The sequence below is a fragment of the Spinacia oleracea genome, chromosome 1, assembly GCF_020520425.1.
Source record: "Spinacia oleracea cultivar Varoflay chromosome 1, BTI_SOV_V1, whole genome shotgun sequence".
Lineage (NCBI taxonomy): Eukaryota > Viridiplantae > Streptophyta > Magnoliopsida > Caryophyllales > Amaranthaceae > Spinacia > Spinacia oleracea.
In genome coordinates this window covers 88,228,178-88,300,266 of record NC_079487.1, presented here as the reverse complement: position 1 = coordinate 88,300,266, position 72,089 = coordinate 88,228,178, and the positions used below count along the sequence as shown (strand labels likewise).

General features: G+C 38.0%; 1 protein-coding gene and 1 long non-coding RNA gene across 2 annotated transcripts; both read right to left on the bottom strand.

The window, feature by feature from the left end:
* Positions 1-6,800: 6,800 nt before the first annotated feature.
* Positions 6,801-8,523, bottom strand: LOC110775518 (WRKY transcription factor WRKY51). The gene is made up of 2 exons (XM_021980119.2): positions 7,496-8,523; positions 6,801-7,384 (listed from the first exon to the last, which is right to left on the bottom strand). Exons 1-2 carry the CDS (start codon positions 8,371-8,373, stop codon positions 7,159-7,161), a joined length of 1,104 nt encoding a protein of 367 aa, XP_021835811.1. The 5' UTR covers positions 8,374-8,523; the 3' UTR covers positions 6,801-7,158.
* A 38,183-nt stretch (positions 8,524-46,706) lies between these two features.
* Positions 46,707-48,658, bottom strand: LOC130466006 (uncharacterized). The gene is made up of 3 exons (XR_008926015.1): positions 48,398-48,658; positions 47,107-47,569; positions 46,707-47,020 (listed from the first exon to the last, which is right to left on the bottom strand). It is a non-coding gene; the product is annotated as an uncharacterized lncRNA (long non-coding RNA).
* Between the last annotated feature and the right edge of the window lie 23,431 nt (positions 48,659-72,089).

Here is a 72,089-nt window from a genome sequence, read left to right as displayed (position 1 = left end):
ATCCCTAGCATGAAAACATACTTTTTCCGCCTTTAAAATCAATAAAAATCAACACTTTAAGCCTTTATATAAATCTGAAAATATAATTGATTATCATAATTAAAATCATCACCTAATTATGCTAATCAATTGACTCATTAGGTCTAGGTTAAAACCCTAACTTGAAAATCCCAATAAAACCAATTTATCGTCATAAAAATCAATCCTTTATTAAATAAACAAATCGGAAAATTCATACTTTAATAATTTATACAAGCCTAATGAATCACAACACGTAAGTCCTCAAAGCACGGTGTTCACAACCGATTCCCAGCATTTTAATCATCCAAAACAATAATAATATTATAATTTAAAATACGGAATTTAAATAGAATAGGCAAGGAAGAAGAGAATTATACCAATCCGGCCTATAGCACGGAACAATCACGAATTAGAGTGATTGGGCGAAAAAAAATTGAATAACGAACACGAACAACACACACACACACGTCCGTGTGTGCGCGCGCGGGATTGAGGGGCGACGAGCAGCGCTGGCGCGCGGGACAAGGCAGCAGGGCACGCTATGCGTGCGCGGGACAAGGCAACAAGGCTGGGCACTGTGCCAAAGGAGGGGCGAGAGAGCAGAGCTGGCGTGCCGCAAGGCACACAACAACAATAGCAGCAGCACACGCGCACAACAGCACGCAAGGGAGGCGAGTTGTGCGGTGCGCGAGAGGGAGTTGGCGAGAGCAATGGGCAAGCGACGGGGGAGCACGAAGGCACGCAACACTCAAGGCCGAGTGTGGTGCTGGGCGTGCGGGACTGCCGAGCAAAAGAGAGAGGAGATGGAGTTGGAGTGAGGGGCAAGAAAAGCAAAAGAGGGTTTATGAATTTTAGGGGTTCATTTAATGATGAGGAGTCCTATTTATAGGCTCCCTATTATCAATGGGCTAGGCTTAGGAAAATAGAATTGGGCTTAGGGAATTAAATGATTGGGCTAGCTTAGGACTTGAATTAAATTCTTTTGATTGGGCTCGTTTAATAAAACGAATTGGACTTTTCATTTAAAACCCGAACCTTTAAAATTACTTGCGACCCATTAAATTTCCCGACTCCAAAATTAAATTCGTTTCGTAATTAATTAAAATAATAAATGTTCTAATTAATTAAAATACATTTAAATAATATTTAAATGCGAAATAAATTTGAAAAATCGTAAAATACTTTATAAATATAATAAAATATATTTATAAATACTATAAAAATACGAGGTATTACACTACACAACACATATTAGTACTCAAAATGGCTCATAAGAGCTGATTTAACAAAGGAAACTAAGAGACGGGGGTAAAAACACTATAAATAATGCATATATCAGCAAGCAACCAAGATCTTACCATATAGTCACATCTTATCCATTTCTGTATTTCATCTGCATCTTTGCTTTCCTTCCATGAAGGAAAACTTGTTCTTAACACCAAGTGCTATCTTGATGCTTCTGCTCCAGTTCATGAAGTTATTACCATCAAAGATTATACTTCCTAGAGGAACCGAAGCATTTTCATTCACAGCAATGAACAAAGGATCTTTATAAGGATTCAATGTTGGGCTTGCTGTGTTTTCGTTTGTTGGTGTCAATTTGTTTCAAAGTAAAGATTGGATTTTTGATTTTGGTTTGATAAGATCAAGCCTAAGAACAACTTCTCTCTCTGGATCTCCTTAATTCTGCTCTGATACCATGAAGAAAAACAAGGCTTGATCTTGTTTTTTTGATGGATCGAAATGATCTCATCTGTTTCTATATTTCAATGTATATGTGTGTTACAAAAAACGGATCCAAGCAATTAGTCTCCTATATATACATATGCAAGCTATACAAAACCCACAAAACCCCAACCTAGCTAGTTGTACAAAACAACAAAAAAGACGGCAATCTTCCTATGATCAAACAAGGAGACAAATTAGGACAAAAATAGTAATATATAGGACAAAACTGTTAATTACAATCAGCTATATTCACATCGAGAGGTTGAACAATATGAGAACCAACAAATGAGCCTCCACCTACTGCATTGTAGTTGCATACACACACAGAAAAGTGGTTGCGCCACCATACACAGCACACCCATATTCTCAACACCCTTCTTATTTATTTCCATTCCACTTCATTTCCAACCTTCATACCCCCTGGTATATTACGGAGTAACAAAATATATCAATTTTTAGCGTATTTACTACTCCGTACAAATTAGCGAAAAAGAAGGCATTCAATTTTTTAACCTATCTTATAATGGCATGCCTTGTTCGCATTACACTTCGAAGGATGTAACAATATGATTGTGGGTTAAAAGAATTGCATAGGGGGAGCTTGGAAATAGAGTACGCCAATACAAGAATGGAGATGAATTTATTTGGTTAGTCTTACTCAACTAGAGTTGAAAAAAATCAAACTAAAGTTCATATAGATGCAAGAGAATAATCGGTAATAATCAGACAGTTTTCGTAACAAAGAACCATAACATCACGAATTAAATAATCAACTTAGGGTAAGTTTGTCCCTTATATGAGGAAGAGTCTAAAGTCAGACTTTTGGGATAATATGATAAAATACTACATCGAATATGGGGGTGAGTTTGAAAATCTCACACTCACTTAAGGCTTACTAGAGTTGATCAAAACTCGAGTTAGGTCGGGCCAGGCCCAAACCCATAATTTGGTATGGGCTCTTGGGGAAAATCAAGCTTCTCGAGTCGTGCTCGGGTTTGTCTAAAAAATGTGTATTTGATGATGCTCAAATCCGCACTTTTTCAGACCCGTGGGACAATAAGTCAGGCTATAGTTGATCGGGTCTAAAACTTACTCAAGATTCCATTTTTTTTCTCTCATCGACTCAAATCATACCATATCAAGAGAATAATCCATAATAATCAGACAGTTTTCGTATCAAAAACAATAACATTACGAATTCAATAATCAACTTATGATTTTGTCCTAAATATTTCATCCCTATAATAATATGTCATATCTAAAGGGGCTTACTATTTACCGCCCCACATTACTCAAAACCGCCCTAATATTTTACTTGTATAACCCTCTTTATTTACCCCTTTATTTTTAACATTTACCATTACCATTTTTTTTTTTACCGTTTCCCCCACCGTCGGAACATCACTGTCGGAGCACCACCGCCGGACCACCGCAGCCGGAGCGCCGCCACCGGAGCACCACCGCCGCCGCCGGAGCACCACCGCCGCCGCCGGAGCACCACCGCCGCCGCCGGAGCACCACCGCTGCCGCCGGAGCACCGCCGCCGGAACCCACTTCCAACACCACGCCGACCACTACAATGCGAAACAACTTTTACATGGCCGAGACTACCGGAGGAACTTCAAATTCACAAGAGGTATTTTTTTTTTCCGGAAAAAAATTTAATGGACTTATGCAATTCTAGCTCCGACCATGGTACAGACTTATGAGTTTTAAGTCTGTACCATGGTACAGACTTATGCAATTCCAGCTCCAACTATGGTACAGACTTATGCAATTCTAGCTCCAACCATGGACGGAGCTAAAACTTCATAAGTCTATACCATGGTTGGAACTAGAAATTCATAAGTCCGTTAAATTTTAAGTTTTTTATTTGTTGTTTAATTTGGTTAAATTTTTCCGAAAAAAACATTACTGACTTATGCATTTTAAGTTTGTACCATGGTACAGACTTATGAATTTTAAGCTCGTACCATGGCAGGGGCTTACAATGCATAAGTCTACACCATGGTGTGGGCTTACGATACACAAGTCTGTTAATTCACAAGATTTTTAAAAAAAAAAATTGTGTACTTAAAACAATTCATAAACTTATGCAATTCTAGCTCCGACCATGGTACAGACTTATGCATTTTAAGTTTGTACCATGGGACAGACTTATGTGTTTTAAGCTCATACCATGGCAGAAGCTTAAACTGCATAAGTCTACACCATGGTGTGAGCTTAAAATGCATAAGTCTTTACCATGGTATGAGCTTAAACTGCATAAGTTTGTGTCATAAAAATAAAATTAGTATTTTTCTTATATATTGAATATAAAAATTACTTTGTTTAAAGAATTTATTTTTTTAAATGGGCAGGTTCTGTTGCTAGATTTTGGAAGCGAGCTGGTGATGGAACGAAGAGGGGTGGGGGAACGAAGTGGGTGCCGGTGAAAGGGGGACAACGCCGACGAGGGGAACGAAGTGGGTGCCGGTGAAAGCGCCGGTGAAAGGGGTGCCGGTGAAAGGGGACGGTGAAGGGTGTGGTGGTGGTCCGTTTTTTACACTTCCGGTGAAGGGAGTTTCTCTCTCCTAAGAGAGAGGGAGGGTTGAAAAATGAAAAGTTACTTTAAATTAAATAAGGGTATTAATGTAAAAGAATAGGGCGGTTTTGAGTATATTGGGGCGGCTTTTAGCGCTTCACTATCTAAACTGTGGCGTATGATACTTGATATCAAAACCGTAATAAAATTTACGGTTTTTTCATGAAATACCCCCGAGGTTTACAAAAACGCACCAAATACCCTCGCGTGTTTCGATTAACATAATATACCCCTATTTATCCGTATTGTTCATGAGATGCACCTAACAGTTAACGGCGTTAGTCTACCGTTAGTGGAGTTTTACTATTTTGCCCTTAATTGTGTTATGACCCCATTTACTTACCTTCCCTTTGACAAAAACTCAAAAAAAAAAATCTCATATTCTTCTATTTCTCTCTCCTCTCCCCTGTTCTTCAAGCTTCAACCTACTCGAAACCCAGTAATTCTGGGTAGATCCTCCTGCTCTCTGGTCGCCGGCGACGTCCGATCTCCGCTCTCTGGTCGCCGGCGGAGGCCGATCTCTGGTCGCCGACAGTGATCCGGAGGATCACTTAAATCAGATGTTGATGGTGGTCGACTTGGCTTCGCGGAGGGTGGTCGTTCTCCGGTGGCCGCATTGGGAAGGTTGTCGATTCTCCGGTGGTGCGGAAGTTTCGCGGCGGTGCAAAAAACGAAGTTGTTCTTCCTCCTGCTCTCTGATAGCCGACGGCGTCCGATTTCCGTTCTCTGGTCGCCGGCGGAGGCCGATCTCGGCCCAGGGTTCAACATCCTCGGTTGCACCGTCGATTCATTGACCCACTCAAGTGCAACGAGCAATAGAGAAAGAAGGGATTCGAAGGACGAATCCCTTAGTTTCTGCAAAGGTAAGGGAGTTGAAGAAGATGAAGAGGAGAGAGAGTCTTCAAAAGTTTCTGCAATTTGAAGCACAAAAGGGTCAAAAAGTGCTGCATTTAGGGTTAGAATTGAAGCTGATTTTGACGAAATTGAGTATTTTGATTTGCAATTGAATGAAATTCGAGAAGTTGAGGGTGTTGGGAATTCGGAATTGGGAGAGTGAGTAAAATTGAGTGGAGACTGTTTGAAGAAAATTGGGAGTCAATGTAGAAGCAGACATTGATTATGGATTTATGGTGGTGGATTTCCAGAATCGAATTCTAATTCTAAGGTTTCTGACTTACTATTAAGATAGTATGAAGCACTTAGTTAAGGAATTCTCTGTAAATGTTGTTGTAAGTGTTGTTGATCTGAATATCTTTGATAAAGTGGTTTAATTCTTGCAGCCTTTGTGTTTTAAGTAGCTCAATCCCGTATGTTCTTCTCTGGGTCCGCCCTTCTTGTTTCTCCAATCTCAGTCCAATTTGTGGGCGATTAGTGTGAATGGAAGTAATTGATATTTCGAATTTGATTGTTTGCACGTTGATTCTTATGTTGGCGGTTGTAGAACAATGAAGTGCACCGGAGAAGATGGATCAGGAAAAGAGAAGGAAGGGATGGAGAGAAAAGAAAAGAAAAAAAAAAGCAGTTTGGATATTTAGTGAAACTTAGTTTACAAATAGGTGTATATTGTGCAATAAGTTTAAAAATAGGGGCATTCTGTGAATTATAAACATGACTTAACGGAGGACTAACGGAAGGTCGGATTAGGGGTATTTGGTGCAAACTTAGGCAAAAATAGGGGTATATAATGTGATTCGAAAGACACGAGGGTATTTGGTGCGTTTTTGCAAACCTCGGGGGCATTTCATGAAAAAACCGTAAAATTTATGTAAGCGCAATAAATGAAATCGAAATAGTGGTGGCATAGTCATCAACCACCGAATGTGACATTGACTTTGCAAAAATCCAACACCTATCCATCCATCCATATCATAGTTGGTTGAGTGAAGAGCATTTATTTTATGAGAGTCAATATATTGACGTCCATTCATTTCGCAAGGATATCATCAATTGGCGTATTCCACGGGCTACGAATCTTCGTATTTAAGAAATATCAACCTCATTTTAATTTATTTATTTTTGGTTCTACTACGAGGAGTTCCCACCGCCTTCGGCGAGGTAATCTCCCGTGGGAGTTTGCATGGGTACCTCGATGGGCAGCATCCCTCCCAGTTGAGATTTTTTCCATTCCCAAAGCTCGAACCCGAGACCTTGGTTAAGGAGCAAGAGGCCCTTAACCACTCATGCCAACCTCAATTGGTTAACCTCATTTTAATTATTTAATACTACTACTCCGTATTATTATTGATAAAATGTAAAACATACCGATCAAATCGTCTTATACTTAAATATCAAATTAAACTTGAATTTAAATTTAAACTTAATAGTACTTCGACATTACTCCTGTAGCATGTTGTTTGACAATTTCCTATGGCGAAAGATTCCTTTATAAGAATTTATTTATAATTATGGAGTATAAAAATATAAAGAATGACAATTCAACGCATATGCCATATGGACAAGAAGTCTATAGATGTGAAAAATGTCAAACTTTGCATTAATTAATAACCCCCACCATTACTCAGAATCAATTGACCAAATTCCACCCACTAACCTAACCCCACCACCACTCCTTTCTTTTTTTCGTCTCTTTCTCAATTTACAACAATACCCCCACCACTTTTGACTTCTCACCAGCTCAGTTTTCTTTTGGTAAAAAGAAAAACCCTATTAGACTACCGCATTAGTCGACATAGCAGTAATTTACACATTGACTACTACTGCTACAAGCCTACAAGATTACAACAAAATTAATTCAAAAAATAAAATAGGAACAAGTCCTCGAAAATTCCTAAATTAACCTTCTCCTATTTGAGTAGGCTTTATTCTCAGTCAGACAAAGTCAAAATAGGGTGCGACTGCAAAGGGACCAACCATGCTGGTGTAGCGGTGGTGGGGACCATGTGATGAGAGATGTTATCGTGTGATGCAGGTATAGGAGAGTGACGGTGCTCTCCTTCATAAGTTACAATCAACATCGTTGGATCATCTGTTGCCCTCTCTACATGCTTCCTCGCCGGACATCCTCTTACTGTACTGCACTTGTAATATCCCCTGTTCATTTTTCCATTCATCATTAGCAAATATTTAACAAAATTAATTTAATCAAATAATCGTGGTTAGATGTTTTTATTAACAAGGAATTCATTGATTGCAAAATTATACCTTGGGTAAGGAGATCCTTTAATAGGTTTCTGCCCGTATTTCCTCCAAGAGTAATCATCAGAAGGAATATCGGCGGTCTTTGAACTGATCGCCGGAACTCTCATCGTCTTCTTCACCCTCAACTTCTTCCGCTTAGATGAGCAGTGACACCGTGTTGACCCGGAGATTTTACCGGAAAAGTCTTCGGAAAACTCTTGGTGGTGGTGGTGACAACTCTTATTATGATGAGAAGACGAAGACGTTGAAAGGGGAGGTTTCCCAGAAGCAGCAAACCCAGACGACGATGTAGGAGGTGGAACAAAAACAGATCCACCGAATAGCTTTCTGTTAGACACGCTTCCTTCTCCGGTAATAGTAGACAAAAACGACGATGAGTTCGCCGATGAAGATATACTAAAGGACGCCGAATTCGAAATCGACGCACATGGTTTTGTATTCGGGTTCGGTTTTGTGAAATCCAAAGTCATCGGGTGGTTGTGCGACTGTCGAACAACCCTCAACGGAATCGGTTTTTCCGGTTGACAAATCGGTGTTGTTGGTGTTTGTGCAGGTGGTGGTGTGAACAAGGGTTTGGTGGAGTGAGGGGGAGGTGGTTGAAAGGGCGGAGGAGAGTCGGAAGAATTGGAAGAATCAGAGGAGACAGAAAGATTAGGAGCACGGCGAAAACGAGCATGGCCAGTACGGTTGAGAACAGAGATGAGCCTCTTAAACTTACCAACTGTAACCTCAGTAACTTCTCTGCACTCAGAAGAAGAAGATGGTGATGATGACGATGATAAAAGGCGTAGCAAATGTTCCATGGACTTCACCCCAGCCGATGCCGCCTCTTCAATTGCTACTTCGTCTTCCATCTTCCTTGATCTATAACCTCCTCCCATTTTCAGAATTTTAATTTAATTTGATTGAAATGGGAAATAACTAAGAAAATTTATTGTTTTTAGAAAGAGAGAGATAGGAGAGGGAAATAAGGAATGAAGGAAGAAGAGAAAGAAGGGGAAGTTGCAGATATAGAGGAGGAAGAAAGGGTGTGTGACCGGATGAAACGGTTAAACAGACCAAAACCCAATTGATAAAGCCGTGTGTGGGGCCCACTTTTGCAATTACTCTACTTTATTTCTCTTGTAAGTCAAATTGTTGAGATTGCTATTTTGATTTTATTTTAATTTTATATTCAAAGCGAAGCAGCTGTGGGTCTGCTTCACAATTTCAACTTCATGATTCTTCCATTTTTAATTTTCTTTTCCAATTTTCGATTTGTTTACTTCTAATAGTGAATTTGAAAAACCAATATACTTGTATAAAGTGTCTTCTCGAACATTTTGACTCCAAGTTTCCTTTATTTTTAACTAAGAATGTGTTTTCTTGCATTTATTCTCTCCGTATTTATTTAAGGGATACATTTGATCGGGTACGGGTATTAATAAAAAGAATTAAATAAAATAAAATAATAAAATAAGTGGAGTTGAGTAGATATTTTAATAAATAAACAAGTTGGGACCATGTCATTTTGGGGAGTGAGAGGTGAGTGGATTTCTGAAATTATTTGTTAATAGTATGGTGGTAATATGGTAAATTAGGTGTATTATTTAATTGCACGGGTATTAATAAAAAGAATTGAATGAAATAAAATAATAAAATAAGTGAAGTTGGGTAGATATTTTAATAAATAATTAAGTTGGGACCATGTCATTTTGGGAAGTGATAGGTGGGTGGAATTCTGAAATTATTTGTTAATAGGATGGTGGTAATAAGGTAAATTAGATGGTGGGGTTGATAAGTTACTAAATATAGCAAATGTATCTCTTAAATAAATAAGACCGGAAAAATCAAGTGTATCTCTTAAATAAATACGGAGGGAGTATAAGACATGAAATTATTTGAATTGCGTTTATCTAAATTTCTAAATTTATACTCCCTCCGTCCCAAAATATAGTGCATGTTTTCCATATTGGGTTTTCTAAAATGTTGTGCATGTTTTCCATATTGGGTTTTCTAAAATGTTGTGCATGTTTTCCATTTTGGGTGTCTCAAAATGTAGTCCAATATTTAATGTTTGTGCCTACTCCCTCCGTCCCATATTTATAGTCTTGTCTAACAAAAAACACGGGTATTAAGAAAAATGGAATATAATAATGAAAAAGTGAAATAAAGTACAAATGATGATTGAGTTGCATGAAAAAATGGAATAAATTACATGATAAAGAGAATATAGTATATAGGAAAATATAATATAGTACATGGGTGGGTTTTAAAAGCATTTTTAATAAATATAATACATGAGAAAGTGGAGACCTCATAGCCAAAATTAGATATATGACTATAATTTGGGACGCCCGATTTAGAAAACAGAACTATAATTTTGGGACGGAGGGAGTAGAAAATAGTGTGGTCCTATCATTAATGTTTCTATCATGAAAATGTGGTTCCATAATTTATTAACTTTTGTCTTTTTGTTTAAAAAATAAAATAAATTGTGTACTTTTCTACTAAAGTACAATAACATTAATAGTTCATCATGTTATTTTTCAAGTTTCTTAATTCCCGTGAAAAAGGTCAAACGAGCACTATATTATGGGACAGAGGAAGTAGGACATGATCAACTTTAAATTAGGCTCTATTCTGTTCACTTTGTTTCCGAAAAATAATAAGTTGAGAAAATTTAAGGATTGACCCATTACAATCTATACTACTTCCTCCGTATTTAATTAAAATATACACTTTTTATAATCGGTCGTATTTAATGAAAATATACATTATATTTTTGTGGCATGTCATGGTTCTCACTTCCAATTATATTAGTATTTCTCTCCTTGTGGTCCCTGCATTACCCACATCATCTTTTTGTTATAATAAATAATTTACTCATTACCGTGCTTTCATTTTATTTTAATAAATTCAACTCAGTCTCCTAAAATTATGTGTCAATCAAATTGTACTTTTAAATTAAATACGGAGGTAGTAATACATTAAAATCCGTTTCTAATAACGTATGCGCGCCACATGAAACCCCTTTTTTCATGTCATGTCACCTCCTTATCAAATGATATGTATAACAAAAAATTCTTATAATAAAATTTGAACAGGGGACATGTTACATGCAAAGTGGATCTCTTTCAACCATGAGATGTTTCTCTTTTTTGCATATAAATATATGTAACTTAGAAACATCAAATTGTATAAGCTACACTAACATTTTATGTATTGCACACCACAGTATGATATTCAAAGTAGTGACCAGGGGCATTGCTCGGGCCAACTAGTTTATAACTAAAAAATGTTTTGTTTTGTTCGACTTATTTTGACTTATGTAAGACAAAATAAGTTCAGACAATTTCAGCTAAGGTCAAAAAAGTTCAAATATGTTTAGATAAATTTAGATAATATAAGTTCGAAAAAAATAAGTTTTTCTCAGACATTTTTGCATACAAATAAGATTATTTCATACTGTTATAACGGAAGCAAGAAAAATTATATCTAACGTAAATAAAGAACACAGAGATTTTACGTGTTTCACTAACAATGTGTTAGCTACGTCCAAAGACAGAGGGGAGAAATTTTTTATTGATCTTGAGGAATACATATTACATAATACAACTAGGTTATGACCTCGAGACCCCCGTGGTGGGGCGTCGTAGTAAGGGGTTTGACCTATTCAAGACATATTTTAACACATATAAAATATCTTCATTTTTCAGATAAAATAAATTCAAATAAGTTCAGATAATGTAAGTTCAAACAAAATAGGTCGAATAGAACGAAGCTTGAGTTATGATAAGTTTTAATAAGTTAGGGTAAGTTCGGGTAAGTTCTCAAAAATAAGTGAAAATTAGGTGAATAAAACGCACTTTTAACTTATAGGACATGATTAAAAAATTATTAGACCTTATTAAGCATGTTTGGACCTAATAAATCTCATGCTCTATTATTTTCACCTTATTTCAGGTCTAATAACATAAGATAAGATAAAATAAGGATCAGCAAGTTCATATAAGATAAGATAATACAAGAGAAGAGAAGATAAAATAATAGTCAATAAGTTCAGATAAGACAAGACAAGACAAGATAAGATATGATGAGATTATATTAGATAAGAAAAAGTAAGTTTATATAAAATAAGATACGATAAGATAAAGATAAGATACGATAAGCAGTCCAGGAATAAGGTAAGATAATATAATATAAGTGAAATTCAGATGAAGAGAACAATACCTTATTGGACCTGATTGGAACTTGTTAGAACTTATTAGATGTTATTATAATTTACCAGATTGGAACTTGTTAGAACTTATTAGAGGTTATTATAATTTACCAGACCTTATTGGACATTATTATAAATTTATAAAACTTTAATTTTAATTTTTTCTAAATTTTAACAATTATTTATAACTACTTTTTATTAATTAATAAATGTATTTATTATTTAGGTCAAAATTTTCCAAAAAATGACTTATAACCTAAATTTTGCGAGAAATGACTTTATGTAATTTTTTTTTGAAATCACACCTTAATGTAAAACCTTTTTGCAAAAGACAACCAAATGCAAATTTCTGCATTGACTGAGATTTTTCGGTCATTGACTTGCACGTGAGAAGATTTCTTAGACTGTACTCCAAACCACTTCAATTCCAGTGCTCTCTCTTCTCCCTTTGTTGCATGTCTCTCAAACAAACATATTCACCCCTTCAATCCATCTTCTAGGTATGCAATTTTGTCTCTCTTAAAAACCAATTCATTTTTTCGTCCAATATTTTGGGGGTTTTTTAGTTGTTATGATAAGAAGACCAGAGCTAAGAGCTTATGTGACCCAAAAGCTCCGATCTTTGTCTAAAAAACCTAGTTTTCCATTTTGTTCATCTTGGTCACATTCAAATTTTTCCTCTTTTGATGATGATCATGATAAAGTTAATAATCAATTAACTACTAAACGCTTTAATCAAAATGGGCATTTCAGTTATGAGACTGATTGGTAGAAATTACTCGTCGTGTGTCCGGACAACCTCCCCAGTCGGCGTCCGTATAGGTGATTAACCTAGTGGGTGCAGAAGGATAAAGATGTAATCCAAGATGAAGAGTACCCTTAAGGTACCGTAGGATGCGTTTTAGGGCATAAAAATGTAGTTCTCTCGGTGCATGCATGAATAATCAACATTGTTATACTGCATAAGCAATATCCGGGCGAGTGAAGGTTAGAAACTATATTGCACCTGCAAGACTCCTATAGAGAGATGGGTCAAGTACGTGTTCGCTATCCGTGGCACTAAGCTTGGACTTTGCGTCCACTGGCATTGGCATGGGCTTACAATTGTGAATTTTGGCTCGATGGATAATTTTTTCGGCATAATTTTGTTGACACAAGAACATGCTTTTTGAGGTACGAGTGACTGAGATCCCCAAGAAATAGCTTAATTTTCCCAAGTCAGTCATTGTGAACTCGGAACTGAGGATCTCAATAATCTGTGTTTTTAATCCTTCAGAGGAAGCAGTTAGTACAATATCATCCACATAGAGTAATAAATAAGCGATGTTGTTCCCCTGACGAATAAACAAGGATATGTCACTTTTAGCACAAACAAAGGCAATGTCAAGAATAAAGGTCGCAAATCTTTGGTACCATGCCCTAGGGGCATGTTTGAGACCATATAGATCCTTGTGAAGGCGACACACATGAGTAGGAGTTGTGCGGTTGATAAATCCAGGTGGTTGATGCATGTATACTGTTTCCTTTAAGTCCCCATGAGGAAATGCATTCTTCACATCAAGTTGATGAATTGGCCAATTTTTCCCATAGTGTGAATGGTAACCGGTTTAACCATACTCAACACAGTGCGAATGGTAGCCGGTTTTAACCACTGGACTAAAGTTCGTCGCAATCAATACACACTTGTTGAGACGTTCCATTCACCACAAGTCTAGCCTTGTGTCTTTCAAAAACCTTGTTATCCTTGTACTTGTGACGATATAACTACATGAAACAAATAATATTCACCCCCTCAGGTGGTCTCGGGACGATATCCCAAGTATGTTGAGACATGATAGAATTATATTCCTCATTCATGGCTGCATTACAGTTAGGATCAAGCATGACTAACTTAGGATTTTTGGGAAAGGGAGAGATTGACTGAGTTTTATGAGCTATGGATGAGAGGTTGAAAATTGGTTTGGGCTTGAAGATCCCATGGCTTGTGTGGGTTTCCATACGATGGTTTGGTTGTATGGATGTAGTCACGGGATTGATTTGTGACATTGGAGTATCGGGTGGGAGTGAGCCAAACTGAATTGGGCTTGTTTGGCTCATTGGGCCAGGGTGATGGGTCGTTGGTGTGATTGGGCTTCTAGTGGATGAGAGAAGGATAGAGGACTGGTGGGCCGTGTGTTTAGTGGGTGGGTTGTGAGTAAGGAGCTCCAACCGCTGACTGGCAAGAGGAGAAGGAGTGGGGTTGTGCGGCTGGGCCTGATGCTGTGCATTGGGTCTGGGTATAACAGTTTGGGCCATTAGTTGGGATATATAGGGAGAAGATCTAGGTTGGTTTAGAAAATCAAATTGGTTGTTTTGAATTTTGGAAGAATTTTTGAAGGGGAATTGATGTTCCACAAATGTGACGTGCCTAGAAAGTATTATTTTATTTTTCGAATAATCATAACACTTATACCCCCGGTGGCTAGTCGGTAATCCCAAAAACACACAAGGAGTAGATCGTGCATGGCTCGAGTTTGTGTTGTGAAGGTGAGACTAGGGTAACACAAGCAACCAAAGACCCTTAGGTGACTATATAAAGGAATTTTTGCTGAACAAAATTTCTATGGGCGTTTTGTTGTTGAGGGTGCGAGTGGGTAAGATGTTTAGTAGGTAAATAGCCATATCTAACCCATGAACCCAAAAGGAAGGAGGTAGATTTGCATGGATGAGAATTGTACGAACTATATTGTTTGTGATTCAAATTAATCTCTCTGCTTTTCCGTTTTGAGAGGAAGTATGGGGGTAAGAGAAACGGAAAATCATGCCGTGATCAGATGCAACCTTAAGGAATGGTGTATTGTAAAAATCACGCCCGCTGTCACATTGGAAACCTTTAATATCCTTTTCAAATTGAGTGAGGGGCATGTTCTGCTCATATTCAAAGGATTGAGCAGAATAAGCCTGTTGTGTGTTTTGGGCCTCGCGGACCAGGCCCTAGAATTCTCGGAGATGGCCTGATTTGGATCGTGGGTCTAGCTGAAGGATACGGGCAAGGTGCAGTGGCCCAATAAGGTTGCTGGACCATTGCTAAGTTGGTCTGGGCCAAGTTGCTTGTTGTTGCCATTGTGGTTGCCAATGGGCCTGTGAAGATTAGGCTTGTTGTTGAGGTTGGCTATTGTTGTTGTTGTAGATTTGATGATTATGATTGTTGTTATGGTTGTTATTTACTCGCCCCCTCCACAACCTTTACCTTTGCCATTGCGACCATTGCCGCGGCCACGCCCAATCCTGCCACCACGATTGCCCCCCCTGCCGCGAGAGGGTTGATGTGGATGAGCTTGTGGTTGTTGCCCACTGCCAGAAGACTCCATTGGTGAGGAAATTAGCGCGGTGTCGAGTTGATCGTCCTGATTTTCTCGACGTCGTTCCTCCATCTGTAAGGATGAGCGAGCCTTGGAAAAAATTGGTAGGGGCTTGGATTGTTGTATCATGGTAGCCATTGTGTCATACTCACCCTTGGTGAGTCCCTTTACCAGTTGTAGGACCATTCGTTTGTCCGAGATCGGGTTATCAACATCTGCTTATTCATATGCCCAATTTAATTTGTTGACAATATTCCGTGATATTGGCAAAATCGACGAGACGAGTATTCGTAAACTGATCCTCCAAGTAGATTGCTCTAGTTATCTTATTTTCATGTAACAATCCCTCCAATCGTTTTCCATATGTTGTGTGTCGTAGCGTCGGGTTTCATGATCGTATGGGAAAGGTCTTGAGAAATTGTACCGTAATCCATTGTTTGACAATGGCGTCTAACCTTTTCCATGTATGTTCATCGACATCAGGAGGGCAAGGAGCAGAGGGGTCGATGTGGTCAATCACTTTGAAGGCACAAACATAAATTTGGAAGTATTCCACCCAAGATGCATGGTGGCATGTTTCTTGATCAAGAACCCTTGGTATGGCATTCTTGATGTTGTTTACAGCAAAGGCATGATGGAAGGTGGTTGGAGGAGGGGTATTTGATGAGTCTTCGTCAGAGGTGGACAAAGACTTGGGGGATTGCACCATATCTGCGAGACAGGGGAGTTATGGCGCAAGAAAAGAAAAAGAAACGTAGGAGCAGGATCAGAGAAAACTGAAGAAGTTTTTCTTTGGCTTTGATATCATGTAGAATAGTGCAATTCTCCCTGCTTTGGGTATTTTCATTGATCAATATTTATAGGTGTACAATCTTACAATTCTAATTCTATGAGAATACTAATTACACAAATTCTATCTTTATAAAATATAGGAAAGAATATTCAAACATATTCTATCATTACTTATACCCTATGACATTGAAGATCTTCAGAAATCACTCAATTTTCTTACACCAGTTAGATTGTGTAAGTTGGTTGAGCTTCCAATTTATGTGCCCACTTCGAGCGAGCTCTTCGAATGGGCTGGTACCCAGAGAGGGTATGCCCATTCCTTTGATGTGTATTGATTTTATTTGTAAACTTAGTGCTGCTTCGGAATTTAAAGAGATAGATAGGTTGTTGTTGCAAATGAAAGATGAGGGGATTGTTTTTAAGGAGTCCTTGTTTGTGTGGATTATGAGATATTATAGAAAGGTTGGATTTCCTAGCCAATCCACTAGGTTGTTGTTGGATATGAGGAATGTTTATGATTTTGAGCCTACCTTTTCGGAGATTTTCCTTTCTATGGATTTCAATCGGCCGTAGAGATCTTCTTCTTCAACGGCGGAGGTGTCCTCTGACGTCGTGAATGAGACAATTGTTAGTAGTTCTAAAGGTTGTGGTTTTTAGGTTATGAACAATTTAATTGACATGCGAAAAAACCATAATTGCCAAAATCATGTATATCACATAATCAATTGAATAATTTAGTATATAGAGAATTAATGATGTGTGTCTTCCCTTAGCTGCTCTCAAAACGAACAAGAACAGGTTAGGACTCCAAACGTCGTTCCTCCATAGATAGTCCACAACATGTTCGGATCCGCCTTAGATTCGATTAACTTGAATCTCGATGAAAGGTATAATGAATTCAGGATCTCACTTTATGTGATAGCCAAAGTATGAAAACTCGTGTTATATATATATATATAGGAAGTAAGAAAACTCTAGGATATCAAAACCCTAGATTAGGATTAGTAAGTTTTAGGAAAACTCCCGAAACCCTAACCCTAGAACCAGTCGGCTAAGCAAAAGGCTTGTGGCCCAGGTTATTTGTTGCGCATGTAAGCTTGGCGCCCAAGCCATGTGCTGGCCGCTCCAGGCTTGCGCGCGCGCTGGTGCTGGCGTGTTGGGCCTTGTGCCTTGTACGTTTCTTGTTTGCTCGTGGGCTGGCGCGTTGGGGGACGGGCTGGCGCTTGCGCGCTGGCCTGTCACTCGTTGCACGCTTCCGATTCGTTTTCCGATTCTGATAACATTTCCGACTCGAACAATATTTCCGTTTCCCATAATATTTCCGATTCCGACAATATTTCCAGTTCCGTAATATTTCCGTTTCCGACAATATTTCTTTTTCCGGCAATATTTCTATTTCCAATAATATTTTCCGATTCGAACCATATTTCTGTTTCCGGTAATATCTTCGATTCCATTAATATTTATATTTCCTATATGAACCATATTTCCGTTTCCGGGAATATCTTCATTTCCGGTAACATTTATAATTCCGATAATATTTCCTATACGAATCATATTTCCTCTTCCGGCAATATTTTCATTTCACACAAATATTATCGTTTTTCCTTTTGATGATTTGTTTAACTCCCACTGAAACCAACATCCATCATTTCCGGATATCCATTATTAGAGTGTTTGCTGAATAATATTCACCTAAATACTTGATCCGTTTACGTACGTACTATTTGTGTGACCCTACGGATTCAATCAAGAGTAAGTCGTGGCACTTTAATATTAGTTCCACTTGAACTGAAGTGGCCTCTAGCTAGGCATTCAGATGACTCGATCTCACTGAATAATTAACTTGTTTAATTAATATTGAATCGCATTTATTAGATTTCACATTAAATGCAAACTTGGACCAAGAGCATATTTCTTTCAGTGGTGGTGGTGGGACTGGTTTAGGGTCGAGCATCATGGCTGATGCAACCATAGTTGCAGATTTTTTGATGGATTTGGGAGGAGAGAGAATTGGGAACTATGAGGGTTTGGAGTACTGTCCAAGAAATTGGGTGTGATTAGCAAAATAAAGCCACATGTGTTGCTCACGCGTAAGTCAATGGCCAGAAAAGCTCAATCAATGCCGAAAACTTGCCTTTGATTGTCTTTTGCAAAAAAAAAATTACATTAAGGTGTGATTTCATAAAAAAATATATACAAGGTCATTTCTTGCAAAATTTGGGTTATAAAAGATCATTTTTGGCAATTTTTTCTATCATTCTCGTCTTCTATTAATAATTACATTTTTATATAATTTTTATAAAGGAATTCCGTATATTAAGTTTATTCCGTCACAATTAACAGAAATTATATTGATAATATATTAAATATAATATGGTAATTAATACTTCATTAAGTCACTGATAATTATTAACCATGAATTATTAGTAAATTATTTTAATGTAACAACATAAATATGTTTATTTTAATATACATAGTAATAATGTAGTAACTAGTTTTTAGGCCCGGGCGATGCCCCGCGTTACTGCATTAGTAACATTTATATTATTCTTACTTCGTATTTGAAAATATTATTAATCAGTTCCTTTTTATTACATTTATTAGTATATTTTTTTTTACAATGATAGCATGCAATGTGTTATAGCTCGATGGTAAACACTTCAGTGTTTAAACGTGAGGTCGCGGGTTCGAGTCTTATACATGCTACATTTTTAAATATATTAAGATTACGTGAAATGAAATAATCACAAGCAGAGCGCCACATGTACATAAACTTCTTTGAAAACGCCTTTTAATATATAGTATAGATAGTATAATAGTTAACAAGAAATAAAATATCTATTACTACGTGCAATATACTCCTGGACTAAACACGTGTTATTTTCTGGTGCATATTTTTTCTATTAAAAAAATGCTAAAAAATTCCTACTTGGTACTTTATTTTTTATTTATTTTCTATCCTTTTTATTTATGATTTGTGTATGGAAAAAACAATTGTATATAGATTATGGAAATAATATATGCCACATAATAATAGTTTGCTAAAATTGTATTTTTGTAATATATTAGTCAAATCGTTACACTAATAACAAAAAATATATTCACTTAATATTTTAGTCAAATCAGCATATTAGTATGTTGAGTATTTTTGGTCAAATGAACATATATCAAACATTGTAATACGTAGTATAGTGGGAATTTTATACCCGGATAAGATAATTAAATGAGTATGTTCAAGATTTATTAATTATACAGTAACTTTAGTGCGAGAAATATTTCAGTCAAATATATTACGGAGTATAAAATATTAATCACATAATTTTAGAATATCCATAGATTCACGAGACCTGATTTAGTTAATAATATAATTATAATTATAGTGGTACTAATAATCATAATATTACATTTTTTATTCATTGAAACTTATTAGACTTTATTGGATCTTATTATAACTTATAAGATCTTATTTTAATTTACCTAGGACTTTATTTAACCTATAAGGAATATTAACTAACCCCTAAACCTCATTTAAACTAATAATGAACAATTGAACTCTCCTCCTCCTATTTGAGTTGTCCAGACCCATTTGCAATTCTATCAAATTTAACAGGTACTCCCTCCGTTCCATTTAGATCTTTACATATACCGCTTTGGATGTTCCTTTCTAAGCTTTATGTTTGTAATATTCCTCTATATATTGTAACATAAATTTCTCTAAATTTCTGTAAAATATCGTGTCAAGTGATTATTGTATTGTTGAATCGCGTGCATGATAACAAACGTAAATATTAAAAAGGGACATAAGGAGTAAAAAATTAAATAGTGGGAAACTATAAGTATTACTTGAGGTGTTCATGGGTGGTTAACCACCCCAAAACTTGTTTAGTTCGATAACCGAAAGTTTTAGTTCGGCATTTTCATGAATCGTAAATGTACCATTTAAACCAGATAATTTGAACGGTTAACCGCGATTTTGTTACATTTACATGGTTAACCATAAAACGTTATTCGAATATTTAAAAAAATTATCGCTTTTACTATATTTGTAAATAATATATTTTACAAAGAAAAACGTTTTGAATTGAAGATCACGTCAAACAAATGTAAGCAAAATAAGGACTAAAATTTCACAAGTTCATACTTATAGAGCTAGCAAAAAAAAAATTAGGCCTGGTTCTTTTAGACTAAAAGTATCTGAATTGAACTGAACCGAACTTATTCGACCAGAATTAAACTGCACTGAACTTATTGGACCTGAACTGAATCGAACTCAACTTGTTAGACTTGAAATGAACTGAAATTATTGGAAATGAACTGAATTAAACTTAACTTAATTTAAGGTAACTGAAATAAAGTAAATCGTAATAACCATAATACTTTTAAAAAAATTAATTATAATACTATTAAAAATAATGACAATAATAATAAACATAATATTATTAGGAAGACTATTTCAATAGTAGAAAAATGTGAAAAATAATTGTTGTTGCTTAAATAAATATTGAAAATGTTAAGTGATAGATTCGGATAATCAGATACGATTGGATATTTTGTCATCATATACTAAACAATGAGTTAGATACTAAATATCATATATTGGGGTATATGCACCTATAGGAACTTCACCACCACTTTAATTATCGACATTCATCATTGAGAATTACCGTTGACTTGATGATTGAGGAGTTAAAGAAAAAGGGGAAGGCGTTATAATATGCCCAAAATCATACAAGTGTATATAAAGTCAATAACTGTTTGCACTTTCACACTTCATATATTTTTTTTATACAAAAGCACACGCTTTGATTAGCAATTGTACAACATCATGCAAATGGTCAAGAAAGATAAGATCCATAAATTCATCTTGGGGACCGGAAATATGGAATGTCTAAAGATCAAAATTCTATAGAAACACACATTTGAAGATCTATTCGACCGGGCATAACATGAATATGATGATGAAGTTGAAGTGGAAGAAAATGATGAGTTAATAAAACAATGAAATAAGTTAATTAGAAAAAAGACGATGTAATAAAAGACATGCAATTAATTTATATAGTAAACAAGCCCAACTCGTTCCACTTTCATATTGTCAATAATGTTAATGATGTAATAGTAAACAACAACAACAACAACAACAACAACAATAGTAATCCATCCATTGTTAAATGGTAGTCCCTTTTGGCTGCGACAATCCAATATAAGTACACTTGTCATTTGAATGTCAATATGTAGAATCTAGCTAATTCATGTGGGTATGAGAGATAAATGGTTGAGGAATTTAATGGGTATAAAGGTTTACATGAGAGTAAACAACTGAGTCATTTGGATATTTCAAGGGTATAATGAGGATAAATGTTGGACATATGAGAAAATATTTCGAAAGGAATAAGAAAAAAAAAACTCAATACAAAAAGAGAACTAACATTCAAGAATGGAGTAATATAATAATACTAATATAATAGTAATATTAATATTAATAAGATAAATTATAGTTTAATAGACACTAAACATGATGGCAATACTAAACAATAATAAAAATATAGTTACCTAAATAATAATAATAATAATAATAATAACGACGATAATATCAAGAATAAAAATAAATATATTAATATTAATTGGCAAAGTTATAATAAAAAATAAAATAACAAATTAGATTAATGTGAAGATGTCAATAACACATACAAAGTTGAGCGGTAATAGGTTCTTTTGAACTCAACTGAAATTATTACACCTGAACTAAACTGAACTTATTGAACCTGGACTGAAATTGTGAAAATCATCTAAAATAACGGGGCCTTATAATAAAATACTTAGCTGCCATAATATTGAGATATTTTTTTATCACCTCCAACTAAATTAAATTATAAAATAATATTTTTTAATTTATTGGTTTTCTCGGCTAACCGTTTGACTAAATATGGTAACAACAACTGACCTATTTAACTGCTATTTTTACCAGTACATTTAATGTATTATTTATGTATATATTTTCTGTTAATTTTACCACCCGTTAGTCCAATTTTCCGGTTTTTGATACGATTTGCAATTTCAATTTTTTATGAACAACCCCAAGTATTTCTCTATAGTCTGTACTCCCTCTGTCCCTATATGTTTGTTCTATTTGACTTCTGAGGTGTCTAAGGTGTGTTTTAAAATGCAAATATCTTTAATTATGTACTTCCTCTGTTCCATAATGTTCCTCACTTTTTCATTATGCGCGGTCTCTTATGCACTACTTTGACCATTCATAGTTTTATTTTTGCATTAGTAAAATTTATAAAAAAATGATATTTAGAAAATTTATATTGAAAAAAATCCAATGATATCCCAGAAATTAATATTTTTACTCTTAATTATACTATTAATTACGGTCAAAGTTTTTAAACTTTAACCATGTGAACAGTAAATATGAGAAACATTATGAAACGGAGGGAGTACTAGCAAAACTTATAAAAAGTTGATATTTTAAAAATATACATTGAATCGAATCTAACAAGATCATACATGACTATATTATCTCTTATAGGTTAGTGAGAATTGATGGCCAGACTTTTTAATGTTTTGACTCAAAAAATGCAATGCAACAAATCAATAGGGACAGGGGAATATTAATTTAGAAAGAGGGACAACATTTTTGAAACAAAAGGTTTTGACACATAAGGTGTTATTGACTTATTGTATATTGAGATAACTTTTATCAAACTTTTTGTAACTTTAACATGTTTTGATTAACTTTTTATATTATGAGAAAAAAAATACTGGATAAATAATTTAAAAGGCTAAATGGTTATTTTATTTATTAGTGATTTTGAAAAATAATTTTTATTAAAATAAAAAAAATTTATTACTATAAAATAGATAACTTTTACCTATATTAACTTTTGATTATTTTGAGTTTTTGTGTTTTGACAGGAAATTATTTTGAGTTAACTTTTAATCCCTCCGTATTTTTTTAGGAATACCAGGTTGACCGGCACAAGTGTTAAGGAAGTATACTTGAATTGAATATAATACTGATACAAGTGAGGTGGTTGACAATAAAGAAATATATGAAAAAACAATTGGGGTATAGAAGTTCCCAAAAATGGAATTATAACTCCTAAAACAATATGATCGACAGTAATAATTTTAACTCCTAAATTAATACGGAGGGAGTAAGTATTTTGAGTTAACCACTTGAATTTGTGTTTTTGAAATAGAACAATCTTCGTAAGGGTGTGTTCTCTTCAACTCATAAGGCCTAAACTTATATGAACTTATCTTATATGAAATTATAAGAATTTATCTGAATTTAAAGGACCTTATTTAACTTATAGAAACTTTTTATTGGAACTTATAAGATCTTATTGAACCTTATTAGAACTTATTGGATATTATAAGATTTTATTAAATCTTATATGAATTTATCTAAACTTATCTAAATTTATAAAATAAGTTCGTATAAGTCGAAGAGTACAAGGCCCAAAACAGAGGAAGCATTGGTACTTAAGACTTTAACATAAGTTGGTGGAGTTGGTGGGGAACTCACCTTGGTGGAGTTCGAGCCCCATCAACTGCGAAATGCTTGGGAGTGGCTCAAGTGATGACCTACGGAGCTAGGCTGGTTAACCTGTGCTAGGTGCTGGTTCAGTTAGGCTCCTTTCTTCTTACCTATTAAAAAAAAAAAAAATTGGTACTTAACACTTCTACTCCGTAAGCAATAAAGAAAAGTAAAATATTATCAAAACATAAATAAAGTAAGCTGACCAAAAAAAGTGGCGTTCACGTTGAGTCATTAATTTTCTATTCTCCAAAACTGTTGACCAACTTCTAAAAACTTTGGGTCATGATTTAGGACACCGGAACAACCGGTAAGTCTTCACTGAATCGTCGGATCGGGCCAATATAATCCGACGGTTGATATGTAGCGGACATGGTTGACTATACTCTATTTTTTTTACAGAATCTCAATGTGGTGGGGCCCACTATTCCCTGCCACTCTTGGCATGACCTGGTTCCCAATATTAGCTGTTAATTAATCACCATATTATTCTGTTTGGGAACTTTATAAATGGATTAACATTTATCAAAGTCATCTAATGAATCTCCACCCCCTTTTAAGATAGTTAGAAAGAGTCAATTTAGATATTCCTTAAAATTGGCACAATATAATGCACAAAGGAAAAAATAACATTCAATTCGTATATGAAATTTGACATTACTCCATAAAATCTCTTATAATAAAAGTTATAACTGTTTCATAAAAATTGCAACAATTTAACTAACACGTTTGCCAAGACACTATTTTAACCCTAATTAATTAATTATCTCTTATTATATTTTCCTAAAAAATCATAAATTTTAATATTATGAAAGTTTATAATGAAACCAATTAAATGATATTTATTTGATTGACATTTTACTTTTAATAAATTAGTAAAAATATTTAGTCAAAGTTGATTTATGAATAATAGCAAAACTAAAAGTGTTGGAGTTTTTTTGAAACGGAGGAAGTAATAGAGATATTCCACGAGGGAGTCTCTTATCCATTTATTGTAGGTTGAAGTAGAAATAGAAATTGATTTGAGTAAAACAATTGATTGTAGCCTAAAATACTACTACATGGGAAAAAATGAACACAAGTACCATTAGGGAAAGGAATTGGATCAGCAAGGATAACGACTATCCATAAAGAGACTTTGCAAAATGAATCGTTCTAATAATTCTGCCCTTAAGATTTCTTTGCTTCTTGTTTCATCAGTCTGTAGTTCCCTCGGCAGTAGCAATAGCGACTTGATGCTTACGAGGTTCACCTAGTAGTCTCTTCGACATTTTACTTGATGGTCTTCAGAAAGCCCCTCTTTGCAACATTTGGGTGTATGTTCTGATTATAGCTCATTACTATCATTAACAGTTCATCATTGTGTGCCTAGTAAGAAAAACAAAAATCCAACATAAGAAAGCGTGACACAATTGGATCAGATCGACATTTATGTATTGTTTAAGACTCATCTTACTCACTTGTAATGTTCTTTACATAAACAATTACTTTGAGGTAATATTTTTTTAAAAAAAGAGCTTTCAGTTATGGAAAAATCAGAACTGTATTGAATATAGCAGAGATTTTCTAATGCCCAAAACCACGTGCTTTCTATAATTCAGTTGTTATATTCACATCCATAATTCAGAACTTCAATTTAACATCCAGGCTACAAATGTTCCTTTAGGTGGAGCATTGAATCTGAAACAACAAGGGGGTGTTTTAGGCCTAATAGCAATCGTTCCAGCCTAGAAGTATTTAGACTTGAAATAAAGTATATTGTCCGGAAGCGAAAGAAAAAGCTAAAATTGTTGAAAAGGAAAAGATGAACCTTAAAATAGTTCGATATAACATCTTTCTGCACCACAATTAGGGAAAAAAATACTTAATAACACAATGCTAGTAAATTTGGTGGATTTTCTCATGTTCCTATAATCAATTTCTTTAATAGGTGACCACAGTAAATTAAAATCAGAGCATTGTGTTGAAGGATTTACTAATGCCCAAAGACATTGAATCTTAGAAACCGAATGGTTGAGATTCGGGCAAGGGAACGAAATATTTATTTTGCGAGCTTTTGAAAGTATATTCGAGTGCAAGACAAGGATCGTTTTCGAATAATCCTAATCATGACACTAAGTTGGTTTGAGCATGCATTTTAGAACATAGAAAGTGCTACTTGTATGTGGTCACTTTGCTTTAAAGTTAATTAAAGGAACCTAAGGCCGGTTTGTCCAAAAATTATCTTTGTTAAGCGTGATGTAACCTTTTGTATGTTGTTGAATTTAGCATGTGAGGTGATGAAAGCAATAAACATGTAAAGCATCATCACAAGAAATAAATGAATTATTGAAATGCGTACAAAACCACATCACCTTGAAAAAAGTGAGTAAAGAGTGCAGAATTGAAATTGCAAAAGTAAAGGTGCAATATTGAAATTGGTTACCAGCGCTTTGAGGTTTCCTCCGCGCATATTCGTGCCGTTTTTTGTGTACTTAATTTGCAAATTATGGTCGTGCAATAAAGGTTTTTAAACCAAAATTAAGTATGCTTTGCGGAGTTTTTAGGTTTAGTGCGTGACATACTTAATGATTTAGCATTTTATTCTGCATTCGTGACTTAAGACGGTTTTGTGAGTAGTTCTCACATGGGCAAGATATGGATGTTTATGTGTCGACACTTGGTGATCGCGTGAACCCTGTTTTTTCAAGATAATCGTTTGTCTATTGATTTTTTTTTTTGCCAGTTGCCCATTTGTTCCAAATGTATGTCTGCTTTATAGTCAACCGTCTGACGGATCGACTGAGTGAGTTTCCGTATATTGGGCTTAAATTGACCCTTTGCCTGTTTTATCCGCAAAGTTTCTCAATAATTCTGGTTATTGGACTAGTAGTGTAGATCATTTTTTTAATAATGTTGCTGATTTTATTGAAAGGAAATTGGAATTCTGAAACACACTGGAAAAAGTAAAGAGTACGTCTAACTAAACTTTCCCTGGAAACATCGTCCGAGATTTATTGAAGACAACTTAAGTTAGCCTAGGTGATAGCTATTTTGGGATTTTAAGACTTAGATTGGACCCCGGGGTTCTAGCGCGGTGGCAGGTTCATTGGCGAAGGATCCTGGTTCTTGTTTGATCGTCATCTCAAAGCTGATTCCCTTGGAGCTAGTCCACTTGATAGTCTGGTGCCAGCCAGCTTCATTTCCTGTAGCAGTGTAGGGTGATGGCGCGATTAACAGAATTGGATCGAAGTTTTTGTCTTGCAGGGCCAGGGTGACCAGATCCGGTTCTTCTTTGAACGGCTTTAGCTCGTCGAACAGTGATTGCAAGTCTTGATCTTCTATGGGTAGCTCATATTCAGGCCTGTCTAGGGCGAGGTATAGTGCCTCGTCCGAGAGGTTGCAGTCATGGAAAACCTCTAGGTCGGGTTTCTGGATGCCATTACTGACAAATGGTTCTGGAAAGCCATAAAACGGGTAGTCTTCTCCTTCTCGTACGAACATACCGTTCAAGGTTAGCTGGTACGGTTGCAGGGTGGGCTTTTCTTGGCTGCCCCGATTCTCGGATCGTATCCTTGCTATGCGCATTTGGCTTCTGCGTAAGTCAACCTCTCCATGTCGTGGTCTGTAGCCTAAACCGAATAGTGGGGAGAACATGGGTAAGGTGTAACACCCTAATAATTCCTTGCTTTTATAAAACCATTTTCCAACTTAAAATAAAGGAATTACTAAAGCATTACCGCCACCGTGATAACGGCTAAGGCTATTACCAGAATTACGCAGCGGAATTAAATGTCAACTAACTTTTAAAAACCATAATAAATAAAATATCGAGGCCTCCTACAATTTGGAACCATAATGGCCCAAACCCAAAATATAAATAATCCAAACATTTCAAACATCATTAAAATATTAAAGAAAATAGTTTCAAAAGAAGAAAACATGTAACTCTCTCAATCATCCCAAGCCACATGATTTCGATCGTACTTGATCTACCAACCTGCTATATTATTCTACTCCCCAACAATGCAAGTGCAAATGATGGATCATCATAGGGTCATTAAGGCAAAGGCCATGACCGGAAACACACAAAGCACGTAGTCAGCAAAAGCTGAGTACTTACAAGCATAGAGTAATGAAACTAAGCATGCATCACTCACTAAATACTAATCAACATGCAAAAGCCATATAGTAACAAATCAAACAATCATGAGATACAAGACTCGACTCTTGACTCGACTCTTGACTCACAATTTAATTAGAATAAGCTTCGAACGGGCCAAAAGAATAATCCACAAAGGGAAAAAGGTGATGGGAGCCAACCATACACCAAATATAATAATAATAATAAAATCGGGCCATACCGAGTGTCGGGCCATACCGACGGAATTCCTGCGCATAATATAAATGAAACAACGTCTTGTATCATTAGTAGGAGTACGAGCTTTCCGGCAAGACTCCCCCCATTGTTCATACTCAAGGTATATACGTTCCAAGAGTTTTGAAGCTTGTTCTGGTTGCACTTTACGTTTATTAATATTTTATTAAAGGCGAACTCAAGACTCACCAACATGCACACATACAATTAATAAACAACAACCAAAATAATCTTATTTTAATGCTTTAAGACTTGTGATCAACCAAGCAAGACACTTGTGATATTACTACCATGTTCCTCCTCACCAAAGTGAGACTCCACATCATGCATATTAACATGAGGGTTGTGCCCTTTGCACGACAAATCCTAATTGATTTCATATATAATATTCCCAACTGAACCCTACATGTGCGGTGGCTTACGTGAGCGAACCCTTCACACGTGGTAAAATAAATAGTACGACGAGGTACCAATAATGGCTCAAAGTATGCTAGACATCCCGTACAATAGCATACAATTAAATAATCCATCCCTTGCATGTGAATTGAACCATACATGCATAAATATTGAACAACATGATTGACAATGAAATCCATACTCATAACAATTTCAACATGCTTGTTCAACAATTAATCCAACAAATCCAACATCACAAAACACATGCTCGTTCACCAAAATAAACATGATTTCACATAATGTAATTCACATCATCAACAATCATGTAATGTCATTGACAAAAAGGTGTGGTCGCCCTAGACTTGTACGTACCTTGAATACCTAAGCGTAGGGGCCACTTTGCAATAACGAGCACTCAACTAGAAATCACCTCCTATCATCGAAATAATGAAACTTAAATTATTTCCATGTTCATTAAATTTCCAGCAACTTTATAAAAATTAAAACTTCCTTTAGACTTTAGAATTCAATCTTTTTTCAATAATAAAGTCGTCTCAATTTGTAAAATCAATCCCTAGTACAAAAACATATTTTTTCCGCCTTCAAAATCAATAAAAATCGACACTTTAAAGCCTTATTCAAATCTGAAAATATAATTGATTATCATAAATTAAAATCATCACCTAATTATGCTAATCAATTGACTCATTAGGTCTAGGTTAAAACCCTAACTTGAAAATCCCAATAACACTAGTTTAATATCATAAAAATATATGCTTTATTAAATAAAAAAAAATCTGAAAATTCATACTTTAATAATTAAAACAAACCTAATGAATCACAACACACAAATCCTCAAACCACGGTATTCATAACCGGTTCCCAGCATTTTCATTTCTCAAAACAACATTAACATAATAATTTAAAATACGGAATTTAAATAGAATAGGTAAGGAAGAAGAGAATTATACCAATCCGGCCTATAGCACGGAACAATCACGAATTAGGGTGATTGGGCGAAAAGAGATTGGAAAATTAACACGAATAACAACACACACACATACGCAATCATGTGTGTGCGCGCAACAGCGAAGGGACGAGGCACGGGGCGCGCGCTGTGCGCGAGGACGAGGGCAGCAGGGGCGCGCGCTGTGCGCGAGGAGAGAGCGAGAGAAGGCGAGAGTGTGGCTGGGCGCTGTGCGCGCGGGCACGAGCGAGAGAGCGAGGGAAGTGAGGGCGCTGCGCGCGAGGCACGAGCGAGAGAGTGAGGGAGGTGTGGGCGCTGCGCGCGAGGGCACGAGCGAGAGAGTGCAGAACTGGGCGTGAGGCCGAGCAGCACGAGAGAACAGCAGCATGGGCACGGGGCTGTGTGCGTGCGTGCGGTGTGCCGAGCAAAGAGAGGAGAGGAGTGAGGTGCAAGAAATCAAAAAGGGGCTTTATGAAATTTTAGGGGTTTATTTAATGATGGGGAGTCCTATTTATAGGCTCCCTAATCCCTTGATGGGCTAGGCTTAGGATATTTAAGTTGGGCTTAGGAATTAAATGAATTGGGCTAGCTTAGGACTTGAATTAAATACTTTTGATTGGGCTCGATTAATAAAACGAACTGGACTTTTATTTAAAACCCGAAGCTTTAAAAATCATTTGCAACTCATTTAATTTCCCGACTCAAGAATTAAATTCGTTTCGTAATTAATTAAAATAATAAATATTCTAATTAATTAAAATACATTAAAAAATGCATTTAAATATTATTTAAACGATAATAAATCGTAAAATGCTTTATAAATATAATAAAATATATTTATAAATATTATAAAAATACGAGGTATTACATAAGGGGAGATAAGTCATGTCTCTTCCCCTTATGTCTAGTGGCATCCCTGGAAAGTATCCATGGGACAACACCATCTTTGGTATAATTTTTGATGCTCGCGGATCCAATAATGTTGGATCATATGCTTCAACGGCTGAGACGGTCTCGTCTATTTAAAAGCCGTACAGGTCTTCCTGTCCGCCCGTTGCCTTTATCATGGAACAACTGACATCGAGAGGTGGGGCTTGGATGGCTATTGTTACTCCGTTATGGTTCAATTTGACCATTTGGTGCAGAGTGGAAGCTACACCTCCTAGGTCGTGTAGCCATGGGCGGCCCAGAAGAAGATTGAACGTGGGCGTGATGTCCACTACTTGGAAATCTGTAGTTCTTGCTACAGGTCCGGTCTGTATAGTGAGTCTAATCTTGCCATACAATGCTCGCTTGGAGTTATCGTAGGCTCTTAGTCCTTGATTAGATGGCTGGAGATCAGCATCCTTCTGGCCTAGGAATCGAGTTGTGCAGAGTGGGCAAACGTTTACGGCTGAGCCGTTGTCTACTAGTCCGAGCGGGATGTTTTGGCCTTTGCATCCGACTACTAAGTAAAGCGCTTTGTTATGGGCGCTTCCTTCTTTGGGTAAGTCCTTTACAGTAAAGACTATTTACCGATCTTCTAAGTCCCCAATGACTTGGTTTACTAACGAATCCGGAGTGATATCCATGGGGACTGAAACGAGGTATAGGGACCTGACTACTTTGTCACGGTACACTTTCGAGGTGCACATGAGATCCCAGATGGTTATTTCTGCCTTAGTCTTCTTTAACTGTCTTAGAAAAAGATATTCGATAGCTCCGGCTATGGTGTTGGTCCGGGTCTGTTTGGTGTTTTGCCGGATCGGGATATCGCTCTTGGGTGGCGGGCTAATATCCGGTTGATATACCCTTCCAGAACGGGTTAAGTTGTTGACCTTGGTTTCCGGAGGAGGGTAGGTGAAGGGTACCGCGTGCCAGTCTTCAGTGAAGTAATTCTGGCATGTGGCTTCAGCTTGGAAAAGGTAGACATCATCGGTATTGTCGTCCCAGATGCCGCAGATGTCTCCATATTGGTGGATTGCTGGTAATCGTGCCAACGACTTTCCTTGATGAGTTATGTAGCCTAAGGGGTCGAAAGCTGTGCACTCTGGGTGATCGAGTGTTATGCAGCAGGCTCCTAGAGGACTTGTGTTATTGCTGAGTTTGTGCACATTGGGCAGGGGGATGATGTTGTCTTCTATCATATCCTGTATCGTATTTTTAAGGAACCAACAATTTTCAATATCGTGGCCTTTGACTCTGTGGTACTTGCAATATGCAGAGTCGTCCCAGTATTTATTTTTGACTGCAGGCTCAGGTGTTGGTTCTAACGGACCCAATTTTCCTTGAGCATAGAGTAAAGTTGACCCTAGTGGGGCAAACTTTCGGCCTCTGACCCAACGTTTGGTCCTTGGGGGATTGCTTTTAACGGCGTGGACCTCTTGGGCCTATGATTTTTCGCCTTTCTTATAATTGTTGTTTCGAGGCGTGTATTGCGGTTTTGCTGCAACATTCTGGGTACTTTTGAAGATCATCTTTAATTTTGATGTCTACATCATAGATTCTTTTATAGGAGTCCAGACCGAGGTACCGAACGTGATGTTTGTAAGCTGGGTCCAAGTTGCCAATGAACTTTTGGACTAGCTCTGGTGCGGGAGGCCTCTGTTATCTGAGCGGCTTACGCTCTCCATTGACCGAAGTAAGTCGTGAACCCCTCATTCTTTTTCTGCGAGAGGACTTCCAGCTCCCGCATGGTTACTTGGAAGTCCATGTTTGACGAGTATTGTTTGACAAAAATGTTAGTAAAGTCTTCCCAAGTGGGGAAAGTCTTAGGTTCCAGTTCATAGAACCACTGGAGTGTAGTTGATTCTAAGGACAAGGGGAAGGCTGGTAGATACATGGATCTATCCACGCCTTTTAGGTTCATCGCGCCCACAAACCTGAATAGGTGATTCCTGGGATTATCTGTCGCCTTGAACTTGGGCAAGTCGGATGAATTGAACTTGTCTAGTTATTTTCCAGGAAGAGGTTTAGGGTCGACCGAGAAGAATTTGCTTCCCATGGTCTGTTGAAGAACCATTTTCTCGATATTCCTCGGATTGTCCTTCTCATTTTGGGCCTGAGTAGCCGTAAGTTTTTGTTTTTCCATGCATAGATGTTCCATAGCAGTGCCCATTAGCTGGAACTGTGCGGCCAAATCTTCGAGCGGCATGTTGCTAGTTGGCACAGAGGAGAACTAGGGTCGGAAAACTGAAGATCCTGGAAAAGGAGAACGGCGGGTGGAGACAGGAGTTACTATTTCTGCAATCGGGGTAGCAATTGGGGTGGCAAACTCAAGACACTCTAATCTATGATCTTCGGTTCGACTCCAAGTAGCAGAACCAACCCTATTTTACAAGACAACTATTTAGGATAATGGATTGGTTCACTACTAGATACAAACTTGACAATGACTCGGAATGGCTCGATTTCTCAGGTAAGGGTAATTTTCTTAACTTAGATGTGCGTCCGTTTATTTTAGCTTGAATGGTGTCATGCCATCCTTAAGTATCATTGATGAGCCAACAATTACTTTTTCAAATCATTTTTTTAGTTTAACCCAGAGTACCGAAAATCGTCGAGAGTGAAGCCAGCTGCGCTAGAATATTCCAGCGCTTGAATTTACAGCGTTGGAATTTTCTAGCGCTCGCCTGTTGTGAGCTGGGAATTTCCAGCGCTTGCAGGAATTTGTGCAATTTTTTCCTTGTAGTCAATTTTGTTCCGTGCCTTTGAATTTTACCAAACGGGTCCCTTTGTTTGAGCATTCGTGCGCTCAGACATTCAGCATTCCGACACAAATGGTAAGTATTTTGCGCGTACTGGCCTTTGGGTTCGATTGGTAAAAGCGAATGAGGATTTTTGTGAACTTTGACTTAATAAGGCTTCAATTCTGCACCTTCGGCTCAGTCTTGAATATGCCTTTTAGAATGGGTATTTTCAACCAGACCTACGTAATGCTCAGGGCAGATGCGTATTTTGGTCTTTCGAATTGGTTGCGCGATGGGCTGGGTTTCGAATTTTCAAATTCTGGTTAATGATTTAAATGCGAGGAAAAGCAGCCAGGCGCTGGAAAATTCCAACGCACAAGATGGCAGCGCTGGAATTTTCCAGCGCTGACCTAGATAACGTGAGAATTTGATGCGCTGGCCATTGTGCCCTTTTTCCTTTTCCTCGTCGCATGCACTAGTATTTTCTGGCGCTTCGAATTGGAGTGCTGAAAAATTCTAGGGTAGGTCAGGGAAACGCTGGTTTATTCTGGCGCTGGGCTCTTGACTGCGGAATTTTGTTTCTGATTCGCAGCTTTAACATTATTTTGAAGTTTAGAATATATTTTTGGAATTCGATAAGCATTGTTGACCTTAAACTAAGCGCTTGGTTGATTAGTTTCACATAGCACATAAAAATCTACATCAAACTAGCAACGAGCATGATTTCAAGTACGATGCACATTTAGTTTATGCTAGTCTCTAAGGTTCAGAAGGCTTGGGTGTCAAAGGGTACCAAACCTATCGCCAATCCCCCAACAGGCCCTTGTCAGAGTAACCAGGTTCATGACGAATTTTATCAAGGCCTATCCGGCACGTGCTGGAGTGGCATATACCGTGAATGGACCTAGGAGATAAGAGATTTAGTTTTTTTGGATGTGCTACATTGCGAATGCATCGAGTAGATAACATCCGAAGCGCGTGCACCCCCGGGTTGATAGGTGTCCTTAGTCTGGACTTCCGAGATGAAACATGCCGAGGAAGCCGAGATTTGTTTATGCGATTCTGTCGCAATCATTCGTCACATTGAATATTCAAGTCTTCCCAACTTAATATGGAAATAATTGTGGCATAGCGTTCGATTTCTGCTATACGGCTTCCTCACCAACGCACTACTTGCACAAAGTATTTCAATATTGTCCCCAATGGAGTCGCCACTGTGAGGGGGTCAAAAAAACGACGAGGAGCCTCTTAGAAAGAGTATACGACCCGCACGACTTTTCCCATCTGGATGTGGCAAGCATATTAAGTAAATAGGAATTAACCGTGGTCGTTAGCCTCTTTTTACTAGTCTATAGGAGTCGTTATTCAGTTTTAAAAAACTGACAAAAGCCGGTTATCGTGATATGCTTGGAGTCAAACATATTTGACTCACAACGGCCATAGGTTCCCTCGTGATCCCTGATGTGGAGATCGCTCAACATACATCCAGCGGAGTAGAGATTAAGAGTTCGGGGGACGTTTACTAATACGGGGAGTGACCAACATTATCCCACACGGTGCGGTCCTTACTAGTTCAATTGTGACGATGATGGGACATGCATTATGCTACATTACTACTCTTGATTGATTTTAATGCACGGATATTACGAAACAGATGTCAAAATGCCCGGCCCGCCCGAAATTTTTGCGGGTTTGGGCAGAATTTTCCGGCCCGGCTTCCGGGCCCGGCCCGAAAGTTTTTTTTTTTTTTTGGCGGGTTTGGGAAACACAAAAATACACTTTTTAGTTATAAATTTGGCCCGGCCCGAAAATAACGGGTTTGGGCACAAAATTTTGGCCCGAATCTTGGCCCGGCCCGACCCGACCCGAGATAGCGGGCTGATTTTTTACGCTCAAGCCCGACCCGAACCCGCCCCCCCCGCCATTTGATCAGGTCTAGGTTTAGGGTTAGGAATGTCTGTTGTTTTCCGGTTTTCGGAGGCCCTATTTATAGTAAAATGGGACAGAATAAGATTAATCTTCGTAATGAGAATTTTCCAACTGAGACCTGTGCAGCGCTAGAAAATTCCAGCGCTTGGATCAGGAGCGCTGGTTATTTCTAGCGCTTGCACTTTGAGAGCCAGTATTTTTCTGGTGATAGCTGGATCAATTCTATCTTTTGCATGATTGTATAAGAGACAAACTGTAGCGCTGGAATATAACAGCGCTAAAGATTTGAGCGCTGGAAAATAGTGATGCTTGGAATGCCAGCGCTGGAATTTTCCAGCGCTGGTGTTTTAATTCACTTTTTCAGTCTTATCGGTTCTTTTTCGAGTCTTACTCACATTTTCTATCTTAGGAATATGAGTTGGGATGCAACTCTTAGCCTTTATCCAACAATAAATCGTAATGCGATTTAAACACTAAGTTATTTTATCTTATACGATTACTATTATGGGCAGCGTTCAAGCATAGCAGTTATTATAAATAGTAGTTTCTAAAAATGGAAATATGGTTTACGGGATATCAGTCATTCATGGATCGTTCGCAGCATACTTAAGAAATCTTAGTGAGGCGGTGTTTGGTTTCATCATCGAACACACTGTGTCGGGCCTAGGGACAAATGTAGGCGTCTACAGTACATATGGCAATTGGATGACAAAACTTATTCCTCCATCAAATGATTGGAAGAAACTATGTACATGACATGTCATAGAATTTGTGGATCCAAATAATTCTTAAAAGGAATGTTAGCTTATGAAATCTAAGTATGGATTTAAGCAAGCAATTGGGAATTGGAAACTGTATTTTAGTGAAAGCTAATAAGTATTTTAGTTTCATAAAATGTAGACGATTCTTATAGATGTATAAGAAGTTCAGTGGGGGTACATAGAACTTAATTGGTCCTATGTGTATCACACATATCTCTCTATTGTGAAACAACATTCAAATGCTAATGACTTAGATTTTAAAATATTCATCAATGATGGACCAAGGCGAAACTTAGTACATACTAGATATTAAGATCTATTTACAAAGATATTATAATATTGCTTTGGATTAATTAATGGCATTTACTAAATCAAACACGAATAAGTAATGAATGTTTGAACTATGTATAAGCATTTACTAAGTTAAACATCAAAGAGTTTAAATGAGATTCTTTACTTATATTACATGTCAAAGAATTTAGCTGGATTCAATATCTACTGAAACTAGATGAGCTAAAGTCACATGGATAAAATTTAATTGGGAGTTATTCTTCAAAAGAATTTATCATGTATGATATAATAAAAGGATCCCCAAAAATGTATCGTATGGAATTAGGCATGACAAACATATACCAATCTCTATTGTTCTAAGTAAATATCAACTATATTGAGATCAAGAAAATCCTATGTTACTTGAAAAGGTAAATATGAATAGTTCTTGATTGAAGGAAATGAATATATGCTAAATAGTAATGCTACATGCATAAACACTAGCAAAGGATCAAGCAAGATCCCTTTGGAGTTAACCATTGGCAAAGACGAGATATAGAGCATCGTGTTTTGAAATGGCAACATGGATTGAATACCATGAGTTGTTGTGTGGAAAATTAAATATGAATTTCTATGTTTAAAGATACAGATGGAAAGTCTTCCACATATGTGTGAACTTCTTGGATAAGTAAATCCAAAAAAAAAAGCATCACTAGCAACCTACACAGTTGAAGTAAAGTACTTATCGCCTACGAAGCAATAAAACAAAGTTGTTTATTTAAAAGAGCTCTTCACTGAACTTAGGTGGATCACTTGTCTGCTGACTTGACGGGTCTTCATTGAAAAAGCGTAGAACCACTATTGAAGCAAGAAAGACTAGATCACAAAATAAACATACTCAAAAGATCTTATCATCCTATCTTGAAAGGCATTCGATGAAAATGATATTAAGATTGGTAAATCATGATAACTAAACCTATGCAAAAAGTGAGAAGCAACACTCATATTGTGGCACTGAAAATCAAAACATAGTTTTGAATTTAATTAATCATTTTAAAGATGGGTTAAAGGCTCATGGTTGTAAAACATTTGGGTTGAACATTTATCATATATGAAATTTATTTTCATATTCCATTTAATCTTGGTTTAGTATTAAATGACGAGTCTTTTCAATTTGACAAATATTCAAGATAGACTATCAAGACCAGTCCTGTGACTAAGAAATGTCTATCAAGTGAACTTGAATGTCAAAAGTTGAAAATGGTCCCTAGTCGGTAGTTTTCTATAAAGGTGGACGCATAGAAAACACTAGACGACTAGAATGCAAGATGCCTATAGTTCTGTTTCTTGAACTATGCGGACATGTCAATGTCGCAATCATTTTCATAGATACTTACTTGTAAGATTAGTATTGGACAGACATATGAAACTTTACTGTAAGAGATGACAATCTGTCATAAGTAAATTTCATTATATTATTAGACACTAATCCTCAACACCTGAATGATTTGAGATTACGTGTTTGAGAACTGGTTAATTTGACGTTGTCAATCGTCGCACCGTAACAAGAGACTATAACGACAATGCTCAGGTAATCACCTATGAAACGAAGTCTAAACTCAAGATCGCAAGATTGGGATTGTCCTCCCATAAATCGGGATGAGATTTCGAAATTTGTACAAGGCCTCTTGGAAAGCTAGAAACTGTAAAATGCATGGTCGTACTGAGATGAATCATAGGCTATGATTATCTGTTTATTTGATCAGGAACTTGGACACCGAGAAATACCTCTGGACATAATAAGGATGACTACTCTTACCTTATGTTCATGAGTAGGCATCAAGAGATAAAGCAATTAGTAATTGCACAATTGTCCCTAAGGACAAGTGGGAGACTGAAGGAAATAATTCCCTTGGTCCAAGTTTTCATTTAATGCATTTAATGCTAAGTCTAAAAAATGCATTTCAGTATTAATTAAACATGTTAATTATTTAGTGAGATCAAGTGATCTGAATGCCTAGCTAGAGGCCGCTTCAGTTCAAGTGGAATTATTTTTGATACCACATATAACAGCCCGCTCTTTACAAGCTGCTAATTAGAATAGCTTATTAAGCATTAATCAAACTTAACTCTTAATCCACCAAGAATTAAATCAATCTCATCGATAACTCTTATCGATAAATCTCATAATTAACCTAATAATATTCACAAATAAAACTATTACAACCTTATTCAATTCATACAATCCAGCTAGTACATCTCTTTCCCCCGTTTACGATCCTTGATTCAACTTCGACATTTACTAAACCTGCAAAATCACTACATAAGAAACTGCCCCCACCAGGGAAGGTTTAAAGAACAAAGTCAGAGAAACTGAGTACACACTGTCCAACCCGAAACCCATTTTGGTGGCTTAAAACATGATATCGTGATTTATTTATTTGTATGGCAAAACTGATTTGATACGATCAAAAATCATATTTCAAATCAAGCTCAGTAAACAAAATGCATGAACTTAAGTCATTCCACATAACATCTTTAAATCATAACTGTAATATTCATAATTGATTAAATAAATAGAGCAAAGGCTCCAGACTCTTTCACTAGGTGTTCAAAAGATGTTCATATTATAAGAAGTCTTCAAATCCACTATCCAACATAATCAAACCTTAACATATACTTTGAAAAGTATCCCTCATGGATTTACAATTCGTCTCTCATTATTTTAATTACGTACCTAAGCTAAGTACAAACACATCTCGAACCATAGTAGCCACTAATGATTCTTCATACTGAATCTCTCATACCAATACACATATATATTCCCTCAAAGACATTGAAACTTTGATTCGTATCGACCTCGATAATTTATTTTTGAAATAGTATCATAAGACTAGTATAAACTTATGAAAAGAGTAACAATAAGTTATTTATACTCCAAAACTATAATTTTTCCAAAAATACCCTTACAAATGATAATCAACGTATCAAAATCACACTTCGAATTCTACAAACAATATATGTTCGATATTTCAAAACACATAAACACACTAATTGTTTCACAATATTTGCTGATTCTAGCAAATTCAAACACATTTTGTCTTTGAAACATATAAACTAACTAGGGGAAGAGAACACGAATAGAGAAGGGTTGAATAACCACTGTCTCCAAACTTTTAGGGGTTGTCACCCACCTTTTCACACATGCTTGCAAGACTTTCAGGACATGTCCCCAGACAGATGTACATATGTACATTTACACAGATGCACATATGTGCATTTACACAGATCACACATAAATACACCAGTGTTGTTCATGGCCGTTGTTAACGACTTCTTCCCCACTAAAACACATTTGAAAACTCATTTAACAAATTTAAGAAATATATAAATATAAATATTCAAAGGCTTGTATCACAAACCAAATCACATCTGAAATAAACACAATTAAACAAAGTTGAAATATTGTCACAATGATACTTATTCAATTTGACAAATCCATTCAAAAAATTTGATTAAAGATCATAATAGCTTATCCAAAGCTTTTCACAAAAATTTGTATACATAAATCTTGAAAACAAGATAACTTAGCACCTATATGTCATTCGGTTCGCTCGAAAGCACTCGCATATAGTTAAAATCCAAGATATTGCTGAAATCCTTAAGCTCGTCAGGAATTATACTCACGAATATAAAGTAGTAAACACAATATTAATCTATTGATATATTATCGGTCCCAAAACTCAAATATTTAGTTTGTAGCAAAAAGATCACCCTTCCAAATTACTCCAACCTTTAGTCACAATAGTATAATAAACTCAAACCCTTATTATACTATGAAACCTTCATAACTCCAAGTATAATAACCCAAAATCTTCCTTATAAGTAATTTCAGATGCATATAGTTTATACCCAAGTTAGCTCAATTAAGACTAGTCAACTTAATTCTCTCTTGATCATACGTGGTTACTGTAGACACCTACTTTTGTCCCCGTTCCCGCAAGGGAAAGGTTCGATGATGAAAGCATAAAAACTCCACTTGACAACGCATCTCCTATAAAATAAACGAATCTCGATTCCCCATTTCGTTTCACCCGAAACCTGCTATTTATGGAAACCTGCTAAAAATAGTAACTGCCGTAAAAGGTAGCTTCTAAAAGTGGCAAATCAAAAAAGGTAGAAACCTGTCAGAATTAGGTGTTGCATTCCAACATAAATCCTAAATGAGATAAAAAAACCGCGAGAATCCTATTCCTAATAGGATTCGGAAATAAGAGTTACGTATTAATTAAAATCCTAACGAGCCTAGAGTTCGTAACGGGCCCAGACGCATTCCGTCATAAAATTGATACGCGCTAAAAGACTCGAATTAATCTCAAACTCTACGGATTTTAGGAATCCGAATCTGACTAAACAAAACTGCCCAGACCCTATTTTCAACGCCTGCCTCTGGGCGCCGAAATCTTCGGCGCCCAGGCCTGAGCGCTGAAAATACCTGGGTACGTCTCTTTTCCTAATTCTTTGTGGATTAGAACTCTGCAATTCTATCTTTCCACGAACTCTTCCCTATAAATAGGCCCCTAGTTTCGACGTGAAAGCACACACAACAACACACAATTATATTCTGAGTATTGACTCCAACCCTTAGCCTAAGCCTCTCGCTGCGAAACTGTTCACGCGTTCTGTCGCAATCGATCCATAAATCGAACAGAACGTATCCTGTCCCATAATTGAGATTCGTTAAATAAAAGGAGAAATAGCAAAGTCAAAGTGGTTAGTTTTCTGAGAACTGTGACGCACCTCTCAAGGGTGCGTCGTAATGTGTCCCTTTTCGATGATTTAACTGCTTTCCTCGCCCTTTTTATGAACTGTTAAACTAACCTAATCTGATTGTTCTATCACGCCTAACAAATATAATATTTTTGGGGAAATCGGATTATCATGCTAGGTCCCTTAATACTACTTAAATCAAATAATCACGATCGAACTAGTATTATATGTTGCATATTGCTAAAATCAATTCAGATTAGTTTAATAGTTAACGCATGTCCCTTCAATTATTTATGCTGAGCTAGTAAGGATATCCTGTCTCTGGAGTTATCGACGAGCGAATTACTCCTCTCGGTAGTTACAGTCCCCCGAACCCTCAATCTCTACCTTGCGGGTGTATATTGAGAGATCCCCACACCAGGGATCACAAGGGAACCTACGGCCGTCGTGGTCAAACATAATTGCACTCCCTTTATGTCACGATAACCGGGTTTTGTCAGTTTTTCTCATTGTCGTTAAAAACTGAATGGCGACTCCTATATTACTAGTCAATTGGGTGTATACTCACAGGAAATCAAATTACACTTGATTGAATAAAAAGAATCGTCACACCCACGAGGGACAAGATCACGCATTAGCCTCGCGCTTTTTCGACCCCCTCACAGTGGCGACTCCACTGGGGATAGTGAAGGAAATACTCGTGCTTGTAGGTAATCAAAATAGCCGAAGGGTGAAACGATCCTACCCCGCGTTTATTTCCCCATCAAGTTGGGACGACCTGAAAATCAGCATATTAATGTGAACGGGCAGAACATCATAACGAATCTCGGCTCCCTCGGGAGTTGGGACTAAGGATACCTTTTTTAGCCAATAGGGGGGTGCATACGCCGCGCATGTTTCCCACTCGGTACTTGTGCAGGTAGTACACCTATCCCGAACCCAATCGCTCGCCCATTAGGTCCCTCTCGCCTGCATGCCCCCTTGGCTTGCACTTGCGGGTTGGCCTCTTGAGCGAAATTCGTCTGTTAAAGACACTACCTCGACCGGGGCATGTGTTGGAGCTACGATAGAAGCGGTACCAAGCCAGGCGCAAATAAACTACCCATAGAAGCCTATCATAAACTACGTGGCATATTTAATTTTCAAATCCATGTTTGTAATGTAGTTATGTGTAGCGAAATATGTGATTGTGTGTGACACACTATCCTAGAAAACCAACGACCTTAAAAACTGCCCAAACATTCATAGACTAATTTACCAAAGAGTTATATCAAAACACGTGTTCCGCAAACCCGAATGATCGCCACAGAAATAAGCGACGCTCGGGATGGCCTGTAACGAATCCCACAAACGCTGCTACGCGTAAAAGGACGTTATTAGGCAAGCACGCAAGTCGAAGTCGCATAAACAGAAGACAGAAAACGAGAACCAGCCAGGGACGCATTTTCAACGCCCCTGGCTGGGCGCCAGAATGTCTCACGCCCCTAGCTGGGCGCTGAAGTTGCTGCTTGGCCTTCTGGTCAGGCGCAGCAGCCTCGGTGCCCGAGCGAAAGGAAAATACGTAGCGCAAAAAAAAAATGTTCATCAAAAGAATTGCTACGAGGGCGTAAGAAAAGCACTCGATTTCAAAAGCGACTCGCGAAAAATTAATAACTCTTTGCGTCGTTGTTAGGCCTCCTACGACGGCAATGCTCGACACTAAAAGTCGACCATGCAAATAATCATGAATGTCACACGGGCAGAGATTTTCAAAAACATAAAGAGTTCAAAGTGCACACATAACAGTCCAAATATATAGTCCGACTTAAGGGTAGTCATAGAATGTCTAAAAAGAAACCGACTCACGAAACAAACTAATGTGTCTCCTACTCCACAACAATAATGCAGGGCCCCTGAGTACTTTCCCGTGATAGCCATCAAGGAACGCGATGGAAGAAACATACCCCGAACATCTATACCTAGAGGTCGCACAAACCCAAGAGATGCAAGCTCTGGGACACGACCCTTTACGTTCTCAAAGGCCACTCGCCCCAAAGAACCATGCTATGCCAGAAACGCTCCCCAACTCACATGCTTTCGGGCTATTGTTTGGGTTAGAAAAGAAAAGAGCGAAGAAAGAAACAGAAATTATGGCATTAGCTCTCCAAGATGAAGTGTTCGATCCTACTAAATTGATCGCTCCATCACCCTCAAAAGATGACCAAATCCAACGAGGGTGGCGCAAGACTTTCAAATGGACTAATGCTCGTGGGATGAAGTTCAAGATATCTGCGGGAGAGGGTCCGATGTACGAAGAATTAGAGTCTGACTCCGAGTCCGAACCTAGCAAAATTGTAACCCCTCCCAAAAATAGTTTCACTAGTAGAAAAAACCCTTATTGCAGCGGGCTTTTAGACCCCTGTTGCAGCGTACATCGTATGCTGCAACTGGGGGGCCTGCAACAAGTCTGGACTTGTTGCAGCGTACAATGTTCGCTGCGAAAAGTACTTTTTTGCAGCGTACATATGCATGTACGCTGCAACAAGTGTAAAATATTTGGCCAAAATTTTGACTTTTTGCAGCGTACAAATTCATGTACGCTGCAAAAGACCCCACATGTTGCAGGGTACATCTATTTGTACGCTGCAACAAGTCTGAAATTTTACCAAATTTTACACCCTTGTTGCAGCGTACACATATATATGTACGCTGCATCAAAGCAATTTTGGCGGGAAAATTTTTGTTTTGTTCAGGGATACCTAGAGTGCCTTGCACCAAATATAGAAACCTGTCACAACTATTATAAAATATCCCAACCTGTATAACGGATATAAAAACAATAATTGTTGTTTTGTATACATGAAACCAAAGTGCACGTACATTTAAATATATGTTCCAATTTCAACGTACGTATACATTTTAATATAAAAGATTGTTCTATAACATCTAAACCAACTCGATCAAGCGCGCTCAGGCCAATAATAAATATTTGCTGGTAAAAAACTTAGCCCATTGCTCACGAACCACAACAATTTCCTCACTAGCACAAGGCGCATTCCTCAGAGTATAGACCTTTACAAAAACAAAAATTTCAATTAAGCATTAGATTAAATGCAAATTAAATATCACATTTTAACATTCAAGCAACTAATGACAATGTCCTAATAGTCTAGAATACGAGTCAAGAGTAAGGAAAATGTTATTTTAGCCTAAATATGACCTATAACGATTCAATGAGCCTTAAATGTGCATAAATATATTGGAATGAGTTTAAGAAAATTCAAACTATGCATATTAATCATGTAATAAGAATAAAACGAGTCCATAGGTTCTTTAGTTCAAAGTTGGAAACGTAAATGTCATTTTTGCTCTAAATATGACCTATAGCGATCTAATGAGCCTTAAATGTGCATAAATAGATTGGAATTAGTTTAAGAAAGTTAAAAATATGCATATTAATCATGTAATAAGAATCAAATGAGTCCATAGGTTCTTTAGTTCAAAGTTGGGAGCGTAAATGTCATTTTAGCTCTAAATATGACCTATAACGACCCAATGAGCCTTAAATGTGCATACACAGAGTAGAATGAGTTTTAGAAAGTTAAACTATGCATATTAATCATGTAATAAGAATCAAATGAGTCCTTAGGTTCTTTAGTTCAAAGTTGGGAGCGGAAATGTCATTTTAGCTCTAAATATGACCAATAAAGACCCAATGAGCCTTAAATGTGCATACATAGATTGGAATGAGTTTTAGAAAGTTAAAAAATATGCATATTAATCATTTAATAAGAATAAAATGTGTCCTTAGGATCTTTGGCACAATTAAAAGAGAAGGCCAAATCACGACTTCTACTTATTGCTGAAAAGAGGAACATAAAACTTACAATACCCCGCACAAGCAAACCTGCTACTTTGGCAGCAACAGGGTATCGGGCAGCATCTTCATTGGCCTAAATATATAACGAGAGACACACTTTCAGAGGGATGCTAGTGGACCTCCAATGTAATCACATAGTTATAATTATCAAGGAAATTTACTATTATCCCATCCTATACATAGAAAGCATATTACATGTCCACTTATCAGTAAAGGGTTTCTGCCCTCATCAATAAGAACAGAATCGACCTCATCAAAAATTGCAAAATGAAATGGCTTTGGCCTGTTTACAATTTCTAGATTAAACTCTCATAGGGCAAAAAAAGAAAAATCAAATAGAAATTCAATATTATTTGGAGAAGTACCATCTCATCACAAGCTCTCCACTAGTTTTCTGAAAGATAGGACACAGAAAGCCATTTGGCATGATGTTTACATTAAATATTAGAATAGATGGAAACAGAATATGAAGCAATAGATTTCTCGTTTACGCCTCATAATATATACAAAAAGAAATTGCGGATTTGAAAGTCTTCCTTTAAATTCAGCAAGTCAAACAGATTTTTACTTCTTTAACAATAGCACATATTACTGCATGAATAACATTTGCATGGAAAAAAAAGCACTAGGATATTAAATTTAAGGCACCAACTGTATGTCTGTGTATTTCAGCTAGTCAAATTGTTGAACAGGTAGACATGATTATCAAATGAAAGAACAAAAATACCTGCTTTCAGCAAAACTGTTTGTAGGCATTTCTTCAAAGCTGCACGCAAACCAAGACAAATATAAGGGGCCAAGAATAATCAATGAAGATGAGGTGCAAAATCTTAGATGAAAATAAAGAATTACAACACAGCAAAAAATAAGAGAGAAGAATGAGATCCCACTGAAGGAAAATATCTTTCAATTGCTTCCGTACCTGAAACATCGAATGATGTCAAATGTAAATAAAAAAAAATGATTACCAGTTGATGGGATGAGATGATAAGAACATATTAAGATAAAGAATCTGTCAGGAAGAATTTAGCTTGTAGTAATTTACAGACTTAGCATTCTGCTTCCATGAAGAAACAGTTCATCCATTTTATCTTATCTTTAGGCTTTCTCTTGCTGGTTAATATCATATTCCTCAATGCCTCATTTTGAAAAATATAACTATATTGCATGCAGAATTGCAGATCCCTTTTACAATTTTGTATTGGAGTGCATCTAGCCATCCTACATAATATTCCACAATATAAGTTGATAAACAAAATAAACCCGAATTGCAGTCGGCATAACCAAGGTTGAAACTGATTGTAACCGATAGACGGCAGTACGATTAAATATCAAGCAAAGTAGACTAGTTAAGCATATCCTTATCTAAGATGTATTTGTTCATTTGGATCTTGTAAAAGATATACTCATTGACATGTAAATGATTACACATCATACAGCAGCAAGAGGTTTTCTCACCCTTTTCACTATTTTACTACCATCATATTTATTTACTTTTTTGATCTTTTAAGAGGGCCAATTGAAAGAAAACTACATTGATGGGAACCAAAGAAGTGCCATAATGTCATGCAATTTTAATCAGAATTCGACCAAGTAGCATGCAATAACAAGAACTATTTAACGATATGAGCTTGAGAACATTTTCACATTAGAACGGTGTCAGACGTACACCACACAGATACAACATCCAAATAGAAGCTCATTTGGTAAGAACCTGAGATTTGATCGAATTTTTGCAATTATGCTTTTGTCTGAATTTGAATATAACAAATTCAGACAAAAGAAAACTTCAATCGAAATGATTCATACAAAAGCATAATTGCAAAAAATCAATCAAATCTCCAACCAATTTAAACTAATCGTCAAGCAATACTATCAAATCTGCAAGAAATACATGAAATTTGAGCATAAAAAACCCTAAACCTCTGGAATTTAATAAGAAAAAAATAGCAGGGAAGGAAAAATCAGCAAACTACACTTTTCTACCTACCACTCACGGAAGAAAATGAGCTAGTTTATCAAATGATTACGCAATCTAACAACAATAGGATCTGTTTATGCCGATTTCAAACAAACAATTGACATTAAGATATGACAGAAAAACAAACATATAATCACAACAATGGCAGAAATTAAACAAATCAATAGCTAAGAAGACTGTTCCTTTTTCATACAAATTTATACGAAAATCTAAGAGATTGAATCAAAAGTTATTACAATAACATAATAAACAAAATCTGAATCCAAATCTAACCATTTTGTCCAAAATCAATCCAAATCCAGTAACCAATTAAATTGCGGATTAGGGTTCTTCACCATATTAATTTTCCATATATATTCTCTGTAAATCAAAATGCAATAAAATTATCAAATTAAAAACATAAAATCACTAATACAAGTATACAACTCCAAATTCAAATATTACAACTAACCTTCGTTGTTCGCAATTCACTTATGTAGATTTTCACTTTTTCATCACTTAGATCCATTCGAAAATCAAAATCATTCTCTGTTGTTCGCAATTTCATTCTCTCGAGATCGTTTAACAGATGATTTCCTGTTGTTCTGTATCCCACCAGCATCATCTGTATCCTTGGGTGTTACAGCAATCTCAGAAACTCGGTGAAGATTAGTCTGCATCTGAATCTATCGGTTCAAAGTTCGAAATCTGCAAACAAAAACAGTCAATTATTAAGCCTAAACAAACTATGTCAGTTATTGTGACATATACAAGTATACAACAACATTGCATACCTCTCTGACTGATCAAGAGCGAATTCAAAGAATATCCTGTCAGTATCAGGTGAATGCAGCAGCTCTTCATTCAAGGGACTGAGGATGGATGACTCATTACTACTGTATAATATACTGCTCCGAAGATACATGCTAGTACAACTCTAACTGGTGAAATTTTGACCAAATGCTTTCTTATGTCTAACTGAAGATGGTACTGAGCAATACCAGCTGAAGCCAAGGAACTGTTGGCATCACTTGCAGAAGTCCCTCTAGCAGAAGATGTCGGTAAATGACTTGCAAGGCTAATCTTGGCACTGGATGCAACCAATGGAAGACAAGCCCAACCGTGGCCACACCGTGAAGGATAAACATGAGGTACACATGCTGAGATAACTTCTTGAACAAAATAAGTAGACATGATATCTGCTACATTTTCAGCTGCTTCGGTGCTGCCTTGCTAAAAAACTAGGCGAGTTACAAGCTGTACAAAAATCATGAAAATCATGAAAGGCCTTAACATACACCCTGGTTGCTTTCCAGCGGCATGATTATAATTTCTTTTTCATCGCGCCTACATGAATTAAGATAAGCGCACAGAAACAGCCGAAACAGGCATAAACTCAGACCCGACACCAAACCAAACCATATATGGGTGAGAAAGTAATTTTGTTCACTGTAAAAGGAAGCTATGTTTCATGTGACTGCCACCAATACCACCCAACTACATAAGATAATAAGGCTGTAAAGTGAAGAATAAAAGCTTATTTAGAAAACGGAAATGAGCAGCCGAACTCCCAGCCTAAACAAGTAAACTATCTGAAATGTGAAATCAGTGAGGAACAACATAAGTCGAATATCTAAGAACAATGCCGGAGAAGCCATCCAAGTATACTTTGAAATTTCACAGGCTATAGAATTTCGATCCAATTCAACATAAGAGAATCCTAAACCATCAAACTTGCGAGCCAGTTTATAATTTTGCAACCTATAAATTATTGATTGTATGAGATATCGAATTGTACCAGCTGTCCTAATCTTATTTTAGGCTCCAATTTGAAATTCTACCGTAACAAGCTGCTTTATGTTCGTAACCCTAGTTTTCTGAACCCCAGATTATTTTCATACAGATTCAAACTCAAATTCAGATTCATCAATCAATTAAACAAAGAAATTAACTACATGAACCATATGCATAAGTAAATCAACTAATTAAATTTATTACAAACCACATTTACCATAATATTTAAACAACAAATCCAACAAGGTTTTCAATAATTGCATAAATTTAACAAATCAAACAAGATTATACCTCATTTGCGCTTGTTCTTTCCTCAAAATCAATCAATGTATTTCTTTTGCAGCAGATGGGAACCCCAACTCCAATCTTCTGAAACCTCCTTGACCTGCTAACTTTGGAACGAACAGAATATTGAGCAATTGAAACACGGGAACAGCCCCATGACTTCTAGGTTTTTTTTTTTCCGGTATAGGTGAGAGGAGAGAGAAAAAGAAGTGTGCGTGGTCGTCTGGGTATGCCCTCACGTCCACCACTGAGTGTGGTGTTTGCCGGTCCGTAGAGGAGATCTGAGGGAAGAAGAAGAAGGGGGAAGGTCAATTTGAGAAGGCTTTGAAAATTTTCAGATTGAAAATATTCTAAGTTCAGCCCTAGGGCGACTGACGAGGAGGCGAGAAAAGAGGACCCACTGGCGACCGGCGAGAACCACCGACGAGGAAGCTACATTGATTGCGACGCAGGAAAGCTGAGGGAAGAAGAAGGGAGTTGAGCTCGGGAGGCGGGAGTATGAAATTTTTGGTCTAGACTTTTGAGATTATTTTGGTCTAAATTGAACTAACCTGCTAAACCTGGTTGGGTCGCAGCAAAAACCTTTTACAATGTGTTATTGCAGGGGGCTTTTACAATGTACGCTGCAACAGTAACGGGCTATTGCAGGGGGCTTTTATAACGTACGCTGCAACAAACTTTTTTGCAGGGAACAATTAATTTGTACGCTGCAACAACCCTTTAAAGGGTTTGACCCGCGTTGACTGACTGCTTGTTGAAGCGTATTAATACATGTACGCTGCAACAAGGGGGCTGCAACAGGGGTTTTTTCTACTAGTGTTTAAACCCAGAAATCTCTACTCCGGGAGATCTTTTTGATGTAATGCTTCATGACTTTAATAAGATAAACAAAACTTTTGAGTATGTGCCGCTTAAAAATCAGAGTAATAATGCAGAATGTCTCGCCACTAATGAGCACGAAAAAGAGCCAGAAGAGGAATATACCGAACTAATAAAAGCTGTAAGTGAACAAGAACTCAAAACTCCTATAATTGAGGACACAGAATCGGTAAATATTGGAACGGAAGAAAATCCTAAAATTATTAAAATTGGCCTCACCTTAACTCCCACTGAAAAGGCCGATCTAATCTCCACTTTGCGGGAATTCGAGGGTGTCTTTGCTTGGTCCTACAAAGACATGCCAGGAATAGATCGAGAAATCGCTGAGCATAAAATTCCGCTAAATCCCAAAATGACGCCAGTAAAACAAAAGCTACGGCGGCTCAAACCAGAGATAGCCTTGAAAATAAAAGAAGAAGTCACTAAACAATTAGACGCCGGCTTTATAAAAGTCTCCAACTACCCAGAATGGGTGGCCAATATTGTCCCCGTAGCTAAAAAAGATGGACAAGTGCGAATGTGCGTAGACTTTCGAGACCTCAACAAAGCCAGTCCTAAAGATGACTTCCCTCTACCTCACATTGACATACTCGTAGACAACACCGCAGAACACGCGCTCCTCTCCTTTATGGACGGGTACGCCGGATATAACCAAATACTCATGGCAGAAGAAGACATGGAAAAAACAACTTTCATTACCCCTTAGGGAACATATTGTTACACTGTAATGCCTTTTGGTTTGAAAAACGCGGGGGCCACCTATCAAAGAACAGCCACCACGTTACTCCATGACATGATACATAAAGAAATCGAGGTCTACGTGGACGACATGATCGTCAAATCTAAAGACCGGCGCGGTCACCTCCCGGCACTTAAAAAATTCTTCACCCGAATCTTGAAATATAACATGAGACTAAATCCACAAAAATGTGTGTTCGTGGTAACCTCCGGAAAATTGCTAGGATATGTTGTTAGTACACGAGGAATCGAGATTGACCCATCTAAGATCAAAGCCATTACCGAAATGCCCCCACCAAAAACTGAAAAACAGATAAGGGGCTTCCTAGGAAAGCTGCAATACATTAGTAGGTTCATTTCCAAGCTTACTATGACTTGTGAGCCAATATTCAAAAAATTAAGAAAAGAAGAAAAGGCCGAATGGGATGAACAATGCCAAACCGCCTTCGATAAAATCAAAGAATACCTAAGCAAGCCACCCGTCCTCTCCCCGCCTTTGCCTGGAATCCCTTTACGCCTATACCTAACCGTCAAGGATACTGCAGCAGGAGCTATGCTCTCACAGTGTGTACATGGATCCGAGCGAGCCATTTACTACTTGAGCAAGAAGTTCATACAGTACGAGACGAGATACACAGAACTTGAGAAAACCTGTCTCGCCCTCGTCCGGGCATCCAAAAAATTCAGACATTACCTATTGGCCCACACTGTTCATATAGTTTCACAACTAGATCCCTTAAAATACATGTTCGAAAAGCCCGCCCTAAGTGGTCGCCTGTCCAGGTGGCTAGTCATGCTCTCAGAATTCGACCTAAAATTCATGCCGGAAAAAACAATCAAAGGAAGAGAGGTAGCCGAATTCCTGGCCGAGCATGCCACGAATGAGGAAACCACGGAAGCTTACCTCCTCCCCGACGAGGAACTTCTGATGATACGAGACGACTATTGGACAATGTACTTCGATGGCGCGTCCAACCAAAAAGGATGCGGAGTCGGAGTTCTCCTAGTCAGTCCCGAAGGAGCCCATGTACCAATTTCCGTCAAACTTGACTTCGAGGCCACAAACAATGCCGCCGAATACGAGGCCTGCATAGTTGGGCTAGAGGCCGCAGTTAGCCTCGGAGTCAAACACCTACAAGTCTTCGGGGATTCTTCCCTAATAATCAACCATATATCCAAAAGATGGAAGGTCCGAAGCACTAGTCTCTCAAAATATCAAGCTCACTTGGACCAAATAGTTGAGCAATTTGAAAAAATCGAGTATACGTACTTGCCAAGAGACGACAACCAATTCGCGGATGCACTAGCGAAGCTAGCTTCAATGCTCAACATCCCGAATGAATGGGACAGAATGACCCTTCGGGTCGAGCGAAGGAAAGAGCCGGCTTATTGTTGTGCCATAGACTCCGAACCTGAAAACACCGAAGAAGAACCATGGTACACGGACATTCTTCGTTACAAAACAAGTGGGGAATTCCCTCCAAACACTTCCCCGCGAGCACAAAAGGCCCTACGCCTCCTCGCTTCACAATATAGCATAATTCTGGGAGAACTGTACAAATACACGCCGAATAAAATCAAATTACTTTGTGTCCATCAAAACCAAGCCCAAAGACTGATGGAAGAATACCATAACGGCGTGTGCGGACCCCATATGAACGGAAAAATGCTATCCCGAAAAATATCCCGCTCAGGATACTATTGGACCACTATGGAAAGTGATTGTCATCACTTTGTAAAAACTTGCCCAAAATGCCAAATTTTCAGTAACCTTAACCATTTGCCTCCCTCAGAACTATACACCTTCACTTCTCCATGGCCCTTTTCCACCTGGGGTATAGATATAATCGGCAAGGTAACACCAACAGGCGTAGGGGGACACGAGTACGTTTTAGTCGCAATTGATTACTTCACTAAATGGGGAGAGGCAGTCTCCTATTCGAAATTAACAGCCAAACATGTCGCTCGATTCCTAGAAAAGAACATATTCTGTCGATACGGGGTTCCACATGAAATCATAAGCGACCAAGGTTCCCACTTCAGGGCCGAAGTCCAAGACCTGCTCAAAAAATATCATGTCAAACACCATAAATCCTCTCCCTACAGGCCGCAAATGAACGACGCGGTAGAGGCGGCCAACAAAAATATTAAAGTCATAATCGAAAAAATGGCCGAAAATTATAAGGATTGGCCCAACAAATTACACTTCGCATTATGGGGCTATCGAACCTCAATCCGCACCTCCATTGGAGTAACACCCTACTCCTTGGTATACGGAATGGAAGCAGTCCAACCGGTCGAGTTGGAGATTCCCTCCCTCCGGGTCGTCCTAGAAAGCAAGCTACCCGAAGCTGATTGGGTTCAAACTAGGTACGACGAGCTCGTCCTTTTAGACGAACGGAGGTTGAGAGCTCTACATCACGTGCAAGTGTATCAAAAGCGTATCGCAAGGCAATTCAACAAAAGAGTCAAACCTCGAAATATCAAAGAAGGCGATTTTGTATTTAAAGAAGTCCGCGCACCTACTACGGACCCTCGAGGAAAATTCCGGCCTAACTGGACAGGACCGTATTTTGTAAAGACCATCCTACCTGGCGGAGCAGTCCAACTAGCTGACATAGATGGAGCGGAATTCGCTAACCTCACGAACTTAGACCAATTAAAAAGGTACCATATTTAAATTCAGTCCAGAGTTAAGGCATCTAATAAAACACATTAAGACTCATAAGCAAGCATTCTGCGCATTACTCTAAACAAACGGCATAAAACTCGATAAGGTAGAAGAAGCGAAGGACAAAACTTCAACGCCCAGGACTGGGCGCTATTATTTTTCACGCCCAGGCCTGGGCGCCGATATTTCCTTTGCCCTTGAACGGGCGTCATTCTCTCTTGCCACCTACCCTCTCGCTCCTGCAAAGTGTTCGTACTCCTTTTTCCAACCCTCAAAAGAACCACGAACACTTGGGGGGGAAGCAGACGTGTAATGAACACCCTTTCAAAATGCTTTTTTCAAAAGCTAGAACTACGCGCGACCTGATTCTGACAAGATACGTAGGCAATCCTTCTCAAGGATTCGGTCCAATAAAAATTAAAAAATAATAAAGTCATACAACGCATCAAGAAGAAAAGATATTGCAAAGGGCACTCTACCCTAACCCATGCACGGGCAAGACCAAATAAAATGAAAAAGCCACAAGAATTTCCAGGAACAAGCCAAACAAAGGAGTATGGCACGAGTCGGCAAAAAACAAATCCCCCCCTAGTGAACATGCATATGTAATACCCCAAGTAGTCGGTTAGTCTAAAAATATGTGTGCACTCTTATATGGACTCATTATTTTTACGAAAGTCTTTTCCTTTTCGAAATTCGTCGTTGGTTTAGAAAGCTAATATTGCTATAATATGTTAAAACAAAGCCCACGGAAGGCTCAAAACATTCTTGCACCAAAAATCGCAAAAAATAAATATATACATGCGGAATACAAGAATGAATATGTACAAAACAGGAGGTAAGCCTAAGACTCGTCATCGGCTCCATGTCCCCAAGCCTCGCCGGTCCATCCACTCCACTCCCCGTGGTATGAGGGCCCCCAGCCAGAGTCACCCCGAAAATGAGGTTGTGACTGCAACTCGGGGCTAGGCTCTCGGGCCACCGACACGGAACGTCGCCTACGCTCCGGCTCGGACCTCTCCCCGGAAGAACTCACCCCCGCATCAGAACGGCGATGCCGTAGGGGCGAGTGCCGTGCCCTCTCTCTCTCACGACCGTGTCCCCCGCCCGAGGGACCCGCGTCGTCGGCCCCGGCACGTCCAGCAGCCGTCTGCAAAAAAAAAAGGAGACAAAAAGAGAGTGAATAACCGAAAGCTAAACAAAAGGTACAGATCAAAAAAGAGGGCACATTACCCGAGTAGAGTGGGGGCTCCTGCAAGAAAGTACAGACCGAGCTCGAACCAACGCGGACTTCAACCGGTTGATCACCCGCACCATCGCATTGGCCGTACGGGCCGGAACCTGAAACAAGAATGTCAGTAAAAAAAAGAAGAAAGAAAAAAAAATAAAAAGAGTACACAAAAAAAAGGTGCATACCGCCTCTACTCCCTCAGGGAGCGGAGCATGGAAAACCCGGTCTTCCGGGAAAGTCTCCACAATCTCAGATCCACTGATCCGAGCATCGGGAAGCACCCATCCCCCCAACGAAGGGTCAGGACCCTCCTGCACAAAACACAGTAGGCATAAACACATGGGCACGAGCATGAAAACACTAAAATCGATACAAAGAGAGAAGGAAACTTACAGCGCCAGGCTCCGGGAGACGAAGAGAATCCTGGATAAACTGGTAATAGCTAGCTCCCTCTATCACCAACTCCGTCGCCGGCACGCCAGTCCTCGAGTGGACCCTCCACGACTCGCCTATCGAGCGAGTAGACAGCATGGTCGCAGGCGGAGGCCTGGGCACCGAAAAAACCCCGACCGTCTGCATACGTACCCGCTCTCCCAGGTACCAGACAGGGTCCCGGCGGCCAACGAACAAGAGCCGCATCTGGCTCAGGGCATAACTATCCCTGACCGAAGCATGGGTACCCCTAAAAGAGAGCCATGGGGTCCAAACCACCTGTTTTTGTACAAATGCAGTCAGATCTCGCACATAAAAAATAATATAAAAGAATACGAGATAGAGGATAAGATTCTGTACATGCTCAGGGTTCCCGTCCCGGATAAGATCCCACACGGTATCGGGCGGTGGACGCACTGTCAGCTTCTTCTTCCAACCCCAACGGCGACCGGCAGGGAACTCCAAAGGCCTCTGCCCCTTTCGGGGAGCTAGCCAAGGTAAGTGCTCAAAGGCCCACAGCTGCAAAAAGAAAAGGACAATAAAACATTAAAAAAGAAGAGGCCCGGTATAAGCGAGAAAACAAAAGAAAATCTAGGCACGTACCTCGATCAAGCGCGGCACTCCCGCTAATGTAATCACAAAGTGACGTCTACTCGGGTCCGAGTCGCGCACCGACAAACTCATCTGGCCGACAAGCGTCGCATAGCCCAAATCGCCCCAGCGATAGTCACCCAGTGTAGACACATCCTCCACCATGCCTATCCACCTCGGGTCAAAGGTGTTAGTCGGACCCGATAGAAAAGTGGAATTAATAAAATGGAGGTAGAACAGCCGAGCCTGTCTCAAAGGCGACTCCTCTACCCCATGCTCCAAAGCCCACATCAGGTCAGCGAAAGGTATCCCACGGGGCTGGTACGAAGGTAATCTACTACCCATCCACGAGCCCAGGAGCCTGGTACCCTCAGCAACAGTCGGCGATGGGCCATCCGACCTCAGACGAACGGGGTTCCCTGTAAAGGTCAAACCCGTCAAAGCTGTGTAGTCCTAAGGGGTGATCGTCATCTCGCCCCAAGGAAAATGGAAGGTGTTGGTGGTATCCCACCACCACCTCATGAACGACCGCAGAAAGGACAGGGAGATGTTAAGCCGCAGTATCTCCCAGAAAGTCTCAACCACCGGAAATAGTGAGCTCGCCCTCACCAAGGCCTGGGCGTCCGAGCTCAGATAGCTAAAAACGGTCTTACTCGTCGCTGCGCCATAGCCGAGAACTGTAGTCTCTTTCCTCGCGTGAAGGCGGGAAGTCACATGGTGCTCTAGGTCGTAGTGCAGATCATGACCGTCGTAAAGCTCAGGGCTCACCAATAGGGGACCCGGGCCAGTAGACTGACGCGTCATGCCACGCACCTCGTGGCCACCAGGAGGGGGTAACGACTCGTCAGACATGCTGATCAACGATACAACAAGGCATTATACCTTTGACAAAATCGGCACTCATACCGATTCCTAAAAAGAGTGCATTTCACTCATGAAATGGAGTCATACAATTTTTTTCCCTAAAAACATGATACTAAGTTCATACTTAGCAAAATTCCCTAAGTAAAAATTAAACTCCAGCAAAATCAAAATTCTCCCATGATTTGTCACCCATGAATTATGAGGAACGCAAGCAATATACCAAAAATACCTACATTATAAGAAGATAATAGGGTCGTAGGTATACTTGGGGGCTAGCATGAAAATGCCCAAATTCAACAAAAATCAACATACTTGCAAAAATTAACATGCACAAACTAATTAACATGTTATGTGGAACATTTCCAGCTATCCAATTGAAGGAAAGGGGCACAAAATCAAAAAACCCCAAATCAATTTCATTCACAAAAAATACTTGACAAAAATACTGAAATTGACAAAAAAGCTCAAAATTACTGAAAATTACTTACATTGGGAATATTAGGAAGTGATTTGGAGTAGAACTCGTGAAGAAAAGTGAAAGAAACGAGCGAAAATCAGTAGAGAGAAGTGAAGAGTTTGAGCGAAAATGGTGGAAATGGGAAAGGAAGGAGACGGTCCGCGTATTTAAAGACCAGCCCCCCCTTTCACATTTTCAACGCCCAGCTCTGGGCGTTAGAAATTCTCGCGCCCTGGCCTGGGCGCTGAAAATGCTTCCCAGACAGCGAATAGCTGTCGGGCACGCGTACTCCCCTATTTTGTGTAAGATATCCGTTATCTTGATATTTCTATCCCAAAAAAAAAAAAAAAACGGTATTTTGAAAAAAAAATAAATAAAAAATAATAAAATAAAATATCATTAAACAAAAATATACACAGTGTGGACCCACTTATAGGACACATCTAATCAGGAAACATTACGACCCACCAACAGGTTGTAATCAAAAGCCCTTCTACATAGGCAAAATAAGAAAATGGGCCCGCCCACCCTCAGCGGGCGGGGTCTGCGTCACTAGCCGCGCAGGTCCTCAGTTTTCGAAAGAAATAAAATCTTCAAATTTAAAATAGGCTCGCCATCTTCAGCCGGCGGGGTCTACGTCACTAACCGCGTAGGTCCTTATTTTCAAAAAGCAAAATAAATTTCAAAACAGATTCGTCCACTTCTATCGGACGGGGCGTCCACCCTCAGCAGACAGGCTCGCCATCTTCAGCCGGCGGGGTCTGCGTCACTAACCGCGCAGGTCCTTAGTCGCTACAGCGATAACCTTTATCGGTTTTCCCTTTTTCCAAAAATCAAAGGATCGGTTTTCCCTTTTTCCAAAATTTAAAGGATTGGTTTTCCGTTTTTCCAAAAAAGAACGATGTGCTGGATTTTCCTTCGTTTTACGTCCTATAAAAACAAGGGGGTTTTCTCGTTTAGCTAGCCCTGAAAATGAGAATCTTTAAAAACGTTTTACCTCGTTATTGGGCTTGGCCAGGCCCAATTACACTTTACAGCTTTAATTTCGAAAACATCTGTAGCTACTCCCAAATGACAAAGTGAGGGAGTTTCTACGCACCTTTAGATCCTTCTAATGACAAAGTGAGGAAGTTTCTATACTATCAGTTGACAAATCTCAATGACACGTGAGGGATATGTCGACACTTCAAGTGATGACCCTTAAGTCAAATGTTATCACTCGGGGGCTCGTGAGACCCTCGCAAAACAGGTCACATGCACCATGGCTTGTGTGACGCACTCCGTCTAATACTTTGACCATCGTCTTACTCCAAGACTCAGTCAAAGTGGGGGCTAACTGTAGACACCTACTTTTGTCCCCGTTCCCGCAAGGGAAAGGTTCGATGATGAAAGCATAAAAACTCCACTTGACAACGCATCTCCTATAAAATAAACGAATCTCGATTCCCCATTTCGTTTCACCCGAAACCTGCTAAAAATAGTAACTGCTGTAAAAGGTAGCTTCTAAAAGTGGCAAATCATAAAAGGTAGAAACCTGTCAGAATTAGGTGTTGCATTCCAACATAAATCCTAAATGAGATAAAAAAAACCGCGAGAATCCTATTCCTAATAGGATTCGGAAATAAGAGTTACGTATTAATTAAAATCCTAACGAGCCTAGAGTTCGTAACGGGCCCAGACGCATTCCGTCATAAAATTGATACGCGCTAAAAGACTCGAATTAATCTCAAACTCTACGGATTTTAGGAATCCGAATCTGACTAAACAAAACTGCCCAGACCCTATTTTCAACGCCTGGCTCTGGGCGCTGAAATCTTCGGCGCCCAGGCCTGGGCGCTGAAAATACCTGGGTACGTCTCTTTTCCTAATTCTTTGTGGATTAGAACTCTGCAATTCTATCTTTCCACGAACTCTTCCCTATAAATAGGCCCCTAGTTTCGACGTGAAAGCACACACAACAAAACACAATTATATTCTGAGTATTGACTCCAACCCTTAGCCTAAGCCTCTCGCTGCGAAACTGTTCACGCGTTCTGTCGCAATCGATCCATAAATCGAACAGAACGTATCCTGTCCCATAATTGAGATTCGTTAAATAAAAGGAGAAATAGCAAAGTCAAAGTGGTTAGTTTTCTGAGAACTGTGACGCACCTCTCAAGGGTGCGTCGTAATGTGTCCCTTTTCGATGATTTAACTGCTTTCCTCGCCCTTTTTATGAACTGTTAAACTAACCTAATCTGATTATTCTATCACGCCTAACAAATATAATATTTTTGGGGAAATCGGATTATCATGCTAGGTCCCTTAATACTACTTAAATCAAATAATCACGATCGAACTAGTATTATATGTTGCATATTGCTAAAATCAATTCAGATTAGTTTAATAGTTAACGCATGTCCCTTCAATTATTTATGCTCTAGTAAGGATATCCTGCCTCTGGAGTTATCGACGAGCGAATTACTCCTCTCGGTAGTTACAGTCCCCCGAACCCTCAATCTCTACCTTGCAGGTGTATATTGAGAGATCCCCACACCAGGGATCACAAGGGAACCTACGGCCGTCGTGGTCAAACATAATTGCACTCCCTTTATGTCACGATAACCGGGTTTTGTCAGTTTTTCTCATTGTCGTTAAAAACTGAATGGCGACTCCTATATTACTAGTCAATTGGGTGTATACTCACAGGAAATCCAATTACACTTGATTGAATAAAAAGAATCGTCACACCCACGAGGGACAAGGTCACGCATTAGCCTCGCGCTTTTTCGACCCCCTCACAGTTACATACCCAATACTGTAATTTAGATCTTAAAAATAATTCTCATTAAGAATAAAGTATAGAATGATGTGTAAATACACAATCTAATCGTATCAAAATATATATCATTTATACTATTTTATCTTAGTCAAAGAATAATCTTAAACTTTTAAACTCAAACATACTCTTTACAAAAACCATGTAAAGATCTCAAATGAAATAATTTAATGAGCATTGAGCTTCACAACTCGATAAAGGATAATTTGGTAAATATAGGCCATAAATCATAATTCGGAAAATTAAAATACATTATATATTGAGTGGCTCAACACTAATTTTTTTAAAAGATCAATTCGTTTATTTTTATGGTTATCCAATTCATAAAACTTATTTCAAAAAGCCATTTACGTTGTAACCAATCCTTATCGTCATATTCGAGTTCGAATTATACAATAACCAATATGTTGGTAAAACTACCGTTTAGTGATAACGTTAACTATAACATAAAGAAAATAATTATCTTATAGATCCTATTATAAAATTATATCGCTCAAATAATAGTTCAAGAAAAACAAAAGAATACAGTGGAATATATCTATCGCTTATGATTCAATCGATAGTCCCTACTAAACCTTATTAATCCCAACATAGGTTAATATTTATGAGTCACACTCATAGTTCCCTAATCATGTACTCCGTACCTAATTTCAAAATTGGTCATATCTATAGTTGATTACCCATAATGATATTCAACTGTATTTTCCAAAATGCACTAAATATAATGAAGCTAACATAAGCCGACTTAGAGTATGAAATTCCGATTACATTACAACCCATACCATTCTTAACAAATATATGTATCTTTATAAATCTCACATGGGTCACATCCCCCAAATATGCAACAAAACCTTAATAAATCTCGCTACCAAATCTTCACAAGTCTCACAATCGAATTGGCACAAGTCTCATGTTCAAATCTATCAAAATGTCTCTTAATCAAAATTTCAAGTCTCAAAAATTGAGCTTTCACAATCGTCATGTTTAAATCAATTGAGATATATAAATTAAAAGCACAAATATTAAAATCATTGAAATTCTAAAAAATTTCATATTCAGATCTTATTTGGGCTTTCCAAATCACAATAGTATAAGTAAAACTTAAATCGAAATTCATATTGTTAAACGTAAATCACATTCTTAAAATAAATATAACACAAGACATAAATTTTCATCAAAGTGGGTGGACAATGTGTACCTTCATCCGGCACACCTAACCTCCAAGAATCTCATTTCTCGATCTCCATCAGTCGCTTTAATCCGAATTCAATCTTTTAGAACACATCGTCATACTTTAATCTCCAACGATAACCCATAATCTAAACCACCAATTTAATCTTGACCTTTAGAAGCCAACAACCCAATTAAGAAGTTGGGAAGTGATAATTAATAAGGAAGAAGGGCAACAACAACAACATCACGTTGGTAGCAACAACTGTCAGCTTCAGAAGACCGTATCTCTTAGCTCAGGGTTTCAATTTTAGTAATTCTTGAGTCTAAATTCATCAGGAGTTCTTCTTCAGAGAACAGAAGCTCAAAATGATCAGAAGATTGTCGAAATAATAGAAACATGATCTGGTGCTGGCATCACAACAACAGCAGCATCAGTTAGTTTCGGAAGGGATTATCTCTTGGAATAATGCTCCAAATTGAGTGATTCTTGAACCTAAACTGATTAACTTTTCAAGCTTTGCAAATTTGATGAAGGAATTGTAGGAAAAATCATATTGAATCATCGAGATAATAAAGAAAACAGAAGCTGCAGCTGACTTTAATGGCCAATGACGGTGTTTATGCGTGGGTTTCCTAAATTTTTTTGGATGGAGAAAATTAAAGAGGCAATTTGCATTTCAATAGTGAACATGTGCTTTAGTTGATGACATGCCAAGAGGAGTTGGAAGTAATTGACACCTACAACATTACAATGATGTGGCATTTTGTTTTCTTGACAAGGATATAAAGAAAGAAATGAGGGTTGACAAATCATTTTTTTTAAACACAAGGGTAAAAATGAAATTTCATTTTTGCTAAACAAAAATACAGATTTAGTTTAAGCACTTAACCCACTTTATCGGAAGGAAATAAAAAGGATAAGTATGCTTATAAGTTAAGTATAATTAACCCTTAATTAATAGCACCTTAAAACAGGACTATTACACCACACTGTTAGGTTATGATACATATGACAATACATAAATCATGCGGAAACAACCATTAAGCCAGGAATACATATTATTTACACATAATGATATAGCATAATTTAGATGCATACTCTTTGTTGCGTGCCTTCCCTAGCTGCGCCCGAACCGAACAAGAACAAGTCTTTAGGACTCCAAGTGTCGTCCCTCCGTAGATAGTCCACAGCACGTCCGGATCCGCCTTAAGATTGACCAACTAGAATCGCCCTTAAGGTACTAGAATTTTCGGCACTATTGAGCAAGGAATGTGGCTGAATTTTTCTCTTAAAACTCACTTTGAATACTTGAATTAATCTCTTGAAAATATGTGACCCTAGGCACGTATTTATAGAGTTATGGAAAGGGAATTGGAATCCTAGTAGGATACGAATTAATTAAACTTAGAATCCTACAAGAACTCTAATTAATTAATTTATCCTCTTAGGAATAGGATTTTAATCATATACTAATTCTAATAGTTTTAGGAATCGTGCATGAACACAAACTCACACACACACGGCAGCCACGATGGGCCGCCCATGCGTGTGCGTGCGAGCAGCAGCCCACGCAGCGAGGCCATGGCCTTGGCGCGCGCTGGGCCTGCCTTGCGGTGGGCCTGGGCGCTGCCTTGGCTGGGCGCGCGTTTGGCTGGGCGCGCGTTTGGCTTGCTGGGCGATGGCCCAACTTCGTGAAGGAAATAATGCCCTTGGTCCAAGTATGCATTCTATGTTAAGTCTAATAAATGCGGTTCAGTATTAATTAACAAGTTAATAATTCAGTGAGATCAAGTGAGCTGAATGCCTAGCTAGAGGCCGCTTCAGTTCAAGTGGAATTAATGATATTAATCCACAGCTTACTCTTGACTGAACCCGTAGGGTCACACAAATAGTACGTAAACGGATCAAGTATTTAATGGCATTAAATACTCCATCTATGAATATTCGGAACCGACGGATCTTGGTTTCAGTGGGAGCTAAGATCGTCACAGGCAAGAAATGAATACTCCGGAAACGATGATATTGCCGGAAACGGAAATATGGATCGTATCGGAAATATAAATATTATCCAAGTCGTAGATGTTGCCGGAAACGGAAACATGGTACGTATCAGAAAATATTATCGGAAATGGAAATATTGCCAGAATCGGAAATATTGCCGGAAACGGAAATATTGTCAGAATCGGAAATATTACCGGAATCGGAAAATAATTCCGGAAACGGAAATATTAAATATTTGTTCGAAACGGAAATTAATTCCGGAATCGGAAATATTAAATATTGTTCGTATCGGAAATGAATTCCGGAATCGGAAAATTTAATCGGAAGCGCATCGTACGAATAAGCATCGGACGAGGCCCAGCACGAAGCCAGGCCATCGCCCAGCAAGCCAAGCGCACCGCACAAACAGCAAGGCCAGGCCCAGCAGGCTGCGCGCAGCGCGCAGCGCGCACAGCGCGCACAGCACGCGCAGCGCACAGCACGCACAGCGCGCGCGGGCGCTGAGTGGGCTGCTGCTCGCGCGCACGCATGAGGCCCATCATGGCTGTCGTGCGTGTGTGTGAAAGTGTTTGTGTTCGTGCACGTTTCCTAAAACATGCAGAGTTCGGTTAATGATTAAATTCCTAATTCTATTTGATAAATTAATTAAATTAGAGTTCTTGTAGGATTCTAGGTTTGATTAATTTGTATCTGAATAGGATTTCGATTCCCTTTCCATACCGCTATAAATATGAGGCTAGGGCTCACAATTTATAACACAAGTTTCAAAGTATTCAAAGTGAGTTTTTTAGAGAAAATTCAAACACACATCTTGCTCAAATTGCCGAAATTTTCTAGTACCTTAAGGGCGATTCTAGTTGGTCAATCTTAAGGCGGATCCGGACGTGCTGTGGACTATCTACGGAGGGACGACACTTGGAGTCCTAAAGACTTGTTCTTGTTCGGTTCGGGCGCAGCTAGGGAAGGCACGCAACAAAGAGTATGCATCTATTCTATGCTAAATGATTATGTGTAAATAATATGTATTCCTGGGTTTTATGGTTTTTCCGCATGATTTATGAATTGTCATATGTATCATAACCTAACAGTGGTATCACGAGCCCCTTATTATTTTCATAATCTAAATTGCATGAACATGGTTAAATATTACAAATTTGCAAGAATTAAAAGGGGTGATTAATTTTCGTAATTGTTAATTAATTGCAAATTGCGTTTATTTAATTATACGTACGCAGTTTTTCGGCAGTTTCTTCGTTACTCATCCGAATTGAGTGATTTTTGTGTCAATTCCGCATGTAAAAGGCATTCTAAAATTTTGACAAAAATAGTATTTTTCTGCCGAACCCAGAATTCTCAAATTCGAAGACTAACTATGACTTTTCGAAGGTTTTAGTTTTTCGAATGCAAAATTTCGTAAATTTAAGATGTTAAATTAAATATTTGCGATTCTTGTTGATAAATCTTGAATTTTTTATTGACCTACTGCATATGTTTAACAAGTTTGAATGCCTAGTCTTGTTAATTATGCAATCTAATTTGTAATTATGATTAATTTGTTGAAAATTAGAATAATTTAGAATTAATTTGATTTTCATAATTAATTGTAATTTAATTAGAAACCTATGATTAAAAACCACCATAAAAATTGTAAATTTATGATAAAGTTTAAATTTTTATGACCTAGACTTGAATCCATAACAATCGGAAATCAATTGGATAATAAATTTTCGATTTTTTCGCCCTAAAATTATGAAATTAATATTATTTATTAATTTGTCATTAATTTTAAATATAAATTTTAAATTTTTATGCGATTCGTTCATAAAACTTGCACGCACGAAGCAATGGACGCTTCGTGTTACCCTTAAGGGGTGTTGTATAATGCGGGCATGCGACGACGAGCAAGGGAGCTCGTCGCCCGTGCGGCACGAATGCAATGAGCAAGGGCGTAGTGCACGAGCACAAGGCAGCAGCCCTGCCTTGTGTCGTATGCCACGAGCAATGAACGAATGGGCATGGGCGAAGAGCGAGCCAAGGCAGTCGCGTGTGGGCAGCAAGCGAGCTGCGCCACAACGCGCGCTGCCTCGCACAAGAGCGCGCAGCCTCGCGCGCAGCGAGCGCAAGCTCGCGTGCCACGAGCGCTGCGCCCAGCATTACTCGCGCGCACAGCGAGCGATGTCGCGCGCCCAGCGAGCGATGTCGCGCCCCAGCGAGCGATGGCTCGCGCGCACAGCGAGCGATGTCGCGCGCCCAGCGAGCGATGGCTCGCGCGCCCAGCGAGCGATGTCGCGCGCCCAGCGAGCGATGTCGCGCGCGCGCACTGCGAGCGATAGCTCGCGTGCGATGAGCGCTGGCGCGCGCAGCGAGCACCAATGCGTGCGGAGGCTTGCGATAGGGAAGCAGCAGCTATGCGACGAGCGCATGGGCTGCGCGCACATGGCCAGCAATGACTGTGTGCGTACGGCCCATGGGCGTGCAACGCGTAGGGTGTTTGCGTTACGATTAGATCGTTTTGAATGTTTAATTTGAAAATTTCAGTTCACGTAATTTTAATTAATTTTAAAATTAATAATTTGAATTATTTTCTTGGATTTTAATTTTGAATATTATAATTATAATAAATGTTATTTATTCTAATTATTTTACTAAAATTAAAATCATGAATTAATTTAAATACGACTGAAATTAAATTAAATTTTTGGATTCAATTATAAATTGATATGAGCTTTAAATTTTAATTAAATTTGTATGTTTCCGGTTGGACTAGAAATACATTTTTATGTTTAAAATTGGTAAAGCATATGAATTTATTGGTTTAAGTGGGAGCGCTTTTTAGTCATAAACTCTTGATTAGGTCTACAAATCCTTAAGGTTAAAACAACTTGATTAGAATTAATAAGGACTGAATAATTGGTAGATTATTGGTGCCCTTGATTAATTGCTGCAAATGTTTACGTGATGCATAATGTGTTTTACTAACCAGCTATGTGGGCCATTCATGATAATGAATGGGTGAATGGTATATATTGTATATGTACTGTTTTGCAGGTTATGAAGTGACTAGTATGGCCAAATAGGATAGAAAATATGGTCTGCGTACCATTAATTTGAATGTAATTGGTCTAAAGTACCAAAGTTATTTTTCAATTCAAATATGGTCTGCGAACCATCAAATAGTTGTAATTAGTTATAGCTTATCCTATTTGAAGAAAATGGTGCCTCCCACGGAGATTTTCAAGACGGACTTTGAAGTCAAAGCTTCAAGATGAAGTCGGGCCATACTAGATCACAAATATCTTATGCATGTTTTAAGTTATTTATTGTTTTTAAATATGTCTTAAAATGCATGAGATCAAAAGCTTGATTATGTTGCATGATTAAGGATTTTAGTTCACTTAAAATCTAACCAACATAGTAAGAGCCTTAAGTTCCAAAACTTAAAAATTGAGTTAAAAGGTGCCATGCCAAAATATACACTTGCTTGGATATCCTTTACATCAATCTAGTAATAGTTTTCGCTCAGCGAGGTGTTACTTATTGGTCCTAAAGGGGCAAGGTACACAAATAATTGTGAGTACACGTTAGTTTTGGTGAAACTCAACGATATAAGTAAGGAGTCCTTTTATGTCGTGGCAAAATCGATAGGTTTACCTAATAAGTTCTTAGACGTACCTATCAACCAAGAATAGTTTCTAGACTATTAGCAAAAGGCTTTTGCTTACCTAAGATGTTTTAGGATTAAGTCGACAAACTGTGCTTAGTTCTTCAATGATTTTAGGATCTTGGAATCATTTTATTCACACCTGCCGGAACAATAAAATCGAATAAAATGCTAATAACTTGTTTGAATTGCATGGTTGCTTTAATTTCAAGTTATTATTCATGATAAATGTTTAGACTTTGCATGCTTCAATGTATGTTTTAATTATTGTTTATAATTAAATATCTTGCACTGCAATAAATCCTTTTAGAAAGGTAACAGTAAATTTCCTCGATTGGTAGTGAATCCAAGAACGATTCACGGAAATGAGAGAAAAAGAGCAATTTAAAATGTACGTTTCTTTTAGCGACTTTTATGGTTGTTTTCGAATATCAAAATCGAATGGCAAACCAATTGGTGCTTGTGAATTCAAAATACAATGTAGTTTTGAGATCATAAAGCATTGAGTTTAATACGCTCAGCTTTACCAATGGTTAACAACCTAATATCTTTGTCCATTTAATTCTCGAATGAGTCTAGTCCCTAGACATTCGAATAGATCGATGCTTAGAGAACTTTAGAAGCTTCTGGTAAGATCATCTAGTTGAAACAAAATATTCAACATAAATTAAAATGGTAAAGAACCTTGTTGGTGACATTGGACATGTCTAACAAAGTATAAAAGTCAACACTAAAGAATTCAATTCTTAAAACTATAAGAAAGGGTACAAGAAATAGGAAAACGAGGAACAAATGAAAGGAATTTACGATTCCGTTTCTACCTATAAGTTTATGTTTAAAGAGAAGTGACCTAGCAATCAAACTTCCTTGGTATCATATACCGCTTGAGGTTCTTACTTCGGTAATAACTCAAACAATGGAAGCTAGGATACACTAATGACCTACAAGTGGGAAATGAAGCATGGCAATGCTACATTAGTTGTAGGGTCATCTAGTTTGTTTTAAGTCCTTTCAAAGGCTGGAACTTAATGGCTATTTTGTTCCATAATCAACATACCTAAATTTCTGTTTTCAAACACAGAAAGACTCACATTCAAGAAAAAACAAAGACAATGTTTGTTTGTTTATTTGAATGAAATGGTCAATTACAGGTTGAGTCAATATGCTTGATTAAAACAAACAACTCTTTAAAGAACTTTACTAGGTTCAAATCAACCCCTTGATTTGAGTTCCACTAATCTTTGGCATTGTTGCTTAGACCATATCAACAAGTTAACATTCAAAAAGCTCTATTTTGATAAACTTTTGAAAGTTGATTGATTTCTAGATCATTTTAAGACAACTAGTCTTACTTGTTGAAAGTAACCAAAGATATGAACTATTGTTAGAACGCCTAGACAATAGAGTTCAAAGCTAAAGAAAGATTTTATAACTTTATTATTTCACATGGATTTGAGTGAATATAGGTTTATTTACTCAATGTGATATAAGTTTGAATCTGTTTGGCTAGTTCAAAGATTCAGAAGTATAAAATCCACTTGGCAAGAAATCATAAAGATCTAGGTTAGATCATGTTCATGATTACTTGAGACCAAATATGATCATCAATGATTGTGTGTTCACAATCTAGGTCCATAAGATATGGCATATCTACGTTGGAATGATCGAAGTCAATTAGTACTTGATTCGATCAATGATGAATCATAAAGACTTTTCCTATAATTTCTAAAACAAAATGCTCAACTACCACCAAACTAAACCAAATTCGTCAAAGCTATTGAAAAGTAATTTCAGAATATCTTTTCATAATATATCTAAAGAGTTCCTAAACTCAGTGGGAGCTTAATTTTTGTTATTCAACAAACTAAGGCCCAAGCATAGATATATGTTTCATTGTGATTTATTCAAATGAGACACAAGGGTATTGTTTCTACCACGAATTTTTGAGAACATAATGTTTGTTTGCTCGAAATAATGTCCTTTTGGAGATTCGTTTCCAAAATGACAAGTGGGAGAAAATAGACCTCGAAAGTTTTCGAGGCGAACAACAAACATAAACGGACATTCCGGAGGCTTTTCGAAGTGCTTCAGAGAATCCGAACTTATTCTTTAAGGACGTTAGAAGTGGCTTTAAAGAATAGATATCTCTTAGAAGACTTTACAAGTGCTTCAAGGAGAACAGAATATTCAAAGGACTTTCAAGTGGCTATTGATATTCTATTGTTTGATGTTCTATACCCAAGTAGGCATAGAATTCAAAATACTGAAACTATGAGATTCTTCTATTAGATAGTGAAGAAACATAGAGATCAGGTCAATGAAACTATGAGATTCTTCTATTAAATAGTGAAGAAACCTACAACTTGCAGTCAAACTATTATCATGTAGATTAATGAGTTTGAAAGCTATGACGAAACCCAGATTCCCTAAAATGGTTAGAGGCCATATATAGACTCAAATGTTTTAAATGGTTAGAGGCCATAAAACATACTCAATGTTTTGATGACAAAATTGAAATTTTGTTGATTTGCAAGAATAGTTTCACACCTATTGGTTGCAAGTTTGTTTTAAGGATAAAAACCATCAAACATGGAATTGTGTTCCCACACAAAGCTAGATTAGTTGCTAAAGGTTACAAGCAAATTCATGGCATGGATTGTGTTGAAACCTCATGCAAAATCGTAATGCTTAAGTCTATAATTCAAGCAATGATTGCATATTGGTACATATGGCAATTGGATGACAAAACGTATTCCTCAATCAAATGATGGAATACAATATGTACATGGTATGTCATAGAATTTGTGGATCCAAATAAATGCTTGAAAAGAAAGCTAGCTTACGAAATCTAAGTACAGATTTAAGCAAGCAATTGGGAGTTGGAACTGTATTTTAGTGAAGCTAATAAGTATTTTAGTTTCATAAAATGTACATGATTCTTATAGATATATAAGAAGTTTAGTGGGAGTACTTAAAACTTAATTGGTCCTGTGTGTATCACACACATATCTCTCTATTGTAATATAACATTCAAATGCTAATGACTTAGATTTGAAATTATTCATCAATGATGGACCATGGCGAAACTTAGTACATACTGGGTATTAAGATCTATTTACAAAGATCTTATGATATTGTTTTGGATTAAGTAATGGCATTTACTAAATCAAACACGAAAGTCTCCATTGGAGATATTCGACCCATGTGAATAAATCTAAGTAAAGAATGTTTGAACTATGTATAAGCATTTACTAAGTTAAACATCAAAGAGTCTAAATGAGATTCTTAACCTATATTATATGTCAAAGAATTTAGCTGGATTCAGTATCTACTAAAATTGAATGAGCTAAAGTTACATGAATAGAATTCAATTGGGAATTATTCTGCAAAAGAATTTATCATGTATGATATAATATGAGGATCGCCAAAAACGTATCGTATGACTTTAGGCATGACGAAGATGTACCAATCTCTATTGATCTAAGTGAAGACCAATTAGATTGAGATCAAGAAAAACTTATGGCACCTGAAAAGGTACATAGGATTACTTCTTGATTCAAGGAAATAAAGATATGCTAAATATTGATGCTACACGCATAAACACTGGCAAAGGATCAAGCAAGACCCTTTGGAGTTAACCATTGACAAGGACGAGTTAAAGAGCATCGTGTTTTGAAATGGCAACATGGATTGAAGACCATGAGTTGTTGCGTGGGAAATTAAATATGTTCTAAGATATAGCTGGAAAGTCTTCCACATATCTGTGAACTGCTTGGATAAGCAAATCCAAACAAAGCATCACTAGCAACCTAAACAGTTGAAGTAAAAGTAATTATTGCCTAAGAAGCAATAAAACAGGGTTGTTTAAAGTTCTTCACTGAACTTGGGTAGATCACCTATCTGCTGGCTTGATGGTTCTTCATTGAAAAATGCGTGGAACCACTCTTGAAGCAAGAAAAACGTCTGCTAACTTGATGGTTCTTCATTGAGAAATGCGTAGAACCACCATTGTAGCGAGAAAGACTAGATCACATAATAAACAAACTCGAAAAGATCTTATCATCATATCTCGAAGAACATTCGATGAAAAGGATATTAAGATTGGCAAAGCATGATAACTAAACCTATGCAACAAGTGAGAAGCAACACTCACATTGTAGCACTGGAAATCAAGCATAGCTTTGAATTCCATGAATTGTTTTAGAAAATGGGTTTGAGGCCCATGGTTGTAAAACATTGGGGTTGAACATTTATCATATATGAAATGTATTTCATATTCCATTTAATCTTGGTTTAGTATTAAATGATGAGTCCCTTCAAATTTGACGAAATATTCAAGATAGACTGTCAGGACCAGTCCTGTGACTAAGAAATGTCTATCAAGTGAACTTGAATGTCAAAGGTTGAAAATGGTCCCTAGTCGGAGTTTTCTATAAAATTGGACGCATAGAAAACGTTAGACGACTAGAATGCAAGATGACTAGTAGTTCTGTTTCTTGAACTATGTGGACATGGCAATGTCATAATCATTTGCATAGATACTTACTTTGGGAAGACTAGTATCGGACAAGACCTATGAAACTTTACTGTAAGAGATGAAAATCTGTCATAAGTAAATTTCATTAAAATTATTAGACACTAAATCCTCAATACCTGAGTGATTTGAGATTACTTGTTTGAAAACTGGTTGCTTTGACGTTGACCAACCGTCGCACCGTAAAAGGAGGCTATAAAGGCAACGCTCAGGTAATCACCTATCAAACGAAGTCTAATCTCAAGATCACAAGATTGGGATTGTCCTCCCATAAATCGGGATGAGATGCTTAAAAGTTGTACAAGGCCACTCGGAGAGCTAGAAACTGTGAAATGCATGGCCGTGCTCCGATGAATCATAGGCTATGATTATCTGTTTATTTGATCAGTTGAACTCTGAAACCGAGGAACACCTCTGGACATAATAAGGATGACAACTCTTACCTTATGTTCAAGAGCAAGCATCGAGCGACAAAGGAATTAGGAAATGCACACTTGTCCCTAAGGACAAGTGGGAGACTGAAGGAAATAATGCCCTTGGTCCAAGTATGCATTCTATGTTAAGTCTAATAAATGCGTTTCAGTATTAATTAACAAGTTAATAATTCAGTGAGATCAAGTGAGCTGAATGCCTAGCTAGAGGCCGCTTCAGTTCAAGTGGAATTAATGATATTAATCCACAGCTTACTCTTGACTGAACCCGTAGGGTCACACAAATAGTACGTAAACGGATCAAGTATTTAATGGCATTAAATACTCCATCTATGAATATTCGGAACCGACGGATCTTGGTTTCAGTGGGAGCTAAGATCGTCACAGGCAAGAAATGAATACTCCGGAAACGATGATATTGCCGGAAACGGAAATATGGATCGTATCGGAAATATAAATATTATCCAAGTCGTAGATGTTGCCGGAAACGGAAACATGGTACGTATCGGAAAATATCATCCGGAATGGAAATATTGCCGGAATCTGAAATATTGCCGGAAACAGAAATATTGTCAGAATCGGAAATATTACCGGAATCGGAAAATAATTCCGGAAACGGAAATATTAAATATTTGTTCGAAACGGAAATTAATTCCGGAATCGGAAATATTAAATATTGTTCGTATCGGAAATGAATTCCGGAATCGGAAAATTTAATCGGAAGCGCATCGTACGAATAAGCATCGGACGAGGCCTGTCGGACGAGGCCCAGCACGAAGCCAGGCCATCGCCCAGCAAGCCAAGCGCACCGCACAAACAGCAAGGCCAGGCCCAGCAGGCTGCGCGCAGCGCGCAGCGCGCACAGCGCGCACAGCACGCGCAGCGCACAGCACGCACAGCGCGCGCAGCGCGCAGCGCGCGCGGGCGCTGAGTGGGCTGCTGCTCGCGCGGGCGCTGAGTGGGCTGCTGCTCGCGCGCACGCATGAGGCCCATCATGGCTGTCGTGCGTGTGTGTGCAAGTGTTTGTGTTCGTGCACGTTTCCTAAAACATGCAGAGTTCGGTTAATGATTAAATTCCTAATTCTATTTGATAAATTAATTAAATTAGAGTTCTTGTAGGATTCTAGGTTTGATTAATTTGTATCTGAATAGGATTTCGATTCCCTTTCCATACCGCTATAAATATGAGGCTAGGGCTCACAATTTATAACACAAG

Excerpts from the sequence above, each read along its gene's own strand:
- LOC110775518 (XM_021980119.2), bottom strand. The coding sequence starts at position 8,373 with ATGGGAGGAGGTTATAGATCAAGGAAGATGGAAGACGAAGTAGCAATT. Across the intron at positions 7,385-7,495 it reads AAAGGATCTCCTTACCCAAG|GGGATATTACAAGTGCAGTA; the intron begins GTATAATTTTGC and ends AAAAATGAACAG.